Source organism: Pituophis catenifer, unplaced genomic scaffold, assembly GCF_029215685.1.
Source record: "Pituophis catenifer annectens isolate HBS135680 unplaced genomic scaffold, rPitCat1.0.hap2 SCAF_2, whole genome shotgun sequence".
Taxonomy (NCBI): Eukaryota; Metazoa; Chordata; class Lepidosauria; order Squamata; family Colubridae; genus Pituophis; species Pituophis catenifer.
The window spans coordinates 157,438,702-157,510,790 of NW_027256882.1; the positions used below are offsets into that span (position 1 = coordinate 157,438,702).

The 72,089-nt window shown below is 43.0% G+C and overlaps 1 protein-coding gene across 1 annotated transcript; it reads right to left on the reverse strand.

The window, feature by feature from the left end:
• Positions 1–19,395: 19,395 nt before the first annotated feature.
• Positions 19,396–41,504, reverse strand: WNT1 (Wnt family member 1). The gene is made up of 4 exons (XM_070934888.1): positions 41,404–41,504; positions 34,197–34,450; positions 24,469–24,734; positions 19,396–19,884 (listed from the first exon to the last, which is right to left on the reverse strand). Exons 1-4 carry the CDS (start codon positions 41,502–41,504, stop codon positions 19,396–19,398), a joined length of 1,110 nt encoding a protein of 369 aa, XP_070790989.1.
• Between the last annotated feature and the right edge of the window lie 30,585 nt (positions 41,505–72,089).

The window sequence follows — 72,089 nt, forward strand, 5'->3', positions numbered from 1 at the left end:
AAAATACTTTTTTGATTTTTTATGTATATTTGTTGGTTTTAACCGTCGCTTGGTCGATTGTCGTTGTGAGCCGCCCTGAGTCCTCGGAGATAGGGCGGAATACAAATTTTATAAAATAAATACATAAATAAATATTATCAGTAAAAGGAGGACAGGTAATCAATCCTTCCTTGGCAACTACAATTGGGCTGGCAAATCAGTCATTAAGCAAAGTGGTTTCAAAGCGAAATATCAAGATTTTTTAGTCTTGCTACAGATTTCCCTTGCACAGGCCTGCAAAGTCATACTATAAATGGGATGGTTAGTTGCAAAGTTTATACTTTCATGACTGCTGTTATGACTGCTAAATGAGGCAGTTACTGAAACAGACTACCTGTACCAGGAATCTGAGATGGTATATCCACACTGAAAATCACAAACAGTAATATGATACAATTGATTTAGCAGATCTCAGTGTTAAGAGACTCCTGAAGATGATTTTGCTGCCTTTCGGTTGTTTTATAACAGTGCAGTGGTGGATTTCAAAACTTTTTACTACCGGTTCTGTGGGTGTGGCTTGGGGTGTGTGGCATGGCTTGATGGGCGTGGCAGGGAAAGGATACTGTAAAATCTCCATTCCCTCCCCATTCCAAGGGAAGGTTACTGCAAAATTCCTCCTGATCAGCTGGGACTTGGGAGGCAGAGAATAGATGGGGGCGGGGCTAGTCAGAATTTTTACTACCGGTTCTCCGAACTACACAAAATTTCCGCAACCAGTTCTCCAGAACTGGTCAACTGAAAGCCACCTCTTTAACAGGGGTGTCAAACTCGATTTCATTAAGGGCCGCATCAGGGTTGTGTTTGACCTTGGGGGACTGGGGTGGACGTGGCCAGGGTGGGCATGGCCAGCTCAACGTCATTTGGGTTGGGGGTGCCTTTGGTGGCCCAAGCACTCTGCCAGTGAAAATGGTCTCCCGAGCTCCATTGTCGGCTGCGACGGCATCCTGCAACCTTCTGCCAGCAAAAACGGAGCTTGGGAGGCTGGTCCTTCGCTGTTTCCAGGATGGCCCTGTGGGCCAGATCTAAGCACCCCATGGGCCGGATTGAGTTTGACACCCATTTTATAACATTGGAGTGGTTGTGCTATTATGCCAACAACACAAATTTCACAGTGCACAATGATAACCTATTATCTAATTTAATGGACAGTCAAGGATTAGCAGATTACCCTTCCCCTAACTGGTCCATTAAATTGCACTTTTGCCATACAGTTATAAGACCCTAATGAGAGATTGTGCTCTCCTTGACTAACCTATTCCAACGGAGGCTACACTGCCATGATCTTCTGGGACATTTGAATTTGGATTTCTGCATTGAGCAGGAAGTTGGACTCGATGGATTAAATGATCCTTTCTGATTCTGTGAATGATGATGACCAGGAGAAGTGATGAAGAAGAAGAGTCAAGTTCACACATTGATTGAAATAACCAGTCATACATTTCATTGCAATTTTCTGTTACATTATAAACTGAAATACTGTGTCCTATGCCAGGGGTCCCCAACCTTTCGGACCTCAGGGACCATTAAATTCATAATTTTAAATTCCACGGACCACTAATATGATCTGCCTAATGACCAGCTGGGTGGGTGTGGCTAGGTGGTCATGTGACTGGGTGGGCGTGACCAACTCGATGTCACTTGCATCAAGGGGAACCTCGCCAGCCTCTACTCACCCCTCCCCTCCCAGCCACTCCTTGCCTGCCCGTCCAGGCTCCTTAGGGCCCCAACAGGAATCAGTTGTTGAAGCTAAGCAGCCACCACAAGAAAGAGTTGGCAAAACAGCTGGCTCAGTTCAAATTGGATCTGGCCGAGAAGGAGGCTCAGCAGAAGCACCTCACTGAGGACTATGAGCATAGGCTTTCCAAGCACAGGGAAGACCTGCGGGAGTGCAAGTCCAGGTACCGGCTCCTGGAAGCTCAGCGGGCTGAGATGGTCAGCCAGTTCTAGGCCATGATGCAGTCCCACTGGAACGAGGCCCTCCGGCCCTTTGCCACCAGCGGCACTTCCCTTCAGTCTTCGGCTAAAGTCCCGCACCAGGAGGCTGAAGCAGACCCCAAGTCGGAATTTCTGCCCCACTCTGCACCTCACAAAAACACTCTGAAGGGGGAGACTCTCTGCAGCAACACAAACGTTCATTGCACATATCCATCCTAGGGGCCGTAGTTTGAGGACCCCTGATTTGGTGCAATATAAAAAAGTGCAAATAATTTTTCTGCGGACCACCAAAATTTTCACATAAAACCGCTGTCCTATGCAGTGCCCAAGCAGTTCCAGCAAGATGATGTATTTTAAGGTCAGTTTAGCCTATGAGAGAGCACTAGGGTAACAATTAATCATTTATTAATATGTTGAGCATGAAAAAGCTAGCTAGCAAGCACCCACTTTTAGTGCTGTACATGGTTAGTGCCAGGCTGTGGATGATGGCATAGTGCATCTGAGACACTATGGCAGCCAAGTATGAGTGGAAACCACAACTATCTTCAACCTGCACAGCTTTTTCACTTTGTCTCACAAGATTTTTTTTTAGGAGAATTTGTGTTTTTGTTTCTCTTCCTCCCTGATTAAAATATTTCCTATCTGTTCTGAACATGGAATATTTTCAGTTGAAATGCCAACTGAATGATAAAGAATTGATTGTGCATTTTCATGCCATTCCTGCAAGAGAAACTAAGATTTTATGTTTCCCCAGGCTTAGAAATGCTTTCGGTGGAACTAAATGAAATAATTTGAATTACAATTTTGAATGATATGAATTGCTAGTTTGCCATCATTTTATATGCCTATTTTTATCACACTTACTAAGAAAACATGGCTACTGGCCACCAGCTTTCAAAAGCCATTGGTGCTAATTTAATCAGCTACCTTTGGGGGGGGTTGAATTTTTTTATCCACAGTTAAATTAGGTATGTTTAGTTATTGGATAAAAATATTTATCTTCTCATGGGCTAATATTGCCTCCAACCTTAAAAGAGGGCATAGCCTAGCTCATGTAATGAAGATCAGAAAAAATGAAGCACAAATCATCAAACATGTATACCCCTGAGAAGAAATAATTTCCTAGCAACCTAGCCTTCAGTGAGGGAGAGTGAGACCCCTAACTTTATCCCCCCTGCCATGTTTTATCGTTATGTTTTTAAAAAAATTTTTAGGGTAATTTGTTTGATTTGTTGTGAGCCACCCAAGGTTCTTGAGATTTGGGCAGCATACAAGTGTAATAAGTTATTATTATTATGGCTGATCAGATAGTCAGCCAGATGTTTAGACTGGATTTGGCATTTTTGTCTAACTATTGAGTTCTTCCCAAGGACCAGGCATAGGTTGATGTTGTTATCTGAAGGTATATGCAGGATATAAGCTATTCCAAGTAAAGTTATTATTAGGGTACAAAATGTGAAACTACAGCTAGCAGTTCCTTAACTGGTATTGGCCTTCCTGCACATTGAGTTCTTCCAAAGAGTCTAGAACCGTGATGGCGAAACCTACCCTCTTTCCCCGAAAATAAGACATCCCCTGATAATAAGCCCAATCGGGCTTTTGAGCACATGCGCTAAAATAAGCCCTCCCCCGAAAATAAGCCCTCCCCAAAAATATTTAAACACAGAGCTGGAAATCAGGTAAGATGACAAGAGGAGCCCCATCTTGCTCCATGCGCCCCAAAATAATAAGACCGCCTTGAAAATAAGGCCAAGCACTTATTTCAGGGTTTAAACATGGTATGGCACACGTGCCCAAAGTGGCACGTGAACCATGTCGCCTGGCACATGTGGCATCGATGGCCTGTTCCTCTTCCAGGTTTCTGGCGCGCATGTGCACGCGATGATCAGCTGGCCTTCTTGCATGTGACAGTGCCGGAAACTGGAAGAGCTGGTCTTCCGTTTTCCTGTGTGACCATGCATGCCGGCCAGCTGATCATCGTGCGTGTATGCGTGCCAGAAGAGGAACGGGCGATGCCACGCATGCTAGGAGTAGCTGGCTGAAACCGGAAGTTGAGTAGCTGAAACCGGATGTTCATTTTCGAGTGCGCCCATGTGCCCTGGGGAGCTCCTCTTTTGGGTTGCGGCCCAGACGCGCTCATGCTCCCTTTTCAGCATTCGGTGCCAAAAAGGTTCGCCATCACTGGTCTAGGATATCAGCATAGTACAGGGGTCTACAACCTTAAATAGTCAAAGAGCCATTTGGACCCATTTTCCACAGAAAAGAAATCACCGGGAGCCACAAAACCTGGGTGGGCGTGGCCAACTCAATGTCACTCACTCCCACCTAGTCACAGGTTTTGTGGCTCCTGGTGTTTTCTTTTCTGTGGTAAACAGGTATCTATCTCTCTCTCTCTGTCTCTCTCTTTCTCTCTCTCTGTCTCAGCCACAGCAGGGAGACAAAAGAGCCGCATGCGGCTCCAGAGCCACAGGTTGCAGACTCCTAGTATATATGGGGATCCAAGCGGTGCCTTTTCTAACAGACAGATAGAAACTCTGTCAGAGTGCAGATTTTCTAAGTGCCATCAAAGATTTTTTGTATATCATCATCATCATCATCATCATCATCATCATCATCATCATCATCATCATGTTGTGGCTCCTTGTTACAATGGATGGCAACTTCTTTGTGACCAGACACTGTACTTAATTTTAAAGGCTTTGGAGAGGGTGGAGGTGGAGGTGGCTGGTAGTACTATTACATCACTGAAATTTTCAGAATGCAGACATTTTGCGGAGGCTCAAAATCAAACAGGTGCTTTAAGCTAGTAGTGGATTAACATTCCTATTTGCATTGTTATTTGGAACAAAAACAAAGAAAATGTCTTGCCAAAAATAGGTCTTTTGCCTATGAGTTTTGGCATCAAATCTTTATAGGCTTTGAAGATTGGGGAGCATATGTGGCCCATAGTCCATAGACTGCCCTCTCCTTTGTCTTGAAGCCTAGCCAATGACATATGGTGGGTGTATTAGAAAGATCATGAAGGAGAATATTCTTTAGTTTGTAATGCCCATAGGCAAGAGAGGCTGATCTGTGAAATCAACTGAAGGACACTAGATTTGGATAAGCTTATTAGTAAGTCCAGATTTCTCTGTTTAGAGCAGATCACACTGATGTCTACATTCAAGCAAACTATTTCCCAGTTTTATACTTTGAATAATAATGAACCATATGGATTTTACAGAATATACCCTGGAAGACTACTTGTTGTGAAGAACCTCAAATCTGATTTCTGGCTTCCAGTTCTTATTTAGCTGAAATGGCAGTGAAGAGTTAAATTCATGAACATAATTTAACAGACTGAAAATTGGAACTTTTCCCCCCTCCTTCCGGAATCATCTTTCCCTCCTCCTTAACCAATCTCCTCCTCAACCAGAAAAGTGCCATTTGTGGCTAAAGAATCCAGATGTTGCTCAGCTTCCCAGATGTGATGGTCTTTCCATTCCAGACGGGGCCAAGCATGCCTCGTAGAATGAGGCAAAGGGAGGTGGGGGATGAGTAGGACTATTTTTAAAAGCCCTCTTGGCTTATTTATAATTTGTACCCAATGTGTCTGAGTCTCGCAGCAGGACAACTGAAAAGAAGGAGGAACGACCCATTTGCAAAAGATCTAAGATATGTCAGTCACCCCACTGGAAAAGCTGCGTTGCAGAGTGACTGAGGAGAAAGTCATTATCTATATTCTTAACTCTCCACCACAGGAAAAAAAAAGAAAAAAGAGTTATTTATTTTCCTGTCCGGGATTTCGTGATAGCTCCTGGCAGACAAAGGTGATACACTGCTTATTTTCAAGACTTAGTGATGCTTCTCTATTTCTAGATTCTATTTTTCTTTGGCTGCTCCAGTTCTATTTTGCCACCTGGGTGACTCGTTTGCCCCTTGGCATGGAGGGGCCAGGGAGATTCACTTTTTCCATGGTAATATTTCTGGAAGCATAAAACAAGGGTTTGATACTCAAATACGAGATAAGTCTGTTTTGCCATGCTGAGTTTTTCAACCTCTGAGTCACAAGGAAGGCAGAATTGTTTTGCATTTTCTGCATACTATAGTCTATCACCACTGCTATTATACAGATTCCAGTTATCTAATTTCTCTTCATTATAAAATCTTCAAAATTTGACTATATGCCTTATCCATAAAAATTTCTTCATTTCATTTATTTATATCTCACACTCTTAACCATCCATCTCCCTCAGAGAGGGGCTCTGGACAGTGATAAAAATACTAGAGAATCCAATCTGGAAAGGGTAACCTCAGTCACCACAAACATACCTAGAAGATTGAAACTAGATGGCAAATAGAGTGACCCACTAACTAAAAAAATAAAACCCTGAGATCAGAGGTGGGCTTCAGCCGGTTCGGACTGGTTCAGGCGAACCGGTTGTTAAGATTTTGTGCAGTTTGGAGAACTGGCAAATTGCACCACTAGCTGGCCTCACCCTTCTCCATCCCGCCCCTCCCAGTCACGGGGCGGTATCCCTTTAGTAAGGCAGGAGGTGGGTGCACGGACTGAACACTGCGGCTTGTTTTATAGGATCTGGAGTTTAGCAGGAACAGTTAGAAAGTGGCTTCGGTTGCACCCCTTGCCCTGAAGCAAACTTTTCTTTGAAGCCTGGATGGCCGAGCACTACTCCATCTCTCCAGTTGTCTTTTGTATTCCCTGCTGCCACCCGCCCGCCACCTTTTGCTGATCCAAGCTAAGAAACTTGAATTTACTTCATGAACCTCACTCTGCTGCCTTTCTGTCCTTCCCCCCTCCTGCCCGTTAACTTTCTCATCCTCCGTCAGGCTCCAGGCCTGAATTAGCGAGACAAAGCAGATACACCAGGTGGGGAAGGGAGAGCTGGATTTTGGCTCGGGATTGGATCTTGGCCGCCACATTGGAGATTTCCAATTCCTTTTTAAAAAATGTGGCCGTGGGTGGCCTCTTTATTCCACCTCACTCCCAAGGCAGCTGGGTAGCCCCCATCTCCTCACATGAGAAGTGACCGAAGGACCTTCTTGCCAGGAGCACTGCCCTCATTCAGATTCCCCGCCTCCCTCTGGTGACCCTTGGCCGAGCGTGGCTGCCCCACCAACTGACACCAGCTTTGATGACATCATCATCACCTGCACCCAAAATCTTTCATCTTGAAATGTTTCTTGAAAGTCACCCCAAAGGGGTGAGAAAAGTAGGCTCCTTATCCCACATTCTCATTAGGGGCAGTTCTCGATTTATGGCCACAACTGAGCCAAAATTTCCATTGCTAAGCAAAATTTAAGTGAGTTTTGCTCCATTTTGTGATTTTCCTTGCCACTGTTAAGTGATGTTCAGTAGTAATAAATAAATAGAAATTGTATCTTGTTGAGACTTTTGAGGTGGGCCGGGAGGCGGAGCCAGGCATGGTGAGTGACATTGAGTTGGTCATGCCCACCCAGTCATATGCCCACCCAGCCACGCCTACCCAGCAGAGAACCAGTTGTTACATTATTTGAATCCCACCCACTGCCCGAGATGACCTGTTTCTTTTATGCTTCCAGGTGTAGAAATCAACCGAAAAAATGTCTGAGGTTCTATCAGTTAATGTCTGAAGGCCAACCTGAGCCATTAAATTAGAATGTTATGGGAAATGGGAAAAACAACATAAATTCAAATCTAAAAGGCATCATTAAATACCCTAATGATGAATTTGAAGCAGTGGTGAAATCCAAATTTTTTTACTACCGGTTCTGTGAGCGTGGCTTGGTGGGCCTGGTGTGGCTTGGTGGGTGTGGCTTGGTGGGCATGGCAGGGGAAGGATACTGCAAAATCTCCATTCCCACCCCACACTGGGGCCAGCCAGAGGTAGTATTTGCCAGTTCTCCGAACTACTCAAAATTTCTGCTACCGGTTCTCCAGAACCTGTCAGAACCTGCTGGATTTCACCCCTGATTTAAAGCAATTTGAGGCAAGAAGCTGTGAGATAGAAGCTTGTAATAAAAGAAAAAAATAGTTCTGAATAGCATCAAAAGAACATACATGTTCTATCGCCTTTGACCAGATTGGAAGTGCAGCTCCTTTTTGTGAGAATAAAAACCAGAACAATCAATCAATAACAGTAACAGAGTTGGAAGGGACCTTGGAGGTCATCTAGTCCAACCCCCTGCTCATGTAGAAGACCTGTATTAGGGATTCGAACCACCAAACTTCTGACCTTTCTGATTGACAAGCTCAGTGTTTTAGCCACTGAGCCACCTAGTCAGAAACACCAGATTGCTTATGAGCCATCAAGTTGTTGTCTACTGACCACATAGATAGATTTTCACCATAATGGTCTCTCCCTAACCTGGTCTTTCACATCTTCTAACATTGTACCTGAATTATTGTAACTTAATCCATCCATCTTGCTGCTGGTTGTCTTCTTCTCTTTCCTTCCATCTTCCCAGCATTAGAGCCTTCTCTAGCGAGCTAGGACTTTGCATAGTGTGTTTGAAGAAAACAACGGAAAAAACACTTGATACAACAGGTTAGCCATCACGTCCTTGGAATTGTCAACATAAGAGAACAAAGGATTTGGTTTTCAGATTAAGTAGTTTCTTTCTTTTTCTCTTTTGTTGGTTTCTACTCAAATGCAGTTTTGATGGAGTGTTTCCACTGCACCATGATATAAAATTTAAGGAACCCGAGCCACAGTGGAATAAATCCAACTGGAAAATATAATAGAAACTACAGCAAGAGTCAGAGATAAATTTGTAGATATAAATATGCCCAGTGTTGGGATTCAAGTAATTTAACAACCGGTTCTCTTCCCTAATGATTTCTTCCAACAACCACTTTGCCAAACTGCTCAGAAAGTTAACAACCGGTTCTCCCAAAGTGGTGCGAACTGGCTGAATCCGACCACTGAATATGCCTTTTTTTTTAAAAAAAAATTGATTTATATGCCACCCTTCTCCGGAGACTCAGGGCGGCTTACAATGCGTTAAGCAATAGCTTTCATCCTTTTGTATATTTATACAAAGTCAGCTTATTGCTCCTACAAACTGGGTCCTCAATTTACCTACCTTAGAAAGGATGGAAGGCTGAGTCAACTTTGAGCCTGGCGAGATTCGAACCTGCAGTAATTGCAGGCATCTGGTCTTAATAACAGGGTGCCTTAGACCACTGTACTACCAAGGCCCTTCATGAGCATTATTTGGTGTCTTCAACTTTGAAATTTTCTCCTCAATTTACATGTGGGATATCGGACTATTGGTGCTAGAGCAAGGTCGGTAAAATTTGAAATGTGCTTTTGTTTAATTGTTGCAGTTCACCAAGTCCAGTTTAATTAAAGAAGTTTCAAAACTCTAGTAGGTAACATCAACAGTGCAGGAGTTTCGAAGAAGTAAAATTTATTGGCTGGGAAGGGTTATACATCCTTTTGTCTCGATTGCTTTGCAGTTGATTGGATAGGATTGGTGGGATTCCTATGGATGGGTGTCCACTTGCAAGTGATTGATGTCTTGCTTCTGGTAGTTTATTTAGCAGCCAAGGTGCTTGCTCTGTTTATCTATGTGTGAGATAGTGATACAGTAGCTGAGTGATAGGATGGTTTACTAGGAAGATGTTGTAATTGTTGAATTGTAATTGGGTTTTGATCAAAAGGTTGATAAAGAAATACTGGTAGTTTGAGTTTATCTAGGTATTGGCTTTATCTAGACATTGGTGTAGGGCAGGTGTCAGCAACCTGCGGCTCTGGAGCCACATGTGGCTCTTTGGGCCTTCTGCTGTGGCTCCCTGTCAGGTGATCCCACCACTGGCTGGCCCCGCCCCTGTCCTCCCCTCCCAGTCACTCTTCACCTGGCCTGAGAAGGTAAGGGCGACTGCGGGGGATGGAGAAGCGGCCAGGGCAGAGACAGAGAGAAACAGAGAAAAGGGGTGAGAGAGAGACATAATGAGATACTGAGAGAGAGGGGTGAGGGAGGGAAAGAGAGAGAAATGTCAAAAGGATTTTGTGGTTCCCACTGTTTTTTAACAACTGGTTCTCTGTCCTAAAGACCGACTGAGTAGGTGTGGCTAGGGGGGGAGTCATGTGACTGGTCGAAGTGAATGACATCGAATTGGCCATTTCCACCCAGGTTTTGTGGCTCCCGGTGTTTTCTTTTCTATGGAAAACAGGTCCAAATAGCTCTTTGAGTGTTTAAGGTTGCAGACCCCTGGTGTAGGTTCATGAAAAATCTACAGCCCAAAAACCAAGTTCAGAAAACTCCAACAATGCAACATACTAATTGTGAGCTTCAGTGGTGTGATTTTCTTCTCCCACCTGTCTGGAAACCTGTTTGAGTCACAGTTTCCTGTGTTTGAAGTTTTGATCAGACAATAGCATAGCAACTCTACTTGAACCTACTTGAGGGGGCCAACCAATTGTTGAAGAATTATGATCTCTTGTACTCTTAACTTAGTTTAAAAGTTGTTTTTTTTTTGTGGAAGAGAAAAGCAACTGGATTGGGATTGCTGTTGTGAGGGAAAGGTTTAAACTTTTCCCCAAGTACTCTTTTCCGAATCTAGGCTGTATCTCTCCTCTCTTTCTTCTTTGCTTAGGAAAGCACATACAGTAGTCACTAAAAAACATTGTACTTCATAGAACAGAATCCTTGGTTTACATCACTCTGCTCTGAATTCACTAAACCAGATTTTTCTATCTCAAACCCACTTTTGCAATATAAAGTTAATGATGATGCTTATCTATTTTATAATAGCATTTTTCTAATTTATTAGCCTGTTATGAGGATTATTGAAGTAATACATGTGAAGTACTTGGACTATTCTAAAGCAGGGGTGTCAAACTTACGTCGTCACAGCGGTGTCATGTAACATATTGGGATTCCCCCCCCCTTCGCTAAATTGGGCGTGGGTGCGGCCAGTGTGTAATGCATCCTGGCCCATGGCCTGGGAGTTTGACAGCCCTGTTCTAAAGCATTCAACCCAACCCAGGCTCTGGCTACTTATTTGCCCAATCTACCAGACTCCCTTTCCATTTATTTATTTAGAATATTTTAATTACAAAAAAAAATAAAAAAAATGGAAACTTGACATTTCCTGCATGTAGTTTAGTTAATCAGAAATTCTTAGAAAATGAGGATGACTGCAGTCCAATATATTATTCTGTGTTCCACCAAGAACACAAAAAATAAGTTGGCATGATAGTGAACATCCCATATTTTTCAATTGTACTTAGAAGCCTATTGGTAGACAGTGCAACTCCTGCAATACAGATGTTACTTGGGTTCTGTGTTTTGTACCAGTTGCAGTTCTGAATATTCTTCAGAGGTCTTCTCCTTCAGGAATATCCAAAATTGGTACATGGTATGCCACCTGAAGTTATACAAAAGATCCCTTAGCCACAGCCTCTACCTAGCTGCCTACTACCTACCTACCTATTGTACCTACCTACCTACCTACCTACCTACCTACCTACCTACCTACCTACATCTATCTATCTATCTATCTATCTATCTATCTATCTATCTATCTATCTATCTATCTAATCTAGCTCTATCATCATCATTATTATCTATTTATCTATCTATCTAATCTAGCTCTATCATCATCATTATTATCTATCTATCTAATCTATCTATCTAATCTATCTATCTATCTAATTTAGCTCTATCATCATCATTATTATCTATTATCTATCTATCTATCTATCTAATCTATCTATCATCATCATTATTATCTATTATCTATCTATCTATCTATCTATCTATCTATCTATCTATCGGTATTTATCTAATCTATTTATCTATCTATCTATCTAATCTATCATCATCATTATTATCTATCATCTATCTAATCTATCTATCTATCGGTATCTATCTATCTAATCTATCTCTATCATCATCATTATTATCTATTTATCTATCTAATCTATCATCATCATTATTATCTATCATCTATCTAATCTATCTATCTATCGGTATCTATCTATCTAATCTATCTATCTATCTAATCTATCTCTTATCATCATCATTATTATCTATCTATCTATCTAATCTATCTAATCTATCATCATTATTATTATCTATCTATCTATCTAATCTATCTCTATCATCATCATTATTATCTATCTATCTATCTATCTATCTATCTATCTATCTATCTATCTAATCTATCTCGATCATCATCATTCTATTCTATTCTATTCTATTCTATTCTATTCTATTCTATTCTATTCTATTCTATTCTATTCTATTCTATTCTATCCTATCCTATCTAATCAGTAACCACACTCATGGTTCCCCACCAGGTAAAGGCTGGGGGGGGATATAAACATTGAATAGATTTAACACATTATTGATAAAGAAAAATGATTAGGCAATCTCACCCCAAATCTCAGTTCTGCACAACCTGATCTATTTTGCATCATGGTTTCCAATTAGGATTCTGACCTATCAGTCACAAGTAATGTTATATGTGGGACTTGCTATACAATGCAACTTTAAAACAGTGGCATAAAATGGGTAGGAACACATGGATTGCCATCTGAAAAGACATGCTTCTCTTAAAACTGTGTAACAAAATAAAATCAAGAAAAAATGGTTGGTTGGTTGGTTGATTAGATTTATATCCAGTTCTTCAATCTGAAACTTGAGGTGGTATGCATGCATTTGTGCGCACACATACATGCACAAATGGGTGGGCATATGTACTGTGCATATACAAATGATCATTTTTTCAGTCATAAATACATGCATAATCCTGAGGAGGAATGCAAACACAATATTCATTCATTCCTAACCATCCAAACTGAATGTATGAATCCACAGACATTGTGCAGCTGACCATCTCACAGGCACTTTAGTTCTTTAATTCAAAAGGGTTGATCTCTTGACTGAAATCGTTAGTTTGCATCTCTCCTAGTTGGCCAGTTTGGGGACTCTAGCAAAAAAATAAAAATAGACCTGCGATCCCAAAGTCCGTCCCTTTCTTTATAGAGAAGGCATGGCTTTAGCTGGAGAGTGGGGGATATGTAATGTTGTTTTTTTGTTTTTTTTAACAGACTGAGAGCCACAGTAGGCAGAAACTTACTGCAAAGTGGGCAAGCCAATTCTGATATATGTGAAGTTGGAGAATTGTGGTTCTGATGGATTAGACAGTTTGTTGTTGCTTTAATTGTGTGAAGCTTATTTTAAGGGGAAGTGAAGTTTCCCAGCTTCAGTGGCTTGATAGGCATACCATTGATTTTCATCCATCATATTGTTAAAATGCAGCTGGGTTGTTGAAGGTTTCCCTGGCCCTAAAAAGGGGATCTTGGGTGTGTCCATTTCCCACCCCAGCTGTAGAGAAGCTGGAAGACGAGAGGCTGATCTTCCAAACAGATCTCCTTGTGGGTTGGCAGAATCACCAGCAGAGGTCAGTGCTAGGAGGCCCCGGCATGGACATCAAAGCCCCTCCTGTTAGGGTTGTGAACAGTGTCTAATCCACATGTCAGATTTCAGGGACAAAAAATAGAGGAGCAACTCTACTAGGGATGAAAAGTAATGTGCTACAAATTGCTTTGAAAGTGAATGTTTGGGATCCACTTAAACTGTCTCCAGCATCCTTCACCCGGGCAGCAATTGTTAGGCAGCCTTACTATTAACAGAAAGGTGAGATTCTTTTTACCACTCTTTTAAATCACAAACATTTGCTGAAACAGAATAATATAGGGAATCTTGTCACTGTTGAGGACAGTTTTGGTCATGTGCATATCTCTAACTATCATGTTTATATCTTGCTCGACAGTGTTTTTCTTTTTTGTTTTTTACCAATATTTGTAACTCAGGGTTGAAATGAGGGATCCTTTGTGCTCTCTGAGCTTGGTTGATTTCTTGCAGCCGTTTCATTACCCAAACTAGTCGCAATATCAGTACTATTTTTTAAAAAATTTCCTGAGGCATTTGGATGGGCCAATGTTGAAAGCAGAAAAATGATTCCACTGGACTTTTGGATTAACCTGGCTATTCTTTTATCAATTCATCCAGCATCATTGAGCAGTGCAGCAGTGCAATTGCCATGAAGTGCAAACTAATCCTAAAACATCCTATTTCTCTGGGGGAAAGGCAAAACGACAGCCTTCCAATAAAGCTTTTCAGTTCAACTGTCAGGAATGGAATGGTGCTTGTGCATGGCTATGTACAGGCAACAAGGAAATATTTTGGCTATCAAATAAGAAAATGTGTGATAGCTGTAGCTAACTCTTATGGAGATTCTCCCAGGGAAACATTTTTTTTTTCCTTCAAACTTCCTGTTGCTGCTGAGCCTTCTAAGGAAGCTCAAGATGGTCATACAAAGTGCTCCCTCCTCCTTTGTGTTCTCGCAGCAGCAACCCTGTGAAGTTCGTTGAGTTGTGAAACTACAACTGGCCCAAGGCTATCCACACCAGTCTTGTTTGAGGGAGGAATCAACCCTGCAGCCACTCTTTTTGGCTTCCCTCAGGCATGAAATGGCCTGAGCATTATCCCTAGATTTGATAGGTTTGCTGCTGAGAGTAATCCAGCAAATATGGACCATGCTCTATATCAGGGGTGAAATCCAGCAGGTTCTGACAGGTTCTGGAAAACCAGTAGCAGAAATTTTGAGTAGTTCGGAGAACCGGCAAATACCACCTCTGGCTGGCCCCAGAGTGGGGTGGGACTGGAGATTTTGCAATATCCTTCCCCCAGGAGTGGGGATGAAATGGGGATTTTGCAGTATCCTTCCCCTGCCACGCCCACCAAGCCACACCATGCCCACCAAACCACACTCACAGAACCGGTAGCAAAAAAAAAAATTGAATTCCACCACTGCTCTATATTCTATGTATCTCAAAAATTCTTGAGCTGCTGCTGCTGCCCTCCAAGATAACTGCTGCTGACAGACAGACTGAACCACGCATAACAGGTACCAGTGAGTGAAGACTGCTTAATGGTGACACAACCATGAAAAGCTTCAAATGGAGTCCTGGATCAAGCAGTGACATGGATGGAGGCCTTACAGGTCAAATAATTTTCATAAGATTGAAACACTAAATGATTCTTCAAAGGCAAGACTTTCCTGGGGGTTTTTTTGGCTTCCATAACCTATTTGGTGACCTGGAACAAGAGGCATTTGATCTCTCAGGCTCTTATACTCAGGAGAAAGCATATGGCTCAGGCTCTTCTCTATGATTACTCTCGCTAGCCAAATCTAATTACTCAATAGCCCTGAATTTAGCAGAGGCCTTCTGCACTCTAGGGCTGGTCTATCATAATGATCTTTCGCAACTGTTTAAACAAGAGAATGCCTTATATCCCATTTGAAAGCATGTGACCTGCTTTATACTATATATGTTAGCCTTCTTGAAACAATTTTTGGCATCACTGAGGATCGAAAGCTGTAGAGCAGACGTAGCATCACTTTGCATCCAGTCTCAAAGATGGGCTTTAACTTTGGCCTCTGCTCCTCTCCTTTGCCATCCACTCTTCAACTCTATCAGGTTGCCTTTCTTGTGAAGCACTACAAAGAACATCTTGTTCTTTTCTAGGCAGCCTCTAGGGCAGTGATGGCTAACCTTTTTGTTGTTGCGTGCCAAAAGCAGGCGGCGCGCAAGGGGGTCACGCGCGCAAGTGCCCACACCCATAATTCAATGTCCCCCGTGCCCCACCCCGTTGCACATGTGCGTGATACCCCTATGCTCCCCCCGCTTTTGGCACGCGATGGCAAAAAGGTTACCGGTGGGCCCAGTAGGTCTGTTTTTTGCCCTCCCCAGGCTCCAGAGGCTTTCTTGGAGCCTGGAGAGGGTGAAAACGGCCTTCCACACACAGACACGGAGGCTGTATACAGCCCGTTTCTCAACTTCCGGTAGGCCTGGAAGGCCCGAAAATCAGCTGGCCAGCATGCACATGCACGCCGGAGCTGAGCTATGGTAACGCTTGCGTGCCCACAGATATGGCTCCGTGTGCCACCTGTGGCACACATGCCATAGGTTTGCCATCACGGCTCTAGGGCCTAGGCTAGAGTTTAGGCCTCTGTCCTCCAATTTTTTTGTTTCTTACAGCCATCTCCTCTGGGGCCAAGTCATGTTCCCCTTTGCAGTTGAAAGTGAAAAACAAAAGATATGGATACTGCAGAGCTCCTCAGAATAGTTGAAACTGCCAATAACCTGCCTCAGCTGCTCAACATACAAACGTTAGGTCCAAAGCTTCTTGTTTTCAGCACCATCGATGAATGGACAGGTCCCTGCATGGATCTTTCACCTGCTAAGGTGCATAAAGGTATAACTGTATTAGTTGGTTTCCCTCCCCCCTCTTTGGAATATGTAGTAGATAGAGGCCTAAAATGGCAGGTGTCAGTTATCTCAAGATTTATTTCTCAATGGAGTCCTTCCCCGTCTTCTTTTTAAAAAATAAAAATACTGTATGTATTGGCATTCCTGGAACAATTTTTTAATCTGTATTAATAACAAGCCAAGTGCAATCCCTGATCATGTAACTATGTCTCTTCAACCAGGCAAATCTGAATTTACCTTTGCTTGAGCTACATGTTTACTTATTCAATAAAATCTTCTTGCTATAAGTGATGAATGAGCCATGATAACATGGCTTTGCTTGTTTACATGTTCTGACCCTGTCACTATTCTTTGAAGAGATGGGCTTCTTAACATAGTAGACACAGTCGTAACAAGACGTTGGAGCCTTGTACATAAACTCAAGCTGGAATTGGAATGCAGCTTTTTAAAAATGCAATAATATTGGAACAGATCAGCAAGGGATGTGGTAAATTATCTAATACTTGGAGACTTTAACTGATGAATGGCTGAGTCCTCCAAATATATGTTCTCATTCAGCTGCAAATAATTGGATTTAAGAGCAAAAGCTGCCAGACAGAACTCCATGATTTGTGTTGAGAGGTCAAATTAGGCATCAAGTGTTATAATTGCACCAACCTGAACAAGGGTGCCAATCACATCTGTGCACAATCAATGCACAGTTAGATACAAGGTAACGCAAGGCAATCCAGGATCAGGCATTTGAATTTTGTATAGTACAGCAAATACATTAAACTCGGTTAAATTGATAAAAATATATACTTTATTCTTCTCTAAAATGTCGCGAAAAGATTCAGAAACCATAAGTCTAGGAGCAAGAACCTTGCTTCAGGCCTAAAGGAATATGAAACAAGCAATAATAAATATTTTATTTACACACATCTGCAAAATTATTAGCAATCCCAGTCACTTCTTCAGTGCATATTATTTCCGGGGGGGTTTCTCTGAGTGAGTGGATGAGAGAGCAAAATGAAAGGAGGGGGGAAATGTTTAGAACTGTTGAAAAAACATCAGTATTTTTTAGAAGCATATTTTCTTAACAAAAAGGTTCGAAAGTCAGAAGTCATACACATCCTTGCATGCATGTTCCCCACCTCCACACAGCAGCACAAAAATTGTGTTTGAGAATAGTTGTAAGCACAGGGAGCAACGTGTAATTAAAGGGGAGTTGCCTGTTTCCCTTGGACCTTTGAGAGATCAAAACTCTCTACTGCCACTTTCCTAGATAACAGATGCAGCACCCAAGGCCAGATTCTAGGACAATGACGGCGAACCTTTTAGACACCAAGTGCCCAAACTGTGCGTGCGGGCATGCCCGAACTGAAATGTGCGCACGAGTCTGTGCACATGGCAGACATGTGCACAGACATGCACAAACATGCGCAGGCGTGGACATGCGCGCATATGCAGCATAGACTCAAAGACCAGCTGGCCAGCAGGAGGCGGGGTATCCCAACACTGGTAGCGTGGCAAGAGGTAAGATCTTTTTCTTTCGGGAGCTTCTGTCATTTGCAGGGAAAGAGAAGCTCACGAATGAAATGCCAAGATCTGACCTGGAGTGATGGTGCATGTGCCAGCAGAGAGGGCTCTGCGTGCCACCTCTGGCACGCATGCCGTAGGTTCGCCATCACGGTTCTAGGACAATCTTCCCCAGCTTGGCTAGTCTTCTGACATGTGGACCGAATAAGCAGAATTAACTGCAATGCTTTTGCTGACAGTGGTCGGTCCACACATCTAGATGGCACCTACGTTGGGAAATGAGCCAAAGGGTCTCTAGTACAAGTAGTCCTCGACTTACGACCACAATTGAGCCCAAAATTTTTCTCGCTAAGTGAAACATTTGTCAGGCGAATTTTGCCCCGTTTTACGACCTTTCTTGCCGCAGTCGTTAACCGCATCAGTGCAGTTGTTAGTAACACAGTTGTTAAGAGAATCGGGCTTCCCCATTGATTTGGCTTGTAAGAAGGTCACAAAAGGGAATTCACACGATTGCGGGATATCACGGTCAGAAGTATGAGCCAGTTCTGCCAAGCATCCGAATTTTGATCATGTGACCATGGGAATGCTGCAATGGTCATAAGTGTGAAAAATGATCCTGTCCATTTTTTTTTTCAGTGCCATGGCAACTTTGAACAGTCATTAAATGAACTGTTGTACGTCGAGGATTACCTGTACTAATACCGTGGAAAATAAGTATCCAAGATAATTTGCTATAAACGTCCCATTAGACCAATGAAAGATGGTCTACATCAGCAGACATTCATTACTATAGGATCAGTCACTGGAGAACCTTCAGCTCAATTGTGCTTCCTCATGTATTCAGAGACCACAGATGCTCTAATGATATGCTTTGAGTTGCATTTCTCTTGGAGCCACATTAAAAGTAGTTGGGGGGGGGAGAGAAGGGAAATAATCTAATTATCATACACAGGGCTTACACCCCTGAAAGTCAGTTCAGAGAAGCTTGTGTGAGGTCTGTAAAATGAAAGGTGTCAAACACCACAGGGAAGACACTTCTTGTGACCTGAGCATGTGTCTCGGATGAGGGAAAGCCATTCTGCCTGAAATCCGAGGTGTTCCCCCCCGCCCTTCCATTCCAGTCATTCAGGAGGTCCAGAAACAAAGAAAGGAACTAAAGATTTCAACCAATCAAAATTACACCTAATAACCTGGGATAACTGCAATCCCTCAGGGTTGACGTTTTCAGATCTAGTTTAAATTAAGCTCTACGATGACAAATCTCAATTAGCATGCAAAAAAATACAAAAGGAGCTCCTTGCACACTCGGCCCTGGCAAACCTAGGCATGACCGGGTGTTGATTTCTCATGGATGTCTGCAGCCATTTCAACCTGGGTTGATTCTCCCAAGACGGGAGAGGTGAGACATTTGTAACCATAAAGATGTCTGCTATCTGGGCCAAGAAAGGGTACTGTGCTCCTGTGGGGAAATAGGGAGATGTGTGTGTGTGTGTGTGTGTGTGTGTGTGTGTGTGTGTGTGTGTGTGTCTGTGTGTGTGTGTGAGGCGAGTGCCTGGGCCTTTTCAGTGAGGTCTTCTTTTTCTCCGAGCTGGGTGCTTCTTGTTGACTCGTTGGCCAAGCATGTCCTTTGCTTCCCTCACAAGCACTCGTGCAGCACTTGCATGTTGGTGCAGTTCAAGCAGCTGACATGACAGCACCAGTGGAAGGTGCAGTTGCATCTCTCAGTGACGCGCTGTGTCCGGGTGCGGTAGCCCCTCCCACAGCACAGCAACTCACAGCCGTCCAGAGCTGGGGAGGTGCTGTTGCAAAACCGTCCAGCTGTGCCTGCTGTGCCTGTCTTACCGCTGTAAGTGCAGAAATTGGGAGACTTCTCAAAATAGACCAGGTCGTGAGGAGAAGGAGGCTTGTGAGCTGGATTCTCTGGCTCCAGATGGTGCAGCTCCATGCGGGAAGCTCGGTTGCTGCCTTTGTTGCCGTAGATGACCCGGGAAGCGCCATCAAAGCGATCCTTGAGGAAGTCCCCCACGGTCCGAAAAGTGGGCAGACGCATCCAGCAGGTCTTCACGGTGCAAGAGCCTGACATCCCATGGCACTTGCATTCCTGGCGCATTTCTGTGAAAACGGTCTGAGGAAGAAAAAAAAAAAAAAACAAGAAGACCAAGAAGCCTATTAAGAGTGTCAGAAGAATAATTCGGGGTTCCAACTCGAGACGGGGTTGCGCAAGAATGAATAAAAATGAGATCCAGACAACTGTGAGGAAAGAAGAAACATTTACTCCTAAAAGCAAAACAGTTTGCCTTTAGGAGCAGGCTGCAGAGAAATGGGGTACAGCAGCAGATTTTTACAGGGGTGGTGGTGGTTTGTCTGGAGCAAAGTATCTATGTGGTGATTCTAGGGTGACACGTGAGAGCCGTGTGTGCGTGCATCAGTGGTGGGTTCCTCCCGGTTCGGTCCGGTTCGGCCGAGCCGGTAGCGGTGACGATATGACATCACCGAACCGGTTCTCTCCCTCCCCGCCATCCCACCCCCCCCACCTCCCCACGTTATTCTTACCTTTTATTTGGTCCCACCCCCAATCTATTGCTGCCTCCTGAGTCCCAGCTGATGACTAGAGGGAAAAAAACTGTTTAAACTCTTGTCGCGGGGCTTCAAAGGGCTGTCCTACAGCTGATCAGTGTTAAAAGCAAACAAATGAGTCGGGTCATAAGTGCGAGGACTGGTCGTAAGTACGAGGACCTTCCAGAAATGACTCTGACCAGCTAGCCATGCCCACCTAGTCACATGACCTCCAAGCCACACCCACAAAATAAGCCACGCCCACAGAACCGGTAGTAAAAAAATTTAGAACCCACCCCTGGCGTGCATGCGTGTGTGTTTAGCAATAGCACTGAGACATATTTAGCGCTTCACAGTGCTTTTACAGCCCTCTCTAAGCAGTTTACAGAGTCAGCCTATTGCCCCCCAACAATCTGGGCCCTCATTTTACCCACTTCGGAAGGATGGAAGGCTGAGTCAACCTTGAACCTGGTGAGATTCGATCTGTCAAACTTGCTGGTAATCAACAGTCAGCAGAAGTAGCCTGCAGTACTGCATTCTAACCACTGAGCCACCACAGCACTACACCACATTCCACAGTGTAGCTATGTTTATTCTTGTGAAAGTGCAGTTCCTTCTGGGAGACCTAATTTAATTCATTCTGTTTGTGTTTGCAGGCCTTATCCTTTGATATGTGGATTAGGTCTGGGTAACTTATTTGGGGATTTGAGGAAGTTTTGCTAATTTTAATTGATTAACTTAGTTTCAGCTTCACTGTCGATTATCTAATGGAGATACTGATTCTCAGACCATTGTGGGTTCTGGTAATATTGTCAGGGAAGATGGAAACAGTATAAAGAATAAAACATATTTGGATATAAAATTTCGTACAAGAACAAATACACTTTTTCAGCACTCTGGGCTGTCCTGCCCCTAAAGCCCAGCGCCTGGTTCCTAAATTGAGAAACCTGTCATGCTATGATAAAAATAAGGGGTCCCAGACTCCAACACTGCCCTTGTCACAAAACTCACTAGGTAGCTTCAGGCAAGCCAATCTTCCTAGCCTCAGTTTTCCCACTGAGTAAAGAGAACCAATCCATTATAAAAGCTGTGAAAGTGACTGGTGTCAGGCCTAGAGGATTACGATCTTCCAGAAACGCCTGAACTGCAACTCCCAGAAACTTCATTTATGTCCATGTGGGCTAAATCCAGAGGTGGGTTGCAGCAGTTCTGGAGAACTGGTAGTGGAAATTTTGAGTAGTTCGGAGAACCAGTAGTAAAAATTCTGACTGGCCCCGTCCCATCTATTCTCTGCCTCCCGAGTCCCAGCAGATTGGGAGGAAATGGGGATTTTGCATTAACCTTCCCCTGGATTGGGGAGGGAATGGAGATTTTACAGTATCCTTCCCCTGCCACGCCCACAAAGCCATGCCACGCCTACCAAGCCACACCCACAGAACCGGTAGTAAAAAATTTTGAAACCCACCACTGGCTAAGTCTACCGGGAACTGTAGTTCCTCAATTATCTGGACAGCCAGAGAAGTTCTCCAGGCTTTGAACAAGCTAGCTAAAAAAGGCTTTTTCAATCCAAAGCTGTGAGGACTACAATTCCCAGAATTCCTAGTCTTACTTATGCTGTCTAGAAACTCTGGGAATTGGAAAGGAAGTCAAAATGTGATGATGACAGTGACAATAACAATACGGTACTGTAGCAATGATGGTACTGGTAGTTGAGAAGCTACAGTATGTCCTATTTTTTCTGCTTCTTGGAGTGATCAAGGGTGGCTGGGTACCAGGACACCTCTGCTTTTCCCTGGAAGCCATCTCTCCCTTTGTTGTTCTGTTAGCAAATCTCTTTTCCAAAGTCCATTTCTTTCCCCTTTCCTTGCAAATGGGAACAACTGCCCCCCCTTCCCATCCACACACCACAGTTCCCCTCCAGTTAGAAAAATGTGGATGTGTTTCTCCAAGCCCGCAGTTTTTCTTTCCAAAGGGGTTTTTATTGCAATTAGAAGAACTGGAATCATTTCCTTCCAGATGTTTAGGAGCCCACACGTCAGCCTAGCTTGTGGTTCTGGTCTTGGCTAGCCTGCCTAAGGGCTGGCCTGATTAAGGGAGGCTTGCCCCATTTTTGGAGGGGACATCCCATTACCGCAGCCCCGCCCCTCTCAGGTTGCTACCACTCTCCTCACAATGTACGCCCTGTAAAAGCAAACAAACATATGCTTCCCAGTCTGTGCAATAAGCAGAGAAAGGAAATACATTTTTATGCAGCCAAGCCACATACATACAGTAAGCAGGTATATTCTCATGCCCAGAATTCAATCTGTTGTTTCAATCTGTTCATCAAGGTAAAAGGCCTTCGTCATGAAGTCAGGCAGCAAATCTGGGCATTTCTAAGGGCAGCAGATAGGCAGATCGCAACCAATCAATTGGGATGTTTTCCTTAAACAACTCTGCTAAATGGCTGGACTTAAGGGCACTCCAGTGGGATGCTATTCAGTTCCTGCCTTCTGCCAAGGCATAAATACCCTACTGCATTATGTCATCTTAATTAGTAGCAAAGAAGTAGTTTGGATTTTTTTTTTATATATTACCTGCAAACTCTAGTTTGCATATCTCACACAAGGCTAAAAGGGGTGTAGCACTGGGGGAGTAGAGTTAAACGCATCATCAGCTTAGAGTCGCTGTGTTCCCACAAGGACTCCAATCCTTCCTGAATTCCATTGACCCTTTTCTGGTGCCAACTTAGTGTTGAACTTTAGTTCATCAGATTCTTCTCTACAGGTAGTCCTCGACTTGTGATCACAATTGAGCCCAAAATTTCTGTTGCTAAGTGAAACATTTGTTAAGTGAGTTTTGCCCCATTTTACGACTTCTCGTAGGAAATAGCCTGATTTAGCAAAGCAATTCTGTTAGTCATATTTAGGTAGGACAACAGCTTGAGCTGAGTTCTCCTGAAACAAATTCTTCCCTGGATGGAGAGGCGGATTCTTGCACTAGCTCATGCTTGTTCAATAAAGTGCATAAATCATTGCAAGGATTGGAAGGTAAACCCTAACGCAAATTCTCATACAGGAACTGGCAGTCTGTTGCTTCCTTCTGTCCTATTTGTAGGGCAACAGTAGGGCAACTGAGAGCTTGTTATAATGTGCCTGCACGTATTCCCAGCATTCTCGTAAAACAACAAGCTCCGGGAACACATTGTTTAGATTTTACAATACAAACTCTGTGCCGTCTTGGACACCAAATCCAATTTCATCCAGGTGAACAATACACAGTAGTGGCCAAAATTGTGGAAACCTTTTGGGAAAAGTGTATTTTTGAGGTTTAATGTCTAATAACACCACTTTTTTGGGGAGTTCCAAGATAATCATATTGCACTGCTGGAATGGCCTGGGAATAGCCCAGACCTTAACCCAATTGAAAATCTATGGAGCCGACTAAAGAAACTTGTTAGTCAGAAGTGAGCCACCAATAAAACCTAGTTAATAGAAGCAATTATTCAATCTTGGTTTCATATTATAACAACTGCAGAACCAAAAGACTTGATTCACTCCATGGGAAGATATTGTAAGGCTGTAATTCATGCTAAAGGTTACCCAACTAAGTATTAACTGACGTGATAATTTTTGTATATCTTGTTTTTTCTACGTATTTCGCTTTTCTTCTTTATACTGTAACTGCTATTCTAATAGCAAATCCTTCATAAAAGTTATTGCATTACAGTCTTGATTAAATTATCTTTCCATTAATTTTATGGTACCGCTCCAAAAAAAAAAAAAGTGGTGTTATTAGCTAGTTTTAGAAAATACACTTTTCCCAAAAGGTTTCCACAATTTTGGCCACTACAGTACAGAACTATAATCACATTAACTCAATCACACATTTGCATAAGTGCATAATGATCTAAGTGGGACCTTTTTTGCATGATATAGCCTTAATAAAACATTAATTACTTTGGAGGAATTTGATGGCTAGGTTTTCCTAGGAATAGATCAACATAACTAAAATCTTGTCTCTACAGAAAACAATGAGCTGGTATGAACAGAGTGAATCATGGTCTGAACATATGTTGAAAGCATTCGTGATGCTTGCTGATATGAAAGGCATTCTCAATGCATGCAATTCTACGTAAAACCCCGTACCCCGTAGTGGTCCCCATTCTCCCTACCAGACGTCCTGCCTCGTTGTTGTGTAAATTCATCAAGAAGCGCAGGTCTCTCCCCTTCTCGTTGGAGTCCACAAACTCTCGCCCAAAGACCCGTCCAAAGTCCACATTGTCACTGCAGCCACCCCAGTGCCAGTCGGGACCTCCTGGGCCCCGCCGTCGGTAGTCACAAGTGCAAGATTCGATGGAGCCTTCCGAGCAAGAACGGGCCACCGAGTGGGTGACCCCAGCGCTGGTAATAGCAAAAATGAAGGCAGTCTCTCTGCAACCTGGAGGCAGAAGGGAGACCATACAATGTATCAGTGAACAGCACCGAACCCAGCTTAGTACAGGTAGACCTTGACTTAAAACAGTTCATTTAGTGACCTTTTGAAGTTACAACGGCACTGAAAAAAAGTGGCCGTTTTTCACACTTACGATTGTTGCGGCCTCCCCCTGGTCATGCGATCAAAATTCAGACAGTTGGCAACTGACTCATATTTAATGACGGTTGCAGTGTCCCAGAGTCATTTTGCGACCTTCTGACAAGCAAAGTCAATGGGGAAGCCAGATTCACTTAACATAACTTAACACTTGCAGTGATTCACTTAAGAACAGTGGCGAGAAAGGTCGTAAAATGGGGCAAAACCAGTGGTGGGATTCAGCCAGTTTGCACCACTTTGGGAGAACCGGTTGTTAACTGTCTGAGCAGTTTGGTAAACTGATTTTTGGAAGAAATCATTAGAGCAGAGAACCGGTTGTTAAATTATTTGAATCCCACCACTGGGCAAAACTCACTTAATGTCTCACTTAGCAACAGAAATGCTGGGCTCAATTGTGGCCGTAAGTTGAGGACTACCCGTAGTTCCCAGTGAATCCATAATAAAGGCTGCCTCGTGTGCTTGGAGACCAGCAACACATTCCTGACACAACGCAGGAGCAGCAGCGTTCCTTAAAGCTTTCTTCCTCGTTTAAAAAAAAAGTGGTATTATTAGTTTCAAGGAATATTCATGGTGGTAGCAACCATAGCAGTAAAAGTGGTAGCAGCAATAAGAATAGTAAGGTGATGATGTTACTCATCAGGCCATTTCAAGCAGCTGTACGTTGCTTTGAACAAACATCAGAGCTGGGTAGGAGGCACTTCATATAAGAAGAAACCTTAAGTGATGTATCATACTCTGCCTTTGTAAGTGAAGCGAATGCATAGTTAGGAGCAGTTGAGATGCTGTGCAGAGATGCAAGGAGACCAACATGGGAAGCATTTAATGGAGGTGGATGTTTAACTCCCCCAACCATCAGTATGAGAAGTCCATCTTTCAGTTTCATAAAACCAATGGACTTGAATCTTCTACTGGTACGTCTATCATCTATCTATCCATCTATCTATCATCTATCTATCTATCTATCTATCTATCTATCTATCTATCTATCTATCTATCTATCTATCTATCTACCTATCTATCATCTATCTATCTATAGATGTAGATAGATGTAGATGTAGATAGATATAGAGATACAGAGATCTAGATGTAGATGTAGATATATAGATATAGATATTTCTTCCTTTGTCAGATTGAGTCTAGCAGGGTTTAGGAAGTGGCGGCTCTTTCTGTCCTCATCCAAGAGCCTCAAAAGTGAAAACAGAAGGGTTACTCTGACTGTAGGGTTACACTCAGCTACTTTTGCATATGGATGGAAGGATTAATAACTTTGAAAGCATGTTTGAAAATGATACCTTCACTATCTCAGAAGAGGCATTGCCTCTTGAATGGAAAAGAAACCCTCTTCCATAAGAGCACAGCACCATGCATGCTGTTTGCAAACATTCTGGCATTGATTTATTTTATTTATACAGCATCTTTCCTTCTGGGGAAAAAAAACCCTTTTCTTTTAAATTAAAAATGCTTTAAAGAGCATTCTCTTCAGGGGTGAAATCCAGCAGGTTCTGACAGGTTCTGGAGAACCGGTAGTGGAAATTTTGAGTAGTTCGGAGAACCGGGAAATGCCACCTCTGGCTGGCCCCCAGGAGTGGGGAGGGAATGGAGATTTTGCAATATCCTTCCCCCAGGAGTGGGGAGGGAATGGAGATTTTGCAATATCCTTCCCCCAGGAGTGGGGAGGGAATGGAGATTTTGCAATATCCTTCCCCCAGGAGTGGGGAGGGAATGGAGATTTTGCAATATCCTTCCCCCAGGAGTGGGGAGGGAATGGAGATTTTGCAGTATCCTTCCCCTGCCATGGCCACCAAGCCATACCACACCCACCAAGCCATGCCCACAGAACTGGTAGTAAAAAAAAAATTGAATTTCACCACTGGTTCTCCCCCATGCTGCCTAAGAGCATTTTTTTTACCGGAACGATCTAAAAATCAATGGACTACATGCTGCATCCCATAAAAAAGGAAGACTTGTGGATTATTTTCTGGACTGTGGATCTTTGTTGTATTTCTGATTAATAATCCCCCTTTTCTTATTTTCCTCAGAAGGGAGAGAGAACTGGAGGGCTAGAAAAGGAACATTCAAGCAAGTTTGTGGGAGAGGAACGCTGCAGCTCTCCACGGAGTGGGATGGGAAAGGGGAAAAGAGAGAGTAACAATCGCTTACTATAAAATCTGACATAATCTATGAAATCTGATGGACGAATCCCAGCTGTGAATATTTGGAATGGATGCCTGGGCTGGGTTTAGATCTTAGAAACAGATTTCTGTACTCTACTCATGCAACTTCTCTGGGCAAGGTCGATACACAAGTCACTCTTTTGTTGATGGGCAGGGTTAAAGGAAGAGAACCAATATCGGATAAGGACTGATACGTCGAATTAGGCTGGAGAAATTCAAGTTCAAACTCAGGCAGCCAGGAAGCCCTTGGAAGAAACTCAAAGAGAGGTAAATCAGCTAAAATCTTTTAATCTAAACCAATGGACAAACATTTGGTGGGAACATGTTGCTACACGCATAAAAATTGCATATGTGTTAACAACAACAAAAATATCTTGATATGAATGTATAGTTAATCCTGAGGGACAGCAGTGAGTTACTCCTAAGAAATAGGTGTACATAGCAAGGTCTTCATAGAGAGCCAGTCTGATGTGGTGATTAAGGCCCCAAGCTAGAAACTGGGAGACCGTGAGTTCTAGTCCTGCCTGAGGCACAAAGCTGGGTGAAACCTGGGAGCCTTAGGAAGAAGATAATGGCAAACCACTTCCAAAAAGCCTTGCCAAGAAAATGGCAGGGATTATTCTAGGCCAGGGGTCGGCAACCTTAAACACTGAAAGAGCCACAAAGGTCCTAACCAGAAGCCCCCCGTTCAATTTTGGAGCCGACCGGAAGTCCGGTTTCTCCACCATAGAGTCTCCTCCTAGCACGGCGTCCTTTTTCCTCTACCTGTCCTAACCGAAAGCCCTATCAATTGTGGAGCCAACTGGCGACAAGGAGCCACAGCAGCGGGATGAAAGAGCCACATGCGGCTCCAGAGCCGCGGGTTGCTGACCCCTGTTCTAGGCAGTTGCCAGGCATCATAATGTTGGCTTCTAGCCAGAAAGAAATTGCACACTTTATCATAGGTTTTTATATTCTGGGTTTCCCATTTTTTTGTACAGGTACATAAGGAAATTCTGAGTCAATGACTACAAGTCTCGCTTTTGGATGGAGGGAGGAGCGTCATCTATTTATTGCTCAGAAGATGGAAAAGAACAGCTACAGAAGGATCAATGCCTTCATCGATCAACTGAGGACAGAAATCATAAATTTTATTTTGATACAATGTATTTAGAATTGGGAAATGCGACTCTCCTAAAGAAATAGTTCCATGCAATGGACATGGCCAGTCAGAAAACAAATATTTGCCAGTCATGCCTTGATTCCAGAACATGGAATCATTTATTTTTAATTCACAGTTTTCTGTTCCAACACAAAAAGAAAAGATTCAGAGTCAGGCCACTTGGCCAAGAGACTGATTACATCGCAGAGGTGAGATCTGATCATCAAATGCCACTGAATAGCCTACTTACCTCATTAAGCACAAGAGAATACAGGTAGTCTTCAACTTACAACAGTTCATTTAGTGACCATTTGAAGTTACAACATCACTAAAAAAAGTGACTTATGACCACTTTTCACACTTATGACCATTGCAGCATCCTCATGGTCACGTGATGCTTGACAATTGACTCATATTTATGATGGTTACAGTGTCCCCAGATTTTGTGAACACTTTTTGCGACCTTCTGACAAGCAAAGTCAATGGGGGAAGCCAGATTCACTTAACAACCTGGTTATTAACTTAACAACTGCAAGGATTCACTTAACAACCGTAGCAAGAAAAGTTGTAAAATTCTCACTGAACAAATGTCTCACTTATCAGCGTAAATTTTGGGTTCAATTATGGTCGTTAAGTCGAGGACTACCTGTACTAAAGGCATATCATTATGTTCATGGACACATTTGTAAATTAAACTTTTAAAAACAAATTGACAGGGGTGGGGACAGGGTTGGGCTGCTGCGGGTTGTAACAACCGGTTCACCCGGAATTGAAAATGTGAGTGCATGTGCATGGCATCGAAAAACAGGCGATTATATAGGACGTGATAGCGCCAGGGCAGATGGGCGGGCCCAGCCCTGGTCAGAACAACTGGTTCATCCGAACCGGTCTGAACCGGCAGCAACCCACCACTGGGTGGGGAGGATAGGGCACCAAGACCCAGAGGTACCACACTAGAGTGTCCAGTCTTAGAGGTTCTCTGTGCTCCTCCCAGCTATTGTCTTTCATCTGGACGGTCTAAATGGCAAATTCTTCAGCCTTCTAACCCAAATAAAGTATTTCCTTAGTTTATAAACCTATAACCAGCCTTAAATGATGCTCATGAAGACATACATTCAGCCATCAGAACCAGTGGGGGAATCCAATTTTTTTTACTACAGGTTCTGTGGGCGTGGCTTGGTGGACTTGATGTGGCTTGGTGGACATGGCAGGGGAAGGATACTGCAAAATCTCCATTCCCATCCCACTCTGGGGCCAGCCAAGAAGTATTTGCTGGTTCTCCAAACTGCTCAAAATTTCCACTACCGGTTCTCCAGAACCTGTCAAAACCTGCTGGATTTCACCCCTGATCAGAACTCACTTTATCACAAGGATCGAGCATACTCTTTAGCAAACAGTCAAGTTAACCAAAAGACTTCCCACTAAATAATAATGTTTCCATGGCAACCTATATACAAAGTGAGAAGACTGTAATAAAGCAGGATTTTAATAATAATCAGTGCTGGGATTCAGCCGGTTCTCTCCAGTTTGGGTGAACCGGTAGCAGCGACTGCGGGAGGCTCTGCCCACCCACCCGGACGTAATGCGCGAGCACTGTGCATGCACATTTGTGAACTGGTAGGGAAGGTAAGTGAATCCCACCGCTGATAATAGCCAATGGTGTACAGTTATTGTCACTCCTCTGGAGATATGCTTGTTGATTGGTCCAAGATTCTAACAGCAGAACAGGAGCGGAGGGGATTCTCAGCCGTTCTTCCGGCTGTTTTCCCCCTCCCATTCTGCTCCAAGGGAGTCCCCCAATCTTATGGGATATATTGGAAGGGAGATGGAAGGCTCCCAGGAAACAGGAAGAGATTGAAAATCATTTCCATCCCCATTCCATCGGTGGCAGCTTCCCATAAGGCAGAGATGGGGAATGATGACCCCTTTACGACTTGTGGACCTTAACTCCCAGAATTCCTGAGCCAACATAGTTCACGCAGGAATTCTGGGAGTTAAAGTCCACAAGTCATAAAAGGGCCGTAGTTCCCCACCCCTGCAATTCTACTCATTTATTTGTTTCTTAGGTTTTTGTTTCATCTTCTTGTTCAGGGAATATGTCCTGCTTCCTCCTCCCATTTTTCTCCATTACAACCACCTGGTAAGGCCACCTGGGCTGAGAGAGAATGAATGATCCAAAGTTATTTGGTCAGCTTCCATGGCTGAGGGGCAACTAGAACTGTCAATTAATTAATAAGCTGCTGCTGCTGCTGCTGCTGCTATTATTATCATCATCATCATCATCATCATCATCATCATCATCATCATCATCTCTTTTATTCATTAAACATGAAACTCAGTCAACTGAACATTTAAAAATGCATCACAAATACCATTGACTGGTGCTAATGGTTGATACGGGTTGCTGCCAGCGTCCTAGGTATCAACCAAATACCTTCTTAAGATGTTCGATGTTCCAAGTAGCGCAGTTTTTTGCGCTGGTGTTATTGGTGTTATTGCAGGTGTTATAGCAGGTGTTATAGCTGGTGTTATAGCTGGTGTTATAGCTGGTGTTATTGCAGGAAGCTGCAACTTCTTGATTTGTTTTGTAAAATTCTTGGACATGGTACCAAGTGCCCCAATGACAATGGGTATCACTGTGACATGTTTCATCCATAGTCTTGTAGTTTCAATGGCCAGGTCGCGATATTTCGTTATTATTATTATTATTAGTAGTAGTAGTAGTAGTATCAACATCATCATCATCATCATCATTATGGTTGGTCACACATTCAACCAGATGTTTAGACTGGATTTGGCATTTATAACCACCTATTGACTCCTTCCCAAGGACCTGGGATAGGCAGATATTATTTGATGGTGTTAAAAATATTGTTGCAGGATGTAAACCATGCCAAGTAAGGCTGCCTTTTGTAATTGACTGATGGTGGTTTTGTCAATGCCAATGGGGTTCGTGTGGTGCTCCAGATGTTTTATTTATTTTATTTTATTTATTTACATCCCGCGTTTATTATTTTTACAAATAACGCAAAATGGAGAACATTTCCAACATACCTTCATTTCCCTATTTTCCCCACCATAACAAACCTGAAGAGTGACTGGCTGAAGGTCGCCCCATCTGGTTTCATGGCTAAGGTGGGACCTCAACTCACCATCACCAGCTTTCTAGCCTGCTGCCTTAACCACTAGATCAAACTGGGGTTTTTTTTGGTAGTGGGTGGGGGGGGAGAGAATTGCATCCAATGAGCAGGTCTTTATATTTTGCTGATATTTTCTGATTTTCTCCAGTTCTTTCTCCTATATTCTGCTGTTGTCCCATTATTCTGTTAAGTCTGCTGATCTATGCTGTTAGCAGAGCTCAGTTGCTAACCCCAGCGTGGGATGTCATCGTTAATATCATCATCACAACTGTGCCATGATCCAAATTTGAAAGAAGGGGAAGAAAGGTGATTCAGAGTGTGCACGGATGCTCATGTTGCATCTGTTGGCAACTCCTTAAGGAAGATGCATCTTCCGGTGGTAGCTACTGTATGCATTCCCAGAAAATACATATTTGACTTAATGTGCGGTAGAGTATATACCCACGCACGCCCCAAGTCGCCTTTTAATCTTCAACAAGTTTATGTCCGCTTAAGCTGTTGAAATCCCACTGAAATCCATCAGATTTAAGCAGGCCAGGTGTGCTAGACTGCAATGACATGATGCTTCTAATCCAAAACAGCAAGTCTGATATTGTTCTTAATAATTCTGAAGTTATATCAATGTACTTCAGCCACATCCAGGGGTGAAATCCAGCAGGTTCTGACAGGTTCTGGAAAACCGGTAGCGGAAATTTTGAGTAGTTTGGAGAACCGGCAAATGCAACTTCTGGCTGGTCCCAGAGTGGGGTGGGAATGGAGATTTTGCAGTATCCTTCCCCCAAGAATGGGGAGGGAATGGGGATTTTGCAGTATCCTTCCCCTGGAGTGGGGAGGGAATGAAGATTTTGCAATATCCTTCCCCTGGAGTGGGGTGGGAATGGAGATTTTGCAATATCCTTCCCCCAGGAGTGGGGAGGGAATGGGTATTTTGCGGTATCCTCCCCCTGGAACGGGGAGGGAATGGGGATTTTGCAGTATCCTTCCCCTGGAGTGGGGTGGGAATGGGGATTTTACAGCATCCTTTCCCTGCCACGCCACCAAGCCACGCCCACCAAACCACACCACACCCACCAAGCCATGCCGACAGAACCGGTAGTAAAAAAATTTGAATTTCACTACTGGCCACATTCCAGTAATTGCCATGCAGTTTGCTTTAAAAGAAGGTGCCAGCATGGACACCATGAAAAATTCTGAGACATTTTGTTTCTGAAAAAAGGAATGCGGAACAAAGAACAGTCGCCTGATCTTTTACTACCTGACGGTGCTCCCTTGCTCAGTTTCCCCAGGGCTCTTGGCTATTCCCCAAATAGACCTCATAAGTCACGAGTCCTTTGGCCATTCTACAGGGCTTATATTCTGAAGGTGGAAGGCTATATAGGGGATAGGCACATCTGCTATGGTGGACATCCACCAGTTAAAATCTTCCAGAGGAGCAAAATTAAAGAGATGGAAAATTAACTACAGGTAGTCCTTGACTTACAACAGTTCATTTAGTGACCGTTCAAAGTTACAACGGCACTAAAAAAGTGTGACTTACGACTGTTTTTCAAAGTTATGACCTTTGCAGCATCCCACATTAACATGTGATCAAAATTCAGATGCTTGCTTGGCAACTGATTCATATTTATGACTGTTGAGCTGTGTGTCCCAAGGTCATGTGATCCCCCCTTTGCAACCTTCTGACAATCTGGGGAAGCCAGATTCACTTAACAACCAGGTTATCAATGGCAATGTTTGACTTAACAATGGCGGCAAGAAAGAAAGGTCGTAAAATGGGGCAAAAATTCATTTAACAAATGTCTCACTTAGCAATGGAAACTTTGGGCTAATTGTAGTTGTAAGTCGATGACTACCTGTAGAAGGCTCTAGTACGGGGGTGTCAAATGCAATTTGATTGAGGGCCACATCAGGGTTGTGTTTGACCTTGGGGGGCAGGGGGGGTATGGCTGAGGGTGAGGCCAGCTCAACATCACTCGTTGAGGCTCCATTTTTGGTCGCAACAACGTCCTGTAGCCCTCTGCCAGCGAAAATGGAGCATGGGTGCACACGGTCTCTCCAAGCTCCGTTTTCGCTGGCGGAGGACTGCAGGAGACCATCTCGGCCAAAAACGGAGCCTTGGAGGGCCGCATGTGGCCTTCCCAATCTCCATTTTTGCTGGCAGAGGCGCCACGGGCCGATCCGCCATTGTTTCCAAATTGGCCTGGCGGGCCAGATCTAAACACCCTTGAGTTTGACACCCCTGTTCTAGTTGGAGGGGAAACAGCCCTCAAAGACCTGAAGCTTGGGGAGGGAAGAGACTTTGCTCCTCCTTTTCATGCTCCTGTTTTCAGCAGCAGCACAGAAATGTCGTGAGATAGACGTAGTGCTTCTCAGCTATGGCAGCAAGAGGCACCGGATAATGCACTGCTTTGAGCAGCTCTTACAAGGTATGGAAGTGGCAATGGGACCAGCCATCAGGATTTAGACCCAGTGGTCCAAGTGGCAGGTCAGGAAAGTGGGTGGGTGGTTTTGTTTGTCCAGCTCTGCCCTTTGAAGCATCTGCTTCACGTAGCTAAACAGGAGAGCTGGTCCTGGTTCCTATTAGGAAGGAAAAACAGAAAACGGGGACGAGAAATTTGCGTGCTCTGTGACGGACTCACTTTTGCAGCGCTCCCCATTAAAAATGGAGAGCTAACTACCCATCGCAATGCAACACACTTAGTTTCATGCCTCCCCTTGCTAAATCAGCCAGAATATAGGAGCAAGAAGAAACTTCTCGGATCCATGAAGTTCACCTAGGGAACCGAACAGACTTCTATCCATCTCCTCCTCGCCGCCACCACCATTCAAACCCCTTTTCGTATCATCCCCTTACCTCTGTTGACAATCTTGCCGAACACATTGGGGCCTGGGGTAGTAGGGCAGTTCCAGCGGCGGTTGCGGAATTGCCACTTGCACTCCTTGATGGCGCTCTGCAGGCCGCTGCTGATGCTATGCAGGATGCCTGGGTTTTGGCGGATAAGCTTGCGTTGCTTGCGGCTCAGGAGCTGCAAGGAAGGGTCTAGCACCAGCTGCACGTTCTTGGAGTCGGTCAGTAGGTTGGTAGACGAGGCCACATTGATGATTCCCCTGCAAGCAGAGGTTTCAAGAGGATTACATTGTGATCAGGACAGGGTGGTCTTTGGCTCCTTAAGGACTCAGACCTCCAGAATGGACTGAAGACTTCCAGCCGCACCAGGAAAATGCCAGGATACAAACATTTTCACCCAAAATCTTACAATGTTGAATATCAAGTACTGCAAGGGCATTTGGAACGGGAGGAGTTAAGACTTGCTGGTATTCTTTGATGATTCTGAACAGCCTCTATCACGTTTTTTTTTTTTTAACCTTTGCTTTGGCCTAAAATATCACTGCATTTAATGCTGCTAACATGCCAATGCATGTTCTCTATATATTTCTATATCTCTTTCTATCTATCTATCTATCTATCTATCTATCTATCTATCTATCCATCCATCCATCCATCCATCTATCCATCATCCATCCATCTATCTATTTATCTATCTATCTATCCACACAGGTGTGTATTTAAACTCTCTCTGCCTGGTGATATATAAAACAATGGTCCAAATTGGCAAATAAGAAAATCAATGAAAACCATATTAAATAGCAAGAGAAAATGAGAAAAACTAACATTCATAAATATACCACATAACAATAGCAATAGCACTTATATACTGCTCCATAGTGTTTTTCAGCCCTCTCTAAGCAGTTTACAAAATCAGCATATTGCCCCCAACAATCTGGATCTTCATTTTACCGACCTCGGAGAGATGGAAGGCTGAGTCCAACCTTGAGCTGGTCAGCATCGAACTGCTGGCAGTGGAATGCAGAATTAGCCTGAAATACTTCATTCTAACCATTGTGCCACCATGGCTCTTAACATCAATTCCTTACCTTTCCTAAGTCAAAGAATAAAAATTAAATCTTCCCATAGTATAGCTTCATTCCCAGAAGGATCACAAGATCCATCAAAACATGCCAGATAAATCAAGTAATAACCATGAGTTGCCTCTTTTTCCTTTCTTTGGTGGAAGATAATTAGAGTGAATCAGGAAAGCCTCTCTAGACAGGAACTGCCAAAATCTACAGTAGGTCCAGTTACAAAGAAGTCCCTCTTTTATTCCGGTTCAAGTGCCGAACATACTATATTTTAAGAAGTGAGGTACCTCACTATCAGGGGTGAAATGCTCCCAGTTCGGACCAGATCGCCTGATCTGGTAGCAATGGCAGCGGGTGGTTTGGAGAACCGGTAGCAATAATCCCTGCCCCCCCCACCCACCCATGCCCAGCTGAGCCGTGCGATCATCAGAGGCTTTTTTTTTTTACTTTTAAAAGCATTTTTTTTACAACGTCTTCAGCCAAAAAGATTGTAGAAAAAATGCTTTTAAAAGATTAAAAAAAGGCTCTGATGATTCTAGCTGAGCAGCGCGATCATCAGAGACTTTTTTTTTACTTTTAAAAGCAATGCTTTTAAAAGTAAAAAAAAAGATTGCGCGCCACAGCTTACCACCCCCCCTCATGCGCTGTTCTACTTACCGCATGCCTCCTTTTGGTGTGCACTGCGCACGCGCACCTCACATTTGGTGCGTGGTGCGCACTGCGCATGCACAGCCAGTGAACCAGTAGTAAACCAGTTCAGATTTCACCACTGCCCGCTATGATATTAAAACATAATTAAAAATTTCTGCAAGTCACTTATATCATAGCAGCTGGGGCGATCACACTCTACATGACAAATGAAGAAATCATAGCAGTTTTTGGACAGGTTTTGGCAGATCATGTGGATGAGGAATCAATACTGTAATTAATAAGAGGGGAGCAGAGTGTTCCCATCTCTTGCCAGAGCCACCTCAAACATGTGGAAACAGCTAAAGGGGAATTCATATAAATTCCAAATCTAGTGCATCTGGCATTCTTGAATTAAGAAAATCTTGTCTGAGAATTTCTGTCCCCAACTTAAAGTCATCTAGGAGAAATACACATTTACTTAAGAGAGCTATCTAAAAAGCATTTGCTTTACATGATTTCTATTTGGCAGAGGAGGTCCTTGCAGGATTCATAAAGAGAGCAGAGTGTAAGGTGCAAAATTCCTATTGCTCAAGCTTTCCCTAATTTGATATGCTCAAGATGTGTTAGTATTGCAACATCCAGAATTCCCAGTCAATTCCCTTTTTCTCTTTAAACACCATAGCATTAAACACTGGTATAAACTCCAGTCATTTGCTATAGAAATGCAATTAATGCCTGATAATATAAGAGTTACAGTAACAGTACAGTAACAGTTCACTGAAATAAATATAAACTTGGTTACATTTATTTTGTTAACCAACTAGCTGAACTATATAAATGTTTTAAATAAAAATAAATAGGTTGTTATGCATATACAAAACATAGCTGTTATTATCTTACAGCTATTGTTTTTCTATTATTGTTATTAGATTGGATCGAAAATCTGGAATGTGTATTTATTTATAAAATCCATACACTTTACTTTTATTCCAGATAGGATTTCAGAATAATATGATAGCCAGTTAGTGGTATTTTGTCTACACATATACACACACATCCATTGCACACACACAAAACAGACATGTATCACACAAATGTAAAACCCAATTTGACCATAAGGCTTAAAAGAAATTCAACCACCATTATCCATCACAACTGCAATTCCGTGCTATTGAAAATATTAAAATATTTATTTGAAAATTTAGAACTTATTCTCCAAAGAATGTAGAGGAGGTGCCAGGTACAACAATCAGATAATACCAGAATATAAGAAAAATCATTATAAAACATGTAGAAAAGCATTAACGAAAAAAGTTTTTTAAAAATTGGAATATACAAACCACAATGGAGAGAGGGAAGAAGAGCAGCCACCTATCACCCACAATAAGGGAGCTAGATTCCTTTAAAAGGTTACTGGTTCTCTGAGATTCCCTCCCCCCAACAATGGCCACAACTATCTTGGGAAGAGAGAGAGAGAGAGAAACAATGGCAGCAAAATAAGAAAACAACTGTTCTGTATATAGAATTTGGAAGAGTCAAACTACACACCAGGCCCCACCCAGTGGAAGAGATTGCAAACAACATTTCTTCATTTTCTTCATCCAAGTAGCTGCTAGTTATCCTGTCTTCCACCACCCCAGTCCTGCACAGGTAGAGAATCTTTACAGAAGCCCTCAATGCTCTAGGCAGCAGCTCCAATTGCTCTTTGCAATGATACCCCTATTACCTCTAGGATGGAGAGCAAGGAACCCCAATGTTATGCTATTTCAGAAAAGAAAATGCATTACTTGGAAGTAGCAGACTTCATCACTGGAGTTAGTATTGAAGGAAAGGGAAACTGTTGGGTACCATAAGCCAACTTTCTCAACTTGGCACTCTCAATCCATACCCAACAAACTCCCATAAATTTTAGGTAAGGGAGATTATGGGGGAAGGATTAAAGTTCATCTGGAGGACAAGACTTTGGGGAAGATTGCATGATCTGCCTTATTCAGAAAATGACTGGTGTTAAACTGTTAATTTGTGGCTGCTGCAAATTGTGGCTTCCTTTGCTTTACAGTAGTGATGGTTCTAAGCCTTTTTTTTAAAAAAAATGTAGATGTTTCAACATGAAAAGCAACAATAATCTGATAATTATTAACAATAACAATCAGCTGATAATTATTGTCAGCTGGCTTTTGATGACAGCTACCTTTGATCCTGAAAGGCAAGATAAAAGCAAAGTAAATTTGTTTAAAAAAAAAACCAAAATACTTATTTTCCCATGGCCAAAAACACTTTGCTCAGTGCCTGAGTGAAAATAAACTCTTTAGTAATCCAACATGCTAGACACTTGATTTTATAAATCATCACTGCTCTCTATTATTCATTCACTTTAGTTTCTGTCGGTTGATGTTTTAGAAGGAATTGTGACAGGGAGAAGAACTTTATCTGAGAGCTCAAATAAGGAAGGGCTATACCACTCATAGATTATCTTTGATAAACAGAATTTAAAAAAAGCCCCGGATAACCAACAGAGATATATGGTACAGGCATACTAAAATAGTGAAAGTATTTCCTATTGAGCTATGGAATTAAAATGCAGCACATATGTTTTAAGGGTATTTGTGATGGAACAATGTTTTCCCAATAAACTGTCTGTGCAACTTCTCCTTAAAACATTGTAGTGGGGTTTGTAATACTGCATACAATAGTCCAAGTACTCCCCTGAAAACCTAACTCTAAATGTGAAAGAGGATCAAAACAAACATTTCCAGGTATTTCTAAGCAACCAGAACAATTGAACCCAAAGATGCTTTTTCAAAAGGCAACTGGACTTCCTTGTTCTTCCTTGAAGACGTTTCGCTTCTCATCCAAGAAATTTCTTCAGTTCTGAACTGAAGCGAAACGTCTTCAAGAAAAAAACCAAGGAAGTCCAATTGCCTTTTGAAAAAGCACCTTTGGGACAACCATGACCTGGATGACTGAGAATCTCCATAGACAAACAGCTGAATTTGCTGTCTCTCGTAACTCCTTATTTCAACACAACTCTTTCAAAGCCAAGGAGGCTCTCACCACATCTCAGGCAGAATATTGGACTTCCAGTCCATTGTCAAATTTGGTGGCAGGGAGCTGGAACAAACAGCCTCTCGCACTAAGAAGCATGGAAATCCTTCGTCTTTTTTTCTTTTCTTTTTTTTCCCTTTTACTAGTACTACCAAGGACCTTTGGGCCTCACTGACTCACTCACTGACTCACTTCACTTGGAGTACTAAAATGGTTGGGTTAATTTTCCAAAGCACTGCAGCCCTGAAATTTGGTACTATACATATGTCATCTGAGACATTTTAATAGCTTAAAACAGTTTGGAAAATTGTAGAATTCCTCCTCAAAAGATGGGATGGAGGAATTGTATTGCCTCCAAAGAGTTAGAGTGGGGTTTCCCAAACTACAGGTCAGGACTCTCCCTCCAGGGAATCACAACCAACTTTTGTGCTTGTATATGTGTGCGTGTGTGTGATCATTTTCTTTAAAGCCTGATCAGGTTGGTTCCGGCCAAGTGGAAGCAAATACATTCTTAGACTTTGTTCCTCACTTTGCCTGCAGAAAACCACTGTGGGAAGTTCCTGTGCCACAAAGTTTGGGAACTTCTGCGATATATAGATTATATTATAAAAATAAAATATAAAGTGTTGTATTTCTTTTTCGCCCAGCTCAAACACAAATGAAAAAATTAGTTTTATTCATACAGAGCTGATCCTGGATCCTGCAAGGTTTGAGGCTATTGAGTATTTTATGCTTATGCAGATATACCAGTTACTTGAAACTGTTGATAGAGAATCTAGAATACTCTTCTTTGAAACAGGAAAGAAGAAATGTATCTGCTTCACACATGTGACACAAATGCACTTAGTCATTACTGTATTACCATGCTACCCTTATAAGCAGATATTTAATACTTATGCATCTCAAACCATACTGATTACTAGCAGCATCTGAGAAACAGGCATTCTTTTCTTCTTTCAATCGAAACCTAGAACATGACCTTCACTTCATTCCAGAAAAGACCATGCAACATTGATCCAGTGGTTAAGGCTTCAGGTGGGTGGCTATGAGTTCTAGTACTTACTTAAGCATGAAAGACAGCTAAGTCAGTCACTCTCTCTCTCACCCCAACTCACCTCACAGGGTTATTGTGGAGAAAATAGGAGAAGGAAGGAGTATTAGATATGTTTGCCATCTTGAGTTATTTATTAATTCATAAAGACAGTGTTAAAAAAACCTTAAATAAATGTGGGAATTCTCCATATATGCCTCAACGCATTTGGAGAACGGAACACTTCCATTAACTGCAATTCCCTTTTCATTTCTACATTGAACAACCTATAACTCAACTTTTTTTTTCTTCTTGTTTTGTACTGAGCTGGCAGATGTGGCAATTTCAGATTCCATGCACCTGCCCTGATTCCAACATCACTTAATGGGATCTCACAGCTACCCTTCCCAGATCCCATGTTGCTGCTTCAGTCCCACATGCAGAATGCTAGTGCTCAGGCATGAGTCCGAGTGGGTTATGCAGCTGGGTGAGTGGCCAGATCCAAATCACTGATGACTGGCAGTAAAAATTATATTGGAAGGTATCACACCCACAAGGTACCGTATGTCGCCATTGAATTTAGATGTGAAACTTCCATTTGGCCAGGATGCTTACTGAAATGATCATTGCTTTTCCTTATTGATTCTTCCATTGGACCAAAAATCAGACATGCATTGCAGTAGAGGGGCTAAAATTTGAAATGACATTCCTTTGCTTTCTCAGGGTTTCATGGAGATATTTCAGCAGGACCGTCAGGAATCAAAACTGAGAGTCATATCTCTCTTCTCTGAAGGAGAAGAGGAGGAAATATCTGCAGAACTATTTTTACTTGATTTGTCCTGGTGTCAGAAGAGGCATGCAAAGAAAATTGAAAGAAAGAATACAGACATGCAACACTTGAATAACAACATTAGCAGTGAGGGAAATAGTGCAACAGTAAATGGCACATCATTATAAATAATTATAGCGAGAGTGCAACATACTTCAGTTATAGGGGAAACATTTCTGTATTAATAGACAGAGGCAAAAGTAGAAGTAGTGATAGTTATTAGTAATTCTTTGGTCCAATTCCAACTACAAATTTGGCCACCCCATGTGGGCAGAGCTAAAGACCCATTTCGGGGCTTTGGACCCTATCCTTGCCTCTTGCAAACGACAGCCGGATGCTCAAGTCTTCCAAGCTTCCACCGAGCAATATCCCGCAGAAACCGAAAAGGGGATCCAGATCGCTAAAGGCAAGAACCAGCGCCTGGTCCTGCTCCGCTTCTCCACTTGGCCATTCGTCACTGCTTCAGAAGCCGAGTTTCGGGCAGCGCGAAGTTGCCAATTCGGGAGCCTCGAAACAGCAGCAGGTTCGATTTCCCTCCCCGTCCCATCATTTAACTAAGGCGATCCGGTTTCGCCAAAGGCGCAGCCGCGCGTAAAGCGCACTTACCACCATCGGCCGCTGTTATTCACCGCTAGAGTGTTGGAAAGAGAGGAAAAAGCCAAAACCCACAAGGTCTTCAAGCCTAGCATTAATGCCACGGGGCTCATCGCTTCGCCTGCCTGCTCGGCGGAACCGCAGGAGAGGGGGGTGGAGGGGTTGGAAGCGGCGAATGATAGATGGGTGGGTGGAGAGGTGGGATGGCGATGCGGTCTCCAAAGCGCTCCGCTGGCGAGGCGCGCACCGTGCGCCCGGGAAGTGGCCGTCGCTCGTCAAGAAGATGTGAGAGCCCAAGTTGAAGTTTTTAGGGGAGGGAAAGGGGAAAAGGGAGAGAGAAAAAAAAAGGGAGAAGCTGCAGGAGGAAAAAGTCCCCTTGGGCCTCACTTGCTGGCAATCCCGCCGGCTGATGACTCCCAGAAGAGAAATTAAGACGCTAGAAGGGGAGAAGCGCCGTGCGTCCTGCTAGCTGTGGGCTCCTTGCAGCATGTCTGCGAACCCCTCGCCAGGGCCGGCTTCTTATAGAGGCTGCGAGGAGGGTCGCCATAGAGTGAGCCATCCAGTCAGGAAGACCCGGCGCGGTGCGCGCCCGCGAATAATGCGCCCTTGCGCAAAAGGGACGCATCACAGCTTTGGCGGGCGGGCGGGGGGAGGGGGGGCTGTATAAAAAAAGAAAAGAAAAGAAAAGAAAAAAGCAAGGAGGCTTTTGACGGGGCCGCTCCCCTCCGCTTCAGATTAAGTTCCCGGAGTCCCGAGAGGCCGAAATCAGCTCATTCGGGAGGAGGGGGGAGGCTACCTCATGCTCGTCACTCACCCCACCCCAGTGCCTCATCCCACCCCACCCCAAAACGGGACCACGACCAGTCATTCGCTCCGAAGAACGTGTCGCCAGTCGCTCAGCTCTGTCCTTCATGACCCACGTGGAGGAGAATCCAGACAGCGCGGAAGGCACCCGAGAAGGCAGCCGTCCCGGGCACAGGCACGGAAGAGCCGGAACGCCGAGCCCGTCACGGCATCGCCCCTGCCCTGACCGCGATCTTCAACGGCCGCCTCTGCTCGTGCAGTGCCATCCCGCGGGGATCGCCTCTCTCCGGGGGACTCCCACAGCTCGCCGCACTTGGCCGGCCAGGCTTTTGCGGTGGTTTTCGTTCCTCCTCTCCGGAGTCTTTTGGCTGTCGCTAGCCAGACGTCATCCCCGCTTGGGCTTGGCCTGCAGAGTCCTCAGCGCCTCCTTTCATCCCGCGGTGGCGGAGAGAGAGAAAGAGAAAGCGGGTGGGGATGGGGGGGGGTCAGCAGCAGATGGAGCGAATTAAAGCTGTTGCCGCCGCCACCGCCGCCGCCACTCGCGCGCTCAGCCCCGACGGCGCACTTCCAGCCCGAGAAATAGCAGCCGCCGAGAAAGCTGCAGAGGCCCCGGTTGGAGGTAGTCCTCCGGAACTACCTTTAATGCGAGGCGTCCCACGTCCTGCGCTGGGTTAATGCTTTGCGTCATTCCAAAGGGCTCCAGGGTTCCCGCTCTCTCTTATTTATTTTTTTATTATTAGTTGTTAATAAACTTCCGGTAGGTGAGGTGCGCTTGCGCTCTTTGTCGTCCTATTAATCAATAAACTTCTTGGACATCTTTATGTGTATGTGAGCTAATTCTTGGACCCCTAAAGTCCTTTAAGGGAAAGGGGTACTGAACACCGCGGCCTAAAGACCAATGTAGATTAGTTGGACTAGAAGCGGAAGACAATCTTAACACCCTTCAGAGGCTCTGGCTTAATAGTTTTTCCTGTTGCTTGCCACTGGTGATGGTCGCATGCATTAGCTGTCTACGGAGCATAGCCTGTGTCCTCTTCGTGGCCACTTCTAGCCCTCCAAAGTCTCATTGAATCGATTCAGGGTAATTTTAAAATTTAATTTTACATTTAGTTCAGTGAAGTTTTAAGTTTTTGTCTGGACTATGCCGATCTTCTGGAGTGTGGCCCATGGATCAAATGTGGCCCTTGCAGGAAAAATGGCTGGGTGCCGTTTCTGCATAATGGGCAATCTGCTTCATACCCTGATGGTCATCATTTGTTCTCTGATGGTCTCTTCAGACACTTATCATGCCATGACATGGCAGAGATGAACAGTTACATACAAACAAAACCAGAATACATGATCTCTTCTCACACAAGCACACATATAAAAACTTCACACACTTCTGACCAATGCATAACTCTAGGCATCTAAGTCCTCTTGCAATGCCAGAGCTCTTTTGTAGGCCATAATTTTAGGTGGGTTCAAACTAACTTGGTTCATAGTTCTGCACATTTAGCTAACCCACCCCCTCCATCTGAAATACCTGGCTTCATCGAAGTGGGTCCTGCTCCTAGGGAATAATTTTTGGCTGGGGGAAATCTGCCTCCTTCTCATTGCCAGTTCCCAGCTCTCCTTCAATTAAATGTAGCATTAGTAATAGTATTTTCCATTAAATGAAAATGAATGGAATCCCAGTATTTCACTGCTTTATTATTTCTTCTAAGGGATTTTTTTTGTGGCTGATTCATATATTAATTCTCACACAGATTGTGAAACAGGCCTCTTGCCAATTTGAAGAAGGAAAATGAAGATCAAGAAATTCAAGTCTCCAAATCTTAGGAACACATCCATCTGCGTTCGCAAGAGCAATTCAGGAGATTGTATAATGAAGAAATAAAATCCTGGTAGCTACATATATGATCCATTGAAAAATTCTGTTAAAAAAAATTAATGGGTCTTGCTGCAACAGCTCTCTGATCAATATCTAAGATATTGAGATATATATGTATCTTTAAAAAAGCCATGAGGCCAATGCAAAAGTGTATAATGAAGCCTTGGCAGAGATCTTAAAACAAAACAATAACTTGGGAGATTTGTTTGATTCATGAGTAACCTGTAGCTTGTGAACTGCACACTAGACCCCTATCCACATTCAATCAGCTGATCAGCAACAGGTAGTCCTCAATCTACAACCACAATTGAGCCCAAAATTTATGTTGCCAAGTGAGAAATTTATTAACTGAATTTTGCCCAATTTTACGACCTTTCTTGTCCCCCAATTGTTAAGTGAATCATTGCAGTTGTTAAATCAGTAACGAGTTGTGAAATGAATCTGGCTTCCCCACTGACTGTCAGATGGTTGCAAAAGGTGATCACATGATCCCGGGACATTGCAACCGTCATGAGTCTCCAAGCATCTTAATTTTGATCACGTGACCATGGGGATTCTGCAACAGTTAAGTGTGAAAAAAGGTCATGTCACTTTTTTTCAATGCTGTTGTAACTTTGAACGGTCACTAAATGTATTGTTGTAAATTGAGGACTACCTGTGTCAGGCAGTTGGGAGGTAACAGATTATTCTTTCTTTCCTGTTTAGTTTTGATCACATCCCTCCAACTTTCCTCTTTGATTCTCTCCAGCAGTTTCCTCACGCACCCTCATCCAGGAATGTTCCAGTTGCGCGCCTACGGTATCGTTGCCAGGTTCTTCCCAAGGGATTCAGTAGGCCTTATCTATGGAACAGCTATAGTGTTATGGTTGTCACTAAAATGAGAAATGGGCCTGCTAGATGGCAGCACTTAGCTGACAACATCTGATTTTGGAAAGTTAAGCAGCAAGATCTGGTCAGTGTTTGGAGGGGAGACCATCAGGAAATCAGAGAATTTTATAAATAAAAAAATCACAAAATCTCAAGTTAGCCACATCAAACCACCTCAGTATTTATGCTCCCAAATTAACATGGATGTGTTAATGTAGTCGTTGGAATTCAAACTCAAATTATAAGGAATTTATTTAACGTTAATATCACTGGCAAGAAAGATCTTGGAATATGCATTAAGCCACTGTTTAATTTTGTCTAATTAAAATAGAAAGTTCCAAATCAAATTGTTCGTATGTTCAAAATCAATTTATACCAATGTAAGTTTGTGAACTACTGGCACAGTGAGAAGTTATCTACAGGCACACTCAAATAAAAAAATCTGTTGCCTTAAATGCTTTTCAAATATGTAAAGAATATACAGGTAGTCCTCGACTTACAACAGTTCGTTTAGTGACCAGTTACAATGGCACTGAAAAAGGTAACTTATGACCGTTTTTTTACACTTATGACCATTGCAGCATCCCTGTGGTCATGTGATCAAAATTCAAATGCCTGGCAACTGACTCATATTTATGACAGTTGCAATATCCCAGGGTCATGTGATCCAGAGTTGAAATGTAAAATTTGTTACTACTGGTTCTGTGGGCATGGCTTGGTGGTGGGGGATAATGTGACGGTGGGTGTGGCCAACTTTTTTTTTTTAAACTTTTCAAAGCATTTTTTCTAATGCTTTGAAAAGCCTCTGCCGATCAGGAAACTCAGCTGGGATCATCAGAGGCTTTTCAAAGCATTTTTTTAACCACCTCTTCGACCAAGAGGTTGCAGAAAAAAATGCTTTGAAAAGCCTCTGACTATCCCAGCTGAGCCGTGCAATCATCAGAGGCTTTTTTTTTTTTACTTTTAAAAGCATTTTTTCATCGGAAGAGGTTGTAGAAAAAATGCTTTTAAAAGTAAAAAAAAAAAAAGCCTCTGATGATCCTGCGGCTCTGCTGGGCATGGTGGGGGTGAGGGTGGTGCAGGGATTTTTGCTACTGGTTCTCCGAACCACCCACCGCCATCGCTACCGGATCGGGCAATCCGGTCCGAACTGGGAGCATTTCACCCCTGATGTGATCGCCTTTTGCAGCCTTCTCCCAAGCAAACTCAGTGGGGATTCACCTCACGATTGCATTGATTCACATCCAGAACAAGAAAAATTGTAAAATGGAGCAAAACTCAGTTAACAAATGTCTCACTTAGCAACAGAAATTTGGGGTTCAAGTATGGTCATAAGTTGAGGACTACCTATACCTATACAAGTGTTTGGCCATTCCAGAAGGACTATGATTTAGAAACACATATTTTCATGTGTGTGTGTGTGTGTGTGTGTGTGTGTGTTTGAAAAAAATTACATGAATAAAAATAACATGAAAAATGTATAGTAGAAATTTAAGAAAAAAGATTAAAGAAAAAGTGCAAGAATGAAAAAAGGTACTAGAAAAAAGCTTCTGATCTTCATAGCAGTTACAAACAAGCTTATTTTCTCCCACCCTCTTTAAAATTTCATACATATCGGTATTTCCCTACTCCTCACATTTAACCATTTTAATTAATGAAAACAAAACCACCCATTACCCACATTATGTCATTTTTAATCATTTTCAGCAAAAACTCCAACTGCAAATATTTCGGTCAGTAAAGTCACTGGCTTTATAATATTCTTCCTCCATTCCTCAAACATCCTTTGTATCAACCCTGGTGCAATGTTTTTTCCTGGTTGCTATGTTAGTGGTCCTCTTCTCTCTTCTTTCATTGCTTCCATGATAATATCCATCTTTCTCTTTTTTTAAAATTTGTCCAACAAAGAAAAGCAACAGCCAAAATGGAGCCCTTCTTCTTTCCTCCTTTTTCTCTATGGTCTTAATTCATTAGTACCATTCAACGTGTTCTATACGCACTTGAATGTCAATCCCCATTTTATTTAGAAAAAAATGACCCATCATTTCATCTTGAAGAATCCAAACAGTTCTTTTTCTAACGAAGGTCAGCATTTTTTAAAATTTGAAAATACTTTACAATAAGTCATGGATTTGACTTCAGCCAAACCCTTTATTCATTTCTAATTTTCATAGGCCAAATTCTTAGAAAACCTTTCGCTGTAGATTATTTTTAAATCCTTGTAGTTAATTTTTTCCCAGTTTTCCCTTATTCATGCCCAGGGTCATAGGAGCACTCAACAGGAGACCTCATTTTGCTGCTGCTTCAAAGATCTCTGTAACTTTTAAATAATGCAGATGTATTTTAGAAAGTGAAGTTAAGTCAGACCCAGTGTCCATTACAGGCTCCACTGAGACTGCACACTGAGGCTGTACACCTATTTCTTCTTTGGCTTCTGGTGCTTATTCCCAAGATGCCTGCAGGGTCTTTTCAGACTTCCTTGTGAGAAGCTGTTCCGAATTTATCTCTTCAGCTTCTCCTTTTCCAAAGAATTCCACTAGTCTGGGATCACTACAGTCATAATTCTCAACCTCAGTATCATTCCTGCTCTTCAAAGATGCATCAGTTTCCACTTGGATGCTCAGAAACCCATATTTCCATTTGATGGAATAGGAGGTAGGGAATGAAACTAAAGCCCAAATTACATCTGATGTAAGATAAAGTACTCAAATAAGCTCTGGGCTGTTAAGTGTGCTGATTTAATACACAAACAACCAGCATTTTATATAATATGCACATTTAAAATGCATTTGTATATAGTATGCACATTTAAATGCATAAGGACAGCTTATTTGAGCACATGTTTGAATCAAGTTCAATCACTCATCTCATTTTAGCAGGGATAGGTTTAGTTTATTTATGGCCAGAATGATGCAGGTGTTCCATAATCCTGTGGAGTCCACTGAAATTAATTCAAAGGGTTGGGAACTAAAGAGCCTCTTGATGTGGGTGAAGGAGGAGAGTGCAAAAGTTGGCTTGAAACTCAACATTAAGAAAACTAAGATCATGGCATCCAGCCCTCTCAATTCCTGGCAAATAGATGGGGAAAAAATGGAGATAGTGGCAGATTTTATTTTCCTGGGCTCCAAGATCACTGCAAATGGAGACTGCAGCCAAGAAATTAAAAGACGCTTGCTCCTGGGGAGGAAAGCTATGGCAAATCTAGACAGCATACTAAAAAGCAGACACATCACCCTGCCAACAAAAGTGTGTTTAGTCAAGGGTATGGTTTTCCCAGTTGCAATGTATGGCTGTGAAAGTTGGACCATAAAAATGGCTGAGTGCCAAAGAATTGAAGCCTTTGAACTATGGTGCTGGAGAAGACTCCTGCGAGTTCCTTGGACTGCAAGGCGATCAAACCGGTCAGTCCTAGAGGAGATCAACCCTGACTGCTCTTTAGAAGGCCAGGTCCTGAAGATGAAACTCAAATACTTTGGCCACCTAATGAGAAGGAAGGACTCACTGGAGAAGAGCCGAATGCTGGGAACAATTGAGGGCAAAAGAAGAACGGGACGACAGAGAATGAGGTGGCTGGATGGAATCACTGAAATAGTAGGTGTGAGCTTAAATGGACTCCAGAGGATGGCAGAGAACAGGAAAGCCTGGAGGAATGTTGTTCATGGGGTCGCGATGAGTCGGACACAACTTCACAACTAACAACAACAACACAATATCAAAGCTTGGTTGAGATTGAATAGATAGAAAAGAATAAGTATCAATATTGCTAGAGAGGCACACAACTATGGGGTAGACTCAGATTTAAAGATGGAGAAAGGTGATGAGAAGAGAATAAATTAGCTGTAGAGATTAAGACATCAGGCTGGAAACCAGGAGATCATGAGTTTTAGTCCTGCTTTAGGCACAAAGCCAGCTGTGACCTTGGACCAGTCTCTCTTTCTTAGCCCTAAGAGGTAGGCAATGGCAAATTTCTTCCAAATTCTTGCCAAGAAAACTTCAAGGACTTGTCCAGATAGTTACCAAAAGTCAAGGCTAACTTGAAAGCATGAAAAATAAAAAAAAAAGCAGTGAAAAATCTGAAATGATCCTCTTTTTTGTTGGTGATGGGGAAGGTACAGTACTAGAAAATCTTCCCTAAGCACTTTTCCCATCCATAAAATGCAGGGTAAATTTACCTAGCTGAACTGTTTTATTTGTCGGCTGCTCAGTTACTATATTTGAATTATTGCCAGCCAGTTCCAGAATATGTGTCAAGGCTCCAACAATCTGTCCCAGATATTTACATTAAATTTCACACGAACATGGCTTATTCAGAATGTTACCTTCATCTCCAGCAGCATAGGAAGTGAGTGAGAATATAGCTCAGTTTTAAAGACATTTAATCTGGTTTGCAGAAAAAAACAGATTGGATGAGGGATCAATTATGAAGTATCTGAATGCTTCCCTAAACTCCTAGAACAAGTGTTGTTGTTCTAATAATTAATTTACTAGTAAGTAGTGATCAGTAAGTAGCAAACTTTAAAAAGAATGGATATCCTATGACTCTCTAAATACTGCTGAATTAAAATATATATTTAATTGTTGGTCATTTTGTCTCTTCCTGTGAAGTTCAATATCTAGAAAACTACGGATTATCCACTCTTGCTTTAAAACACAAAGAATAATGAAATTCAGATTTGCTCCATTCAGACTCCTGCAAAGCAATTTGGAGAGATTTCTCATGCTTCGAGTAGTTGTTTGAAATAAACAGGGATTAATGTAACCTGCATCCCGTTGATTTCTATCAGTGGCTGAAAGGCTGAGTGTGTCTGGCTCCAACGGGAAGGCCTTTCCCTCGTCCTTCCTATGTCACTCCTTGACCCATTTCAGCCAAATGCCATTTTGTCTTTTGTTCCAACTTTTGTTCCAACTTTAATAGCCCCCTCCTCCCCATCTTGTTGCTGGGCATACTTTATGACAGCTCCTTTGTGAGGGGCAATGGGATCTTAATTTGTTCCGCCTCATTCCACATTCTTAGAAGAATTGCTAGAGAAAAGCTTCACCTCAAAAATCAGAATGACTGAGTGGCTGCTCTCTTTGCTTCTTCTTGTATACAATCTCCTTAGATTAAGAACTTTTGGAGGGGATCTCTGGTACAACAAGAGTTAGCCTAGCTGTAATAAATCTTTGAAGATCCTCACCAAGTCTTGAGTATGTCAACATATGTAACTCTGGTCACATTAAACTTTGGCTATTCATGTCTTCTACTCCTTGAGCATTCTATCTCTAGGATTGATTTTAGATTGTAAAGTCCTTGACGGCAGCTTGGCTCCTAATCTTTTCCTCACACAAATGCAAAATATTGTGGTGACTGTGTAATTTACATTAACAATAGTCATCCTGAAATGAAGATTGTTATCAATTCAGTTTCAAAATATTGTGTGCATGTTGAGTCTTGTTATTTCAAAACGGTAAGCCCACTTCTAAGTAAAAAGCAGCACCAAGCACTCAAACTTCTTGAAGCTTTTTGCATGGAAAGGCATACAAGATAAAATCTTTGCGTGACATTGTACTTTCTCCCCATCAGTCATGTCAGAACCTTGAGCTCAATGCCAGATTTGGCCAGCAGGGGCTGTTACAGGATTGGCTGTAACAATTATTATTATGGGTCTTATAGTCAGCCAGATGTTTACACTATATTTGACATTTTGTCCACCTATCGAGTCCTTCCAAAGGATCTGGGATAGACAAATGTTTCACAGTATTAAAGATATCGTCACGGGATATAAGCTGTTTCAAGTAGAGCTGCCTTTTGCAATTGACTGATGGTGATTTTGTCAATGCCAGTGGTGTTCAAATAGTGCTCCAGATGAATTGAAAAGAATAATTATTGTTGTCATTCTCTTCTATCTCCTCGTCGTCGTCATCATCCAAGGCTGGGAAGAACCTCCAGTTTGACAAAACCTCCTGCTGCTGGGATTGTTCCTCTGAACAGTCAGCCGTCCCTTTGCATGAAAGGATCGTTGGGGGACGAAGAGCATTGAGAGAGGCAGGATCTCCAGTTCTGCCCTCATTCAAGCATCAACACAGTTCAGTTAATTTTAGTTTTTCAAGGTCAACTAAGTTAGCTGGTGATTACATTTGCCTAAGTAAGAGCATATTTACTTGATGATATAAAAAATGAGGACATTAGTATGACTGGAATTCATTGGCTTTGGTGACACCACAAAAAAAGGACTCTCACATTATCACAGAAAAAAAATGCTTCCTGTGGCAAACCAGAAAAATGACACTTCTTGAAAACATTAAACTCTAAAGCAGCTTTTAAGGGAAAAGTAATTATACATACTGTATATGTATCTTGGTGCATAATACATATTCGTTAACTCTTCCGTTATGTTTCATATTATTTCCTAAATAAATAAATTTTGAATGTGAGATGCAGTAGGAGAAACTTTCTCGCTTGATCTCAATGTAACACTACCAACAGCTGAAGAGTGCTTTGAAGCTTTTATTTTCTGCTACTACAGGGTGTTCTCTTAGAGGAAAGACAAAAATGATGTGCAAACAAGCACTTTTATCGAACAGGTTATATACGTCATCATCTTCCTGCATACTGCATTAGTCACAAACAATATCAATTTAAGGTAAAAATAGCCTTGTCTTTGATCAGGCATAGTTAATTCTAATGTGCTTCTTTCTCTGGGACACTGAACAAGCAGCTTGTTTCTAATTCTTGGATAGTTGTTATGTACAATTCATCTGTTATTGTAATGGCTTCTAGCTTATTGTATTGTGCACCCTAAATATCACTTTAGTTACACTTGCTATTGTTTACTGATTTGGGGGTCGCCCCTTTTGTTCTTATTGGTACAAAAGCCATATTGTTTTGTTGTTTACACTGAATAATTTACTGTTGAGAGTTTTTTACTTGTTTGTCTCAATGCTTTTAAGAGTGGCATGCATCCATGGATCAATGAATGGCCTGCATCAGCCTTTGAAGCTAGATTCACAACCTCTTCTATTGCCTTGCCTAATGTTTCCTTCCTTCCTTCCTTCCTTCCTAGTTTTGCAATCCAAGCAAACAATTTCAATTCATTTTGGTATGTGTGTGTGAGAGAGAGAAAGGGAGGGAGGGAGGGAGGGAGGGAAAGAGAGAGAGAGAGAGAGAGAGAGAGAGAGAGAGATGAGGGATACACACATATATACATTAGACAGACCCAGGCCATCTCTTTTTAGCCCATTTGTTTCAATAAATGGTGGTTACCCAAGAGAAGAGAGAAGGTGTGGTTCAGAAATACAGAAAGAAAATCATAATTCAAGAGAGGAATATCCCTCATGGCAAGAAAACATTGATGTACAAGTTACACCAAGACTCTGATTATTATTCTAACAAGTATTCCCCCGAACCTTACAGCAGGATGGAAAAGACAAGAAATGCCTTAAATCTTCTGCTTTCACTCAAGACATGAGCTCTTTATCTGATTAATCACCATCGGCCACAGTTTAAAGCAGCTACAGAAAAGATACAGAAAAGGGCATGTAAAGAAACATATGTAAGGTAAGTTAGCTCAGGAATCCTCCCCTCAAGCCTTGCTAGGCTGCCTCATCAGGCTGAGGAGATTGTTCCTGGGAGAAATGAGTGAAGAATATCAGGAATGTATACTTAAGAATATACAGAGAATCCTCAACTTGCAAGCGTGCATTTAAAGATGGTTTTAACTTACTAATCCCTTGGAAAAAGTGACTTAAAAGGCTGTTGCATCATCCCGCAGGCACATGATCATAATTTGGCCACTTGGCCACTGGTTCTCATTTACAATGGCTGCAGCGTCTTCTGGCCACATGATAGTGTTTTGTGATCTTCCCCGCCAGTTTCTAACAAGCAAAGTCAATTGGGAAAGCCAGATTTCACATAATACCCGTGTGATTCACTAAACCACCACATGATTCATTTAATAACCATGGTAAAAATTGTTATAAAATTGGGTCCAGTCATGTGATGCCTCACTTAAAGACAGCTTCGTTTAGCGACCTAAATGACCGTGTGAATTACTAAACCACAAGATTCATTTAATAAACACAGTAAAATGTCTTTAATTGCTCTGTTCTTTATCTAAAATGCAATAAATTACCTAAAATCTGAAGAATTTTAAACTTCTTCTATAGACCTGAGGACAAAATCATGCTATATAAGGAGCTTAACCTTGGAATAGTGAAATAATAGGAAGGTTTCATGAAAGAGAAGACAACCATTATTTCGGCTAGTCTAGTGGTTAAGACACCAGGCTAGACAGCGGGAGACTGTGAGGTAAAGTCCTGCCTTAGCTATGAAAGCCAGTTAGCTGGGAGGCTTTGGGTCAGTCACTCTCTCTCAGGCCAACTCTCCTCACAGGATTGTTGTGTGGAAAATAGGAAAGCGGATAGGTTCACTGACTTGAGTTATTCGTAAAAATAATAAAGGTGGGATATGAATAAATAAATGAAATAAATAGAAGAGTAAAAAGTAAAGAGTGTTTGACAGAGAATTCAAGGTAGAGAAACTGCAAACATAAAAAGACAACTATTAGCAGAACAACCACTGTACAAAACATCACAAACCTATAAAATACCTAAGAGTTGGAAGTTTGCATTCCAACGGACACAATGATAAAAAAAATATTTCACACAGTACCATTTGGTGTCACTGTGAGGTTTAAAATGGTATTTTTAAGGAATCGTCATGTATCAACAGGACAGCCAATTCCTGTCAAACAGGAGACAGAATTGTTTCTTACCAATTCCAATTTCCAGGTTTCAGGCTCAAGTAACTTTGCCTTTCTTCTGTAACTGGACGTTGCAATATTGGCCAAGTCCAAGACCGTCCAGATATAAAAGCTCCCAGTGGTCTTCCGGGTGCGCTTCAAGGTGTTGGTTATCACCTTTAAAGCGCTCCATGGCATAGGGCCTAGCTATCTTCGAGACCGCCTGCTGCCACCGACAATCTCCCATCGACCTGTGCGCTCCCACAGAGAGGGCCTCCTCGGGGTGCCATCAGCCAAACAGTGCAGGCTGGTGACCCCCAGGGGGAGAGCCTTCTCTGTGGGGGCACCTACCCTCTGGAATCAATTGCCTCCAGAGATAAGGAGAATCCAAGACCTCGGTGCCTTCCGCCGTGCCCTTAAAACCTTCCTTTTCCAGCAAGCCGGGCTGGCCTAATTTTTTAAGTGTTTTTAAGTGTTCTGTTTATTGTTTTTAATTAATGGGGCCAAATTTATATATGTATATTTTAACTGTATTTTAATATTTGTACTTGATGTTTTTACTTGGCTGTTCACCGCCCTGAGTCCTCAGGGAGAAGGGCGGTATACAAATTCAAAATAAAATAAAAATAAAATAAAATAAAAAAGCAAGAATAAGTTGTTGGAGAAACAGAAATTTTTGAGTTAGGACAGCTCAGGATATTTTCCAAAGAGCTAGGATTCAAGTTCACTTTAAGGCTTCCAACAGAAGGCATACAGTATTTTTCCAGAACCATTTATTTTATTTTTATTTTATTTATTTGATTTGTATACCGCCCTACTCCCGAAGGACTCAGGGCGGTGAACAGCCAACAATAAAATACATAAATACACAAAATTTAAAAACCCGATAAAATCAAATTAAACTTTTTGGCCCAGACAAATTAAAATACCCCAATAATTTAAAAACAGATTAAAATTTACATATTTAAAAAGGGAAGAGATCAGGCCAAGCCCGCTTGATGGAATAAAAAGGTCTTCACAGCACGGCGGAAGGAGCGCAGATCCGGGATCCTCCGTATCTCCGGGGGGAGCTCATTCCAGATGGTAGGTGCCCCCACAGAGAAGGCTCTCCCCCTAGGGGCCGCCAGTCGACACTGTTTGGCTGACGGCACCCGGAGGAGTCCCTCTCTATGAGAGCGTACTGGCCGGTGGGAGGCTATTGGTGGTAGTAGGCGGTCCCGTAAATAACCAGGCCCTAAGCCATGGAGCACTTTAAAGGTGGTAACCAAAACCTTGAAGCGCACCCGGAAGACCACCAGGAGCCAGTGCAGCTCGCGCAGGAGAGGTGTTACATGGGAGCGCCATGTCGCTCCCATTACCACCCGCGCGGCCGCACTCTGCGCCAGTTGGAGCCTCCGGGTGCTCCTCAAGGGGAGCCCCATGTAGAGAGCATTACAATAGTCCAGGCGGGAGGTGACAAGGGCATGAGTGACCGTGTGTAACGAGTCCCGATCCAGAAAGGGACGCAACTGGCGAATCAGGCGGACCTGATAAAAAATCCTCCCGGTCACGGCCGTCAAGTGCTCTTCTAAAGACAGCCGTGAATCCAGGAGGACGCCCAAGTTGCGAGCCCTCTCCGTGGGGGCCAATGATTCGCCCCCAATAGTCAGTGATGGCGTCAACTGGCTATATCGGGACGTCGGAAACCACAGCCACTCGGTCTTGGATGGGTTGAGCCTGAGCCTGTTCCTCCCCATCCAGATCCGTACGGCCTCCAGGCACCGGGACATCACTTCAAGGGCATCGTTGGGGTGATCCGGGGTGGAGATGTACAGCTGGGTGTCATCAGCGTACTGATGGTACTCCACCCCGAAACCACGGATGATCTCGCCCAGCGGCTTCACATAAATGTTGAACAGGAGAGGTGAGAGGACCGACCCTTGCGGCACCCCACATATGAGGGGCCTCGGGGTCGACCTCTGTCCCCCTGTCAACACAGACTGCGACCGGTCAGAGAGAAAGGAGGAGAACCACCGCAACACAGTGCCTCCCACCCCTAACTCTTCCAACCGCTGTAGCATGATACCATGGTCGATGGTATCAAAAGCCGCTGAGAGATCTAACAGGACCAGGACAGAGGAGCACCCCCTGTCCCGAGCCCTCCAGAGATCATCAACCAACGCGACCAATGCCGTTTCCGTGCTGTACCCGGGCCTGAAGCCCGACTGGAACGGATCCAGATACGTCGTTTCATCCAGGTGCTGGGGAAGCTGTTGCGCAACCACACTCTCAACAACCTTCGCCACAAAACGAAGGTTGGAGACCGGACGATAATTTACCAACATTGCCCGGTCCAGGGAAGGCTTCTTGAGGAGAGGCCTCACCACCGCCTCTTTCAAGGTGGCAGGAAAGACACCCTCACCCAGCGAAGCATTTATTTTTTTTTTTATTTTTTTTTTTTAATTTGATTTATATGCCGCCCTTCTCCGGAGACTCAGGGCGGCTTACAATGTGCTCAGCAATAGCCTTCATACTTTTGTATATTTTATACAAAGTCAGCTTATTGCCCCCACAAACTGGGTCCTCATTTAACCTACCTTAGAAAGGATGGAAGGCTGAGTCAACCTTGAGCCTTGGAGAGATTCGAACCAGCAGTAAATTGCAGGCAGCTGTGTTAATAACAGGGTGCTTTAAACCACTGTAGTACCAAGGCTTATAATCCCCTGGAACCAGCCTCGTGTCACCTCCCGAGAAGCCAGCACTAACCAGGAGGGACACGGGTCCAATAAACAAGTGGTCGCGTTCAGTCTACCCAGAATCCTGTCCACGTCCTCAGGGGTCACAGGATCAAACTCATCCCAGATAACATTCTCAAGACCTGCCCCAGTCCCTCCCCCTGAGACTATCCAGTCGGAGTCCAGATCTTCCCGAATCTGAGCGATTTTGTCATACAGATATTGGACAAAATTCTCGGCTCTACCCTCCAAGGAGTCCTCCCGCGCTTCCTAGTGGAGCAGGGAGCGGGTCACCCTAAACGGCAGCTGGGCGATTATCTGATGACCCAATAGGAGCAGCAAAATAGCTACTTTTCGCTGCTTTTATCGCCACTAGGTAATTCCTAATATGAGCTCTTACCAGTGTCCGGTCAGATTCAGAAAGACTGGCCCTCCAACTACTCTCTAGGCGTCTTTTCCGGCGTTTCAACTCCTTCAGCTCCTCAGTGAACCAAGGAGCTAAATGAGATCGGCGCCGGGTCACAGGCCGCAAAGGCACGACCCGATCCAGAGCTCCAGCGGCCGCCCTATCCCAGGCGGCCACTAGGTCTCCAGTCGAGGCGTGTGCCAGAGCCTCAGGGAATGGCCCAAGCTCCATCTGGAACCTATCCAGTTCCATCAGGCGCCTGGGGCGGAACCATCTTACCGGCTCCACCTCCCTGCGGCGGGGTGTAGCGGTTCGAAGGTCGAGACGAAGGAGAGAGTGATCAGACCATGACAAGGGCTCGGTGACTATATCCCCTATCTCGAGATCACTCAACCACTGTCCAGAGACAAAAACCAGATCCAGCGTGTTTCCCCCCGTGTGGGTAGGGCCATGAATTAACTGGGTCAGGTCCATGGCTGTCATGGAAGCCATGAACTCCCGAGCCACCTCAGATGCCTCACCAACGGACGGCAAGTTGAAATCCCCCATGACCATAAGCCTAGGGGTCTCAACCGCCACCGTGGCGATGACACTGAGTAGCTCGGGCAGGGCTGCTGCCACATGGCAGGGAGCCAGGTATGTGATCAGCAAACCCATCTGAACCCCGTGGCCCCATTTCACAAGGAGGGATTCACAGCCGGCCGTCTGAGGAACAGTGGCCTCCCTCGGTCTCAGACCTTCGTTAATAATAACCGCTACCCCCCCCCACCCCTACCCTGCAACCTCGGCTGATGGAATGCGTGGAAACCTGGTGGAAACCATCCACAAGGGGGGAACCTGTACAGTGAGAAAGAGAGAGAGTGGGGTGGGGAAAGGGGGCATTGGAAAGAAAAGGAACAATAAATTGAATATCTTGCCCATATGTTCTGGAGAAAAATCTAAAATCCAGCACCGTGTACTTCAACCTTACGTAAGTATGGAGCTGGAAAGAGGTTCTTCCATTTCTTTAGCTGGACAAATATTCCTTCTGTGGCTCATATATATATACTCTATTTCCTTTGTCAGGCTAAATTTGGTTAAACTTTTCCCAGATTTCTGTTGCATTCCCTAAAAGATAGGCTAATAGGATAAGCAGGTATTTTAGCCCAATTCTGCTTTTCATTGTACTGGATTTTTATGCAATTCTCATAATCAACTTCATTCACTCAGGAAACAGGGGGGTGGTGTTTGAGGTTGGTGGGGGTGGAAGGTGTCTTCAAGTCAGTACTGACTTCTGGTAACTGCCTGGTCAAGTCTCTGCAGCTATTTCGGCAAGATTTTTCAGAAATGGTTTACCATTTCCTCCGTTCTGGGGCTGAGATAGAGTGACTAGCCCATGTCGCCCAGCTGGCTTTGTGCCTAAACTAGGACTGTAACTCATAGTCTCCTGTTTTTTAGCTGGAGCTTTAACCACTATACCAATTGGTTTGCCATTCAAAAAGTCTCATAAAGCTCTTTTGTTACCTATTTGATGAAGTATGACCTTCTGTTACTATTTATATTTATATTTCCAGTCATGTGGCACAGTGTTTACAAGATACACCTGCTTTTCTACTAAGGTTTACCTCACCATATCTCCTGTGAGAAAACATAGCAAAATCACAACCAAGTCAATAGAAAAATATAAAGCAACCCATTCAATGATCAAAGATTTTGCATGAGATATTGCAGATGGTCAAGGGTTAAAAATGAGCAAAGTGTAGAGGAAGATTAGTAGGGTCATAAAAGAAGACTGTAAATAAAATGTAGAAACTCCTACAATCCAGCAGATCAGAAATACAATATTGAAACACCAAAATAAAACAAATGTCTTATAATGAGGACTCATGTTTGATGAGAAATTATTGATTGCAAATATCTTTTGGCATATCTAAAGAGATGCTGTAAAACACATTTAGTTTTCATGAGTTTCTAGTTCCCAGAATAATATTTATAGTGGACAACTCCACATAGGGACCAATCTTATCTGCATTCAGAGTGTGTGATGCTGCTCCTAATGTTACAATTCAAAACCTGGTTTTTCTTAGTCAAAATTGTTTTACCATACCCAAAATAATTAATTATGTGAAAAAAAAAATCAGTCTAGCTTTAGTTCAAAGTGAAGAAAAATGCTGTTCTGGGAGCAACTATGACCTCCTTTTGTGAAAATCCTTCTGATAATAAACACATTATTATTTGAAAACATTCCTTCCTTACAAGAATTCAAAATAAAACACTACATCACTCTTTTGAAGTACCTGAAATAAAAATTAACTTAGCAGTGAGTATGCAATGGAATCTTAAAAAGATCTTCTCTAAGCTTGCTCAACGAAGACACACAGTATTCCAGTTGAGTTATTTCAGTTGCAAGAATCCTGATACTTATTGGTTCCCTATAATTTCCCCAAAAGTTGTACCTGTAAGACTGGAAGGAAAAAGTCTGTGTACAGTATTTGCATAAGTCCTTTTCCCACAATTAGTTCAGAACCAAAAGTTACACTTCAAACACATACCCACACGTTTTTTTATGTAGACCATATATAATATATGGTCTACATAAATACATATATACTGTATATATACAGTATTACATTTTTCCTAAAGTAACACCTCTCATTTGCTCATTATGTGGTGTGTTATAGAACAAGGGTGCAACCCAGCAACGCCTCTCTCCCCAGCAATACAATATAATATTAAAGTGACTCCAATCCATCTTTTTTCAGTACATTATCTTCCAACTCTGAGCTAACACCAAATTCAGGTGATTACCTAGTTTCTCCTTTTTGCTATGTCTGCCTTTTACCACTTCTAGTCTGTCTGTCATCTGCACCTCTATAACTGTCTGGTTTGGTTCTGCAACCCAACAAGACAGACATAGACTTCAGAGGATAATTTGAACTGAAGAAAAAGCAATTACTACCAACCTGCCTTCCATTGAGGACCTGTATACTGCACGAGTCAAAAGGAGAGCTGTGAAAATATTTACAGACCCCTCGCATCCTGGACAAAAACTGTTTCAACTCCTACCCTCAAAACGACGCTATAGAGCTCTGCACACCAGAACAACTAGACACAAGGACAGTTTTTTCCCAAATTCCATCACTCTGCTAAACAAATAATTCCCTCAACACTGTCAACTATTTACTAAGTCTGCACTACTATTAATCTCTCATCGTTCCTATCACCCATCACCTCCAACTTATGACTGCATGACTGTAATTTTGTTGCTTGTATCCTTACAATTTATATTGTTTCCTAGTATGATTTGATTGCTTATTTGTACCTTATGACTATCATTAAGTGTTGTACCTTATGATTCTTGATGAATGTATCTTGTCTTTTTATGTACACTGAGCGCATATGCACCAAAGACAAATTCCTTGTGTGTCCAATCACACTTGGCCAATAAAGAATTCTATTCTATTCTATTCTATCTCAACATTTTCCATTTTTGTAGAAAAGGCATCGCAAATACACATACATAAGAAATGAAGATAACAACATATTTAACAGAAATTATAGCAGACAGACCCGACAGAGAGCCAGTTTGGTCTAGTGGTTAAGGCTTGAAATCAGGAGACTGAGTTCTAATCCTGATTTAAGTATAAAAGCCAGCTAGGTGACTTTGGGTCAGTCCGGTGATGAAATCTAAAATTTGTTACTACCGGTTCTGTGGGCGTGGCTTGGTGGTGGTGGTGGTAATGTGACTGGGTGGGCGTGGACAATTTTTTTTTTAACTTTTAAAACCATTTTTTCTATAACCTCTTTGGCAAAGAGGTTGTTAAAAAATGCTTTCAAAAGCCTCTGCTGAACAGGCAACTCAGCTGGGATCGTCAGAGGTATTTAAAAGGAAAAAGGATTTTTTTCTTTTAAAAGCCTTTGACGATCCCAGCTGAGCCGCGCGATCATCAGAGGCTTTTTTTTTACTTTTAAAAGCATTTTTTTCGGCCGAAGAGGTTGCAGAAAAAATGCTTTTAAAAGTTAAAAAAAAGTCTCTGATGATCGTGCGGCTCAGCTGGGTATGGGGGGAAGGCAGGGATTTTTGCTACCAATTCTCCGAACCACCCGCCTCCATCGCTACCGGATCGGGCGATCGGGTCCGAACCGGGAGCATTTCATCCCTGGGTCAGTCCCACTCTCTCAGCCCACCATATCAGGCTTGAGTAACAAGCCTGTCTGTCAATCAATACTAAAGTAGATTTTTAAAAAAAGCAGATCCTGCTCTTGTGGAGAAACACTAGGAAGAAAATAAAAAGTAGACCTAAATCCAGGGAATAGGAATTAAAACAACAACAATTCCAATGAATCAATAATCAACAAATCCATTTACCAACGATCCTTTCCAAGGTCTTAATTAAACCAAAAAAGCCCCAACCCACCAACCATTTGACGATTTTCTCTCGTGAATGAATGTTTATAGATGGCAGGAGTCTTTCAAATCATGCTCTTTGCGCTATTTGTAATAAACCAAAGAAAGAGAAGTGCTTTCGACAGAACAGCACTCAGTGGGTGAAATCTGTTAATCGCACGGAATGTGCACGCTTGTTCTCCACTGAGCGCTCAACAAAGAGAAGAAACTTAACAGTGCATTGTGCTCCAGGAAACAATTCTACTATCCACATACTTTTCCCCCTTCCATATGCTGATGTTCTATTTCTCACTTCTCCTTGACTTCTTCCCTAAGTATGCCAATCTGGCTTCCTCACAATGTCCCTGTGATAAATGGCAATTTCAAAGTTCCTTTTTGCTATTTTCTCCCACAGCACAGACTTGCAGTGTCCCTACCGTACTACATGACTTAACTGAGTACTCTGTCTCCTTGTCTTTTTCACCTGTAGTTATCCTACCACTGATGGAAATTACACCAATACACATGGGGAAAATGTGTCTCAGAGGCTATATACTCTTAGGTGAGGTGATCTCAGGTATAGAATACACATCTGTCCAGCCAATTACATATTATTCATGCTACAACACTCACTGCTTACTGGATGAATGTGATGCCCAGTTTGGATCAGTTAAGGGGGGAGGGATTATCTGGAATAGTTCAACACACACACACACACACACACACACACAAAACACAAAGCATTATTTGTGTGATCATCTTAGGCAAAGGAGGGTCAAGGTTGGTGGCTCCTTGGTACAGGAAACCATCAATGGCCTCTTACTTATCTCCATTTGACGTCTTGAGTACTGAACTTCCAACCCCATGAAGCACGATAAGAGAGGTCCTCTTTGCTGAGATCAGCTTTCTCCCTAACAAGCTTAGCAAGTCTTCAGCCTGGTCAGATGCTGGAGTAGCGTTAAGGTGAGAACCTGATAAAATCACAGCAGAATAGACTCAGTGGAATTCTCTTGATCCCAGCATCCTTTGTGAGGCCAAAGCTGTAGGGAAAACTTTCTCTCTTGATCTTAATCTAACGCCACTAACAGCTGAAGAGTACTTGAAAGCTTTTATTATCTTTAGCTACAGGGTGTTGTCTTAGAGAAGACAAAAATGACACGCAAACAAGTACTTTTATCCAACTGGTTACATACGTCATCTTTCTGCTTGCCTTATAAGGAACAAACAACGGTAGGTTTAGGATAAAAACAGCCTTGTCTTTGATCACGCATGATTGCTAACTTGCTTCTTTTGAACAAAAGAATTTGAACAAAGAGAGACCGTTTATCATTCTTGGGTTGCCTGATTGTCCTTATCACTTTTCTGCGCAGTTTATTTGCTACTGTAATGGCTTCTACCTTATTCTACCATAGAGCCTAAATATGGCTTTAGTTATGTATGTGAATGCTTACTGGCCTTCAAGTTCCAGAATGCTTTTGATACTTCATACTGTAAGTGCAACTCATGACAGCTTAAGAACTTAATGAGAAACAAATAGGCATGTTTAGGTTTTTTAAAACTTTAAAAAGAGAAATGCATTTCGGTGGGGTGGGCTCATACACCATTTTAAACATAACATCCTCAATCCTCACAACAATTCCAATCAAATGTGTAGCTCTTTTTGAATCACCCAGATTTCCTCTACAATGGTGTTGTATGAAGGATTTTGATATTATTATTTTTTGCCAGTACTTAAATCACTTCTTAAAATGCCTAATGCTCCTCCCCAAATGTATTTATTTATGTATGTATATGATTTATATGGCTTCCCATCTTACTGGGACTTTCTATGGTGGTGAAAAAATGAAATTGAAACAAAAAAAAATAAAGAACTCAAATTAAAACTTTGATCAATTAATAATGTCACACGCCAGAGGTCCCAAAATATCATTCTTTCAATCAGAAAAAATAAAAAAGCAAAAACCAAATCAACCAATCCAACTTACTTAACATGCCTGCCCAAATGTCTGAGGGAGTAACTAGGTCTTTAGTATTTTATGAAAGGCCAACATGGTTGGATGGGATGGGGAGGGGGGAGGAGGAGATACTGTTCAATAAGGCAGGCCATAGCAGAGAAGACACATCTCCTGAGTCCCACAAGAGGGCACTGTTTAATGGGAGGAACCTGGAGCACACCAATCCTTGTGAAATGAGCAGAAACAATTGGGGGGGAGGGGTTAAATAATTTGACCCTGTGCCGTGTAGTGTTTTATGAATAATAACCAGCATCTTGAATTGCACCTGAATGGAGAAGCAGTTTTATATGAGCGTACCATGGAACACAATGAATTGTTCCTCCTGCTGCACTCAATTGCAACTTCCAAAGTCTTCAAGGGAAACCCTTGACAGCATATTTACAATAATCCAAACAGGAGGTAATTAAGGCAGGAGTTCTAATAAGTAGGATCTTCCAAACTAAAAATGGAAGCCATTGTTCCACAATATCTATGGAGATTCTCAATCATCCAAGTCATGGTTGTTTGGTGCTTTTCAAAAGCAACTGGACTTTTATATTTATATTCCTTAGCAGTCATCTGGTTGTTACCACGCTGAAGGTCGGTCATTAGCTCTCTGAGAGTCATTAAGGCCACTTGGGGTCTATCTGTACCCTCTTGGTCACCTGAATCAGAGGTGTGTGGAATTAAATGTATGTGGAACTTTTCTTGGGTCTGCTGAAAGGACTTGTAGACTTGTGTATATAGGATAGATACACATTCTATCTTACAGATATGCTACCTATTTCCTGTCTACAACACAGTCCTTTCAGAAGTCCCAAAAAGCTTCCACACCCATTTGCACTCTGACTCAGGTGACCCTGAGGCTGGCCTCAACGACTCTCAGAGAGTTAATGACCAGATAACTGCTAAGGAATATAAATCCTTCCATTCCCCACCATTCAGCAGAATTGAAGAAGCTTCTTGGATGAGAATGAAATGTCTTCAAGGAAAAAAACCAAGGAAGTCCAGTTGCCTTTGAAAAGCACCTCTGGAACAATTGGCCCACAAAATTAAAGTGCAACAAAGAAGACTTTATTGAGTAGGTAGTACATGAGCCTTGGTAGTACAGTGGTCTAAAGCACCCTGTTATTAAGACCAGCTGCCTGCAATTACTGCAGGTTCGAATCTCGCCAGGCTCAAGGTTGACTCAGCCTTCCATCCTTTCTAAGGAATTTACCTTCTAAGGTAGGTAAATTGAGGACCCAGTTTGTGGGGGCAATAAGCTGACTTTGTATAAATATACAAAAGGATGAAGGCTATTGCTTAGCACATTGTAAGCCGCCCTGTGTCTCCGGAGAAGGGTGGCATATAAATCAATTTTTTTTAAAAAAAGACCCCTAAATTGCATACCAATGAGTTTAGGCGATGTTCAGGTGAGTGCAACCCCATTCATAACTGAGGATATATCCCAATCCTCAATCTTGCCAGGATTGAGTTGAAAATCTATTCTACCCCATCCAGACTCCTACAGCCTCCACTTACTGAAAAACAACTTTGACAACATTCCTTGGTCAACCTGGGACAGACAGGGATGTATAATTGGATATCATTGATATATGAAACCTCACCCTGCATCAACAGATACAGTCACCCAGTAGTTTCATGTAGACATTAAAAGGGAACATAGTAGAGCCCTAAGGCACCACGCAAATCATATCCTAAGGCTTGATCTCTTTCCCTCTTTCAAAAGCAACTGGAAACAGCCCAGAGGAATGAAGGAGAAATGAAGGAGAAGCATTGCATCACCATATTTCTCACTGCCAATTTTCTAGTCAGTCCAAAAGAAAATACGATTAATCATCAAGAAGCACAATCTCAACTATGAAATCAGGCCTGATACCTGACTGAAAAGGTCCTGATAATCTGCTTCCTCCAGAAAACTCTAGAGATGCAAGATAAATACCGGTCTAGTTTCACTGGATTCAGTGATGACATCTTGAGAAGATGGTGGAGAATCGCCTCTTTCCAAGCAAGTGGAACTACTTCCTCGCATGAAGAAGTATCAACCACTTCTTGGCCCCAACCATGTCACTGCTTGGGAGGTCATCACCAATCAGGAGGGATATGGTTATAAAACTATTCATATTACCCCATGTGCTTCATCAGGACTAATAGGCTCAAACTCCTTCCTGATAACCAGGCAAGACCATGCCCCAAGCAACTCCATGGCACGTATACATCTCCAATTCTAGGTGAATCCTAGTGACTTTATCTGATAGATGCCTAAAATAATCCCCAGAGTGACTCTACAATTGTTCTCCTAGTCCAGGGGTGTCAAACTCGATCTCATTGAGGGCCACATCAGGGTTGTGCTTGACCTGGGGGGGGGAGGCAGGAAGGCGTGACCAGGATGGGCATGGCCAACATGACATCACTCGTATTGGGAGGCACCTGTGGTGGCCTGAGCAGTCTGCCAGCGAAAATGGAGCTCGGGAGGGCCGCATGTGGCTCTTGCAAGCTGTTTTCACTGACAGAGGCGCTGCGGGCCGGCTCTGCGCTGTTTCCAGGATGCCCCACGGGCCAGATCCAAGCACCCTGCAAGCCGGATCTGGCCCCTTGGTCTTGAGTTTGACACCTATCCTAGTCTCTTTTTATTTTGGGAGAACCATGTGACCTAAAAGAGGAGTGCTGGACTGCAATCTGCAGATGCAGTAAGGATGGAGCATCATAGCTGCCTCAGGATACAAGGCAAATTTAACCCCCATTGTGAGTTGAGCCAGAGATAATTTGGGTCCAGTCCATAGTTTCCATAATGGTCGTAACTCTCAAGCTCCCCCCCCCCAATTCTGCACTTAAGAAAGGAAGATTAAAGTTCCCCAATACCCTCAGTGGGGTGATAAACAATCTTTTGCATACTGATAATATGTGCCACCCTCCACCTGCGTTGCACAAAAAGGCAATGTAGTCAAGTATAGGAACAGGCTACTTGATGCATCCAAATATTTTGATCTTCAGTTCCCATCAGCCCCAGCCTACTGGACCCTGGAACAGAAATTCTAAGGTGAGGTGTTCCAATTTGGCCAACAATCATCCTTCATGCTCAAATTATGGGAAGAGGCAAACTTGCTAAGGTAGGATGAAAATGTGCAAAAAATACCATAAAAGAATACCTATTAAACCCCAAAGTTGCTTGTGGGAACTTTCTGGTCTTTTGCAGTTTCTGAGACAAAATATAAGATCAGAAGTAATTTTGAGCCCAACTGTGGTCTCAAAAAGGTCAATTTACGCTTTATTGAATGGCATGTTTTCTTTGAGCAGACAAGATGCTTGAAACCACTCCAGTTAATTAATATTTGTCAGAGGGGTGAAATCCAGCAGGTTCTGACAGGTTCTGAAGAACCGGCAGTGGAAATTTTGAGTAGTTTGGAGAACTGGCAAATACTACCTCTGGCTGGACCCAGAGTGGGGTGGGAATGGAGATTTTGCAATATCCTTCCCCTGCCACGCCCACCAAGCCAGAACCGGTAGTAAGAAAATTTGGATTTCACCACTGGTTTGTCATGACATATGCCCATTACATAAAGACACCACGTTATGCTGTTCATGCAAGAATCAATGACAAGAATTAGGAAAATCTCACTAACCATTTTCAAGAGAAAAACTACTTTTGCTTCAGGTTTGCGGAGGTATAACTGAAAATGTGAAAACAAAATGAGAAAGTGGGGAAGGGTTTTGTTTTGTTTTTCATGTGCCATCCAGTTAGTGTTGAACCACATAGGTAGGCCTTCTCCAGAACGATCTGTCCCCAATCTGTTTCTTCGGGTCTCCAAACCATGCACCCATCACTATTGCACAATGTTGAGACACCAGAATGGCCAGTAGGGGACAGACTATCTTGGAGAAGTCTGCTTATGTGGTCACTAAGCATTTCCTTCAACATCCAGGAATCCTAGCAGAATCTCAAATTGCACAGCAGCTCCTACAACCTGGGGTGGTAAATAATCTTTTGTATACCAAAAATATGCACCCCTCCCACCTCTAAACCCTGAAGCTACACACTGCAAAGCCTGATCCTTACCAAGGTCATCAAACATTAATTCCTCTCAAGGAAAATTATGTATCTCTAGAACATGTTAAGGCACATCTCTTCCATCTGCTGATCCACAGGAAACCTTGGAGACTGGGACAGGGTTACACTGGGGAGGTGGACATCTATCTAATTGAGGAATAGAGCCAAACAAATTTGTACAAAAAGAACATACAGCTTTCCAATGGGTTGGGTCTCCTAAGGGCATTTGATTGATTGATTGATTGATTGATGAGCTATCCTTTTCATTTAGAGGTGATTCTGAGTGGCTTAAAATCATTAAAACCAGTAGACATTAAAATGATAAAACAATAAGTAACAACAAGTACAGTTAAAAGATGGGGCGAGAGCACGAAGCATAAAGGGAGAAGTGGGGGCTTCTCTTAATCCAACCACCACCTCCAGGATGACGCACCCATGTTGGGGCTCCAGGCCAATTGGCAAAACCAGACCATCCTTACAGAAGGTCAGCAGGGTGAGCACAGAACTCACTCGGGGGGGGGGGAGAGGTACAATGTTCCAAAGGGCAGGAGTCCCAGCAGAAATGGCTTTTCTCCTGGACCCCGTCAGCTGAAATTCCTTGATCGATGGAGCCGACAGCATGCCCCTTCTATGGGCAAAGGGCAGACCAATCCTATTGGGGTGAGATAGTTCTTCAGATAACCTGGACCTATACCAGTGATGGCTAACCATTTCTGGACCGAGTGCCCAAAGGGCATGCGCACCCGAACCCCCAAAATTCAATGCGCCCCTGCTCCCGCCTCCATGCATGTCCCCCCGGCACACCTCCGCCCCCCATTTCCTTTAACTCTTAAATGCCCCATTAATTCATAGCAACATCTGGCTTATAGCATAGAGCCGTGATGGCATGTGCCCTGCCCCCTGCGCACGCGCAGCAGAGACCCAATGACTATCTGGCCGGCGGGAGGCGTACACACATGCGCAGCGGAGCTGAACTGGGGCGATGGCTCACGTGCCCACAGAGAGGGCACTGTGTGCCACCTGTGGCATGCGTGCCATAGGTTCGCCATCACGGACCTGTACCATGAAGGGCTTTAACAGCATGAATTGTATCCGGAAGCAAACTGCAGCTAATGCAGCTCACAAAACAGTGGTGCAACATGGGCCACTCTAGGAGCCAAATGACTGCCTGTGCTGCTGCAATCTGCACCAGATGTACCTTCCGAATTCTCTTCAAAGGTAGCCCCATGTAGAGTGTATTGCAATACTCCAGATGTGAGATGACCAGGGCTTGAATGACTCTGAGCACAAGGACTCCCAATCGAAGAAAGGTCACAACTGGTGCACAACACAGTGTGGTGCAAAGGCTCTCCTAACTCAATTGCCAACTGCTCTTTGAGCAGGAGTCACGAGTCTAGGAGAACCCCTAAGTCGTGGACTCAGTCTGCCTGGAGTACTGTCACCCTATCCAGAATTAAGTTGGCTAAAGTCCTGGATCTTGAAGATCCATGCACCCAGAGCCATTCAGTCTTGCCAGGGTTCAGCTGAAGCCTGTTGACCCCCATCCAGGCTGGTTTTCATACAGTAGTTCTTCTCCCTTAACCTTTATGTTAGACAACAAACTTTACCCATTTCTCAGTATCCAAAAAGAGGATTATTTTACTCCTATCTTTCTACAGCCATATTTGCTCAATAGTGGAGCAGCAGAAGTCCTATTTACAGCCAAACACATCTCATTTACGTTGCCAATGCTGCTGACTGGTGGGTAGAAAGAGAAAGAAGATGACAACAGGAGGGGAAAGCAGAAAGCTGGAACACCCAGGATGTGTGGCCCAGTAGGCACCTCGACCAGTGTTTTCTATACTGTAACCTCTCCCTGCAAACCAGAAGTGGGTTTCAGCAGGTTCTGACCAGTTCTGGAGAACCGGTAGTGGAAATTTTGAGTAGTTCAGAGAACCGGTAAATACCACCTCTGGCTGGCCCCACCCCCGTCTATTCTCTGCCTCCCGAGTCCCAGCTGATTGGGAGGAAATTGGGATTTTGCAGTAACCTTCCCCTGGAGTGGGGAAGGAATGAAGTTTTTACAGTATCCTTCCCCTGCCATGTCCACCAAGCCATGCCACGCCCACCAAGCCATACCCACAGAACCGGTAGTAAAAAAAATTGAATCCCACCACTACTGCAAACCAATGGCAAGAGGTCCTTTTGGCCAGGGGAAGGCAAAGGAAGAAACTGCAGGTTGTGTTAGGGCTGTTTGTGGCTTCTTTCTCTCTTTCACCAGACACACCCTAACATATGAGGAAAAACTAGTGGATGCAAACCAGCTCGTTTAGTTCCACCTAGGTCATAAACTGATTGAAGGTACCCATTGTACACCACTACTCTAAAGCACTCTAAATTCTGCACAATCCAAGACAAGTTCAGTGTTGAAAGTAACTGCGAGGTCATAACCGCATTGTGATGTCATATTTCATTGATAGCCACTAATAAATGTCTTTGGGCCACCCCATTGCTGTTTGGATTGTTCTCTAAGGAATGGTGAACATAGCAAAGAGGTGTCTGGTGGTTCAAATATATTCAAGTAAAGCTTTCACAATGGCTGCTAATATATGACCTTGTGCAAATAAAGGGCTTCATTCACTTCTTCCCCATCAAGTCAGCCTGTCTCCATGCTGATCCCAATGATGGTATTTTATCATTTCCAGCTATGTGAAGCTCAGACTGAGTTTTTCTGGAAACTGCACACCTCCAGCCTTGTTCCAGATCTGTGGTGACTGTAAAAGAACTACATTTTTCCGCACTCAGTCTCCATTAGGAATTTTCCTCCCCACTTAGTCTCCACAGCAGGAAAAGCTTTCTGTAACAGAAATTCTCTATTAAAAAACTTAGGAGGGGGAGGGGAAGCTTCATATACACAGGTGGTGCCACACTATGTTATAAGCCCCAAAGATCCCTAACACACAGCAATCTTTGCCACAAAGGGCATCAGAACAATGCTCAGAAAATGATAAAATAGCAGTTCTCCTCATCAACGAAGGTTTTGGTGGTCTACACACCGCCTCCGAGAGCCAGTTTCATGTACAGATAATCCTTGCTGACTTGTTCACCAACCCAAAGTTACAAGACTGCTAAATGAGGAGATTTACGACCAATCCTCATAGTTGTGACTGTTGCAGAATCCCCGAGGTCGCATGATTACAATGGGGACACTTGGCAATTGGCTGTTGCAATTATAATGGTCACGGTGTTCCACAGTGATCATAATTTGCAATCTTCATTGGCGGCTTCCAACAAGCACTGTCAATGGGAAAGCCAGCAGGATGTCACAAATGACCATCAAGTGATGTTGTGCTTAACAACCATGCAGAAGTCACTTAACAATAGCTACTGGAATCACCAGAACTACCATTGTAAATTGGCATAGTCCTATGGCATCCTGTTTTACAATCATATGGCTTAGCGATGAAGTTATCAGCCCCAATTATCAAGGGTAAGCATGGTCTACCTGTAGTGGTTAAAGCATCAAGGTCGAAACCAGGAGATCATGTGTTCTAGTCCTGCTTTAGGCAGGAAGGCAGCTGGATGATCTGGGGCCAGTCCACAGTCCCAGGAAGGAGACAAGGGCAAAACACCTCTGAAAACTTACCAAGAGAACTGTAGTCTTCTTCTGGCAGTCTCCAGCAGTGAATATCGACTTGAAGGTGTGTGCACCCATACAAACTGAATGAAAAATCCCACCACACATCATACTCATTAATCACAGATCCACCACTTATACTGAGATGTTCTCTACTCCCTTTTTAAAGCCACATCTGGTTGCCCCTTGTTAGCTTCATTTTTAAACAGGGTGGATTTGATTTAAATCGAGTTGATTTAAATTACAATTTAAATCATGATTTAAATCACTAGTAAAAAGGCTTGATTTAAATCAACTTGATTTAAATCATAATTTTTAAAGAGTAACTGTCATCTCTGCTACTCCTTTGACTCACTGTTGACTCACCGATAGTCCCAGTGTTGCAGAATATACAGCCTCATGCTACACAACTAAGCTCCATTTCATGCTGAATAAACTAAATTATTTAAATATCTTAAACAGAAAACTATCTTGCAATAGATTTTTACCCCAAAAGTTTTTTATTAAAATAAATTTGATAAAAATTAAAAAAAATCAGGTCTGGAAGAACCTGATAGGAATTATCCTTTTCTTCTAGTCTTCCATACAGGCTTGACAGAGAGCAAAATCCAGCTGGATCCTGATTATGACCACAAAGATGAAACAAATTTAAGGCTCTCTGCATCTGCCCCATTTCCGGCATGAATGTCCTTATCCTTGGCAGCTACTTGTTAATGAAAAATCAACCATGGCAGGTTGACTGACAGGATATATTTAATTTGGTCCCCCATTAGTTGCTGGATCAGGTCAGTTACTGTATAAACCACACCGCTGGACTGGTGCCACGTTCCAAGCCAAACTGGTTTACATCTAGAGAAGCAAGGCGTGAGCAAATTGTGATTTTAGGCCTGTTTCTTTATCACACAACTCTTTGAAGTGTCAGAATGGTTCAGGCTGGGTGGCCATAGTAACCCATGCAGGTGTTTTTTTGGGGGGGGAATGTCAATACAACCAGAATGAGTTTATTTTATGAGAGTGATGATGGGAGAAATTCTGAATAGCGACACTACTGACCAATCTGTAAACAATCCAGAATATAGTCCTGGAAAACTCCACACCAGAGCCTTCCGCTCTAAAACTCAGTCCTGTATCTTTTTCCTGAGTCCAGGCAAAACATTTACGAGTTGGGTCTTCTTCTCCGGTCCGGTATTTCTAACTCCTCGCTCGGTTTTACGGACCGAGTCTAGGCCTGGCGCCTAAACCCTACAGGTCACCTACTCCAGGGCGGAGGGCGAGCCCGTCCCGTCC

Excerpts from the sequence above, each read along its gene's own strand:
- WNT1 (XM_070934888.1), bottom strand. The coding sequence starts at position 41,504 with ATGAGCCCCGTGGCATTAATGCTAGGCTTGAAGACCTTGTGGGTTTTG. Across the intron at positions 34,451-41,403 it reads AATAACAGCGGCCGATGGTG|GGGAATCATCAATGTGGCCT; the intron begins GTAAGTGCGCTT and ends CTCTGCTTGCAG. Across the intron at positions 24,735-34,196 it reads CGGCAAGATTGTCAACAGAG|GTTGCAGAGAGACTGCCTTC; the intron begins GTAAGGGGATGA and ends TTCTGCCTCCAG.